At 37.0% G+C, this 68,552-nt stretch overlaps 2 protein-coding genes across 2 annotated transcripts; one reads left to right on the top strand and one right to left on the bottom strand.

Annotated features, from left to right (window-relative positions):
• Nucleotides 1–7,291: 7,291 nt before the first annotated feature.
• Nucleotides 7,292–15,857, top strand: CDC48C (cell division cycle 48C). The gene is made up of 10 exons (XM_059606917.2): nt 7,292–8,606; nt 9,203–9,819; nt 10,193–10,345; nt 11,744–11,860; nt 12,066–12,170; nt 14,654–14,719; nt 14,837–14,901; nt 14,986–15,187; nt 15,284–15,421; nt 15,534–15,857. Exons 1-10 carry the CDS (start codon nt 7,562–7,564, stop codon nt 15,579–15,581), a joined length of 2,556 nt encoding a protein of 851 aa, XP_059462900.2. The 5' UTR covers nt 7,292–7,561; the 3' UTR covers nt 15,582–15,857.
• A 4,346-nt stretch (nt 15,858–20,203) lies between these two features.
• On the bottom strand, nt 20,204–45,997 carry MTR4 (RNA helicase, ATP-dependent, SK12/DOB1 protein). The gene is made up of 14 exons (XM_088513854.1): nt 45,604–45,997; nt 44,371–44,571; nt 44,060–44,278; nt 42,856–43,194; nt 39,556–39,660; nt 38,172–38,282; nt 33,976–34,226; nt 31,705–31,828; nt 31,029–31,311; nt 30,784–30,938; nt 30,419–30,568; nt 30,105–30,337; nt 21,346–21,610; nt 20,204–20,773 (listed from the first exon to the last, which is right to left on the bottom strand). The coding sequence occupies exons 1-14, from the start codon at nt 45,889–45,891 to the stop codon at nt 20,495–20,497; spliced, it is 3,003 nt and encodes a 1,000-aa protein (XP_088369980.1). The 5' UTR covers nt 45,892–45,997; the 3' UTR covers nt 20,204–20,494.
• Nucleotides 45,998–68,552: the final 22,555 nt, after the last annotated feature.

A 68,552-nucleotide genomic window follows, 5' to 3' on the forward strand; every position in this document is an offset into this window, starting at 1 on the left:
GAATTATGTAATTTGTCAATTTCTACACCATAGTGGCACTGGCATACACAATTGGTTTGCAATGTAGGTACCAAAATGAGTACATCCCCATGCAGAATAGGTATAACCAACTTCAGTACAATGACATGTCTCAACACTGCTAATTATTTAATAAGCAAATCAACTGGTCAAAGAAGAATAAGTATATTCCATTTAATATCAATAAAGATTTACAACCTGTTGTTATAACTAAAGTAGGTATACATAAATTACATTCAACTTCTCAAAAACAAAGAAGTTCAGCCACTTTTTGTTCAACACATGAATATTGTCATATATAACCATATTGACCCAAAACATGCACCCACACAAAACATTATAACGCTTACTTCCCATAAAACCCTAAGGGTCATATACCACTAGAGTTACATATACAACTAAAGTGATTATCATAAAATACATAACAAAACCATAAGGGTCATATTCTTTGAACCATACTAGATTAAAACGACACTATGTTTTTAAAATTTTGTTTTTGGAAAATCATGGTTAACTAGTTTTCCTTTTTGTAAATACATTCTTCGGATTTGATCTCTATCATTAATATTGTTAAATAGCTCTGATACCATGTTAAATATATTGGATAATATATTAGAAGTGGAAGAAAGAAAGAGAGAGAGAAGAGAGAGAGCGGAAGCATATAGGACTACATCTCTTCTATTATGATTGTTTTGATAATGAATACAAAAGCCTCTATTTATAGAGAGGCAAGTAACTTAGTAGATTAAGGAAAGGTAAACCTAGTAGATTAATAATACCTTAGAAAGTAAATAACAAATAAATAACATTAACATAATATGCTTAACATCCCCCCTCAAACTCAATGTGTAAACTTGAGTTTGGGTAAAAGAATAGGAAAAGAAAAATTGTAAGTTGCTGAAAAAGCTGCTTGTGCCAAAAGAGTTGCCGAAGTAACGCTATAAAAGTTGTTAGAGACCGGTGGATTCTGCCTGAATTGAGCTATGCATTTAAGCTGGAGCTTGGTTCACTTGGTGGTAATTTGACTTGAAAACCATATACTAGTAATGAAGAAGCTTGCCTGATCGGCTGAGTTAAAGTCTGTCCCAAAAATTCTAACTAGTAGACCGTCTCACCTGGTCGGCTGAGATAAGCAGGGCCGGTTGAAGAGGCTAATCATGCCTGAAACTCTTGGACCGTCTCGCCTTGTCAGCTGAGATAAACAGGGCCGGTTGAAAAGGCTAATCATGCCTGAAACCCTTGGACCGGTGAAAGGTCTGACCCAAAAAATTCTCATTAGTAATGGATCAATGGCCTAGGAGAGGCTGCAGTGACCGATAATGGCGGCATTTGACAAGGCATAAGTGGGCTGGTTGAAAGGGGCTTCTTTGGCCCGAAAACCCATGGACCTGAGGAAAGATTGGTCTGACCTGAGAGTGCCTACCGCAAGAAGAATGAACCGGATTGAACTACGCCAAAGAAAAGGCTATAAAAAAGAATTGAACAAGCATGAACCAACTTGAACCGCATAAAACAAATGCCTGAATTTGGAGAATAATCTTGTTTTCTACCATATAGAGATGCCAAAAGCAAAAATAGACCACAAATTTGAAATCAGAATGAAAAATTGAGTAGAAAACACCTGGTCAACTTTTTCAGTGGTCAAAGTCAAAGTCAATGGTCAACCATAGAAAAGTCAATCCTATCAAGGCGCTGACGTGGCTGATGTGTTGACATTGCAGTGGCTGATGACGTGGCAGGTAAGCTGATGTGGCACAAAGGGCTGGCGTGTCACTCAATGATGATGTGGCACTGATGACGTGGCACTCAAGGATTACGTGTTGCTGCTGACGTGGCTCTGCTGACATTGCACTTAGGGCTAACGTGGCCGTTGGAGCTTCTAGCGCGTGTGGACACGCATGACTGGAGGCGTCGCGTGGATCTCACGCGCAAATATATAAGTGGTGTGTGTAACACTGGATTTGGATTTTGGTTGCAGTTCTGAGCAGATCTATCGATCGGTGGCCTGAGAGAAGCAATCGGACCATCGTGGCGGCCGGTGGCAGAATGGCAGTGGCAGAATTGCCGAACCTTTGGGCAGCGCGTGAGGCGGCTCTATGACGGTTGTCTTTCGGGCTTTCAAGCGGTATAGTGATCCGCTGAAAACTTCGAAGAGAAGATAGAGAACCGTGAGGGACAGAGGGATGGATGCGCTGGATAACACTGGCGGGGCCAGAAAACGTCAAAGACGTTTATTGGAGGCCACAAAAAGGTGGCTCTGATACCATGTTAAATAGTTCTGATACTATGTTAAATATATTGGATAATATATTAGAAGCGGAAGAAAGAAAGAGAGAGAGAAGAGAGAGAGTGGAAGCATATAGGACTACATCTCTTCTATTATGATTGTTTTGATAATGAATACAAAAGCCTCTATTTATAGAGAGGCAAGTAACTTAGTAGACTAAGGAAAGGTAAACCTAGTAGACTAATAATACCTAAGGAAGTAAATAACAAATAAATAACATTAACATAATATTCTTAACAAATATGATAATCATAAAAAATAAAAAAAAATAAAAAATTCCTTAAGCAATGATCTATTGGCAGATTTACTAAATCTACTTCGACATGAGCTCCTTTAGAATTTAATTGGAGCTCAATAGAACTATATATTGTTGATTCTCCATATTCTCAAATAACTACAAACTATATTTCATACAATTATTCATAAACAATTAATTTAAATATAAAATAAAGAGACATTTTTATCATTTAATAATAAAATTGAAAAATCAATTAGTATAAAATTTTGATTACATACCTAAAACCTTTCGAGAAAGAGAAATTGTCAAAAAAAGAGGCCAAAAAAAGAGGCGACTCTTTGTTCAATTGTACCCACTTTTTTTACTGTATTTGAATTGTTGATTGTCTTGAAGAAGAAAAAATTGACTAATTATGAGGAGAAAGGGATTCAACAATTTGCCATTCAATTTTGAAAGTAATGAACGGCAAATTACTTTTACAATTACGCACTCACGCGTGTGATGTTAAATAATTTAGCCGTAACTTAACTTTTATGCTTCTTAAAATAAATGAATAAATTTTATGCCTCACACTCACGGATCCGGCTTAGGTGTGGTAGTTAAAAACTACCGCACCATGCTGTTAAATCTCCCAACAGCTGGGATTAAACAAAAAAGAAAAAAAAAAAAAAACAAAGGCTGTGATTTCTTTCACAGAACCGTTCCCTTCTCTCATGCTTCTTCTCCTTCTTCCCTTCTCTCTCTAAACCCATTCTTCTTTTTTTCTTCTTTTCTCTTTCTTGTTTTTATTTTGTTTATTTTTTATGCCTAGGACGATAAATAGGGGAGTTTAATTGGTTATTTTCTTTTGGTTTGGGAGAAAGGAAGGTGTTGGTTTTCTTGAGAAGTTTGTGGCTTGATTTTTTTTTTTTTTTGTTGTGGCTTGAATTTTCTTGGGTTTTTTCTCTATTGACTGCCTAGGTTGGTGTTCTTGAAGATTTGGGTTGTTCTTAAATTGAACCCAGTTTTGAGGTCCAGTTTTTTCTCCACATTCAACATGTTCTTCATCATGAATTACAAGAACACCAACTCAGGCGGGTAGAGAGAGAGAAAGGAACAGGTTTAAGAGAGAAAGATGGGTTTTGAAGAGAAGAGGGAGAAGAAGGTTAGAGAAATTCCGTGAAAATACTTAGTTTGGTTAGAAATTGGCTTGATTAATTCTCGGATTAAACAAAAACAAGAAGAGAAAGGAAGAAGAAGAAGAATGGGTTTAGAGAGAGAAAGGAAGAAGAAGGAGAAGAAGCGTGAGAGAAGGGAACCGTTCCGTGAAATCACAGTCTTTGTTTTCTATTTAATCCCAGCCGTTGGGAGATTTAACAGCATGGTGCGGTAGTTAAAAACTACCGCACCTAAGCCGGATCCCACACTCATAGTGCTTAGTTCTTAAGGTAATGCAAAGTAATATGCAATTTGGTATTACTAAAATGCACAGTAAACGAAACGTTTTGGTAAAAAACAAGACTCTTGAAGTACTCGTCTAGTTGTCTTCTTCATTGCGCAAGATCTGGATTTGAAAGTCTGAAACATCCATGAAACCAGAAATTATGATGAAACCAAAGACGTCCATTACTAAATGCCAGTCCTAGAAATATTTTTCTTGTAAATCTGAGGGTGGGCAACTAGGGGCGGAGGAAAAATCCTACTAGAGATTTTTTTTTTTTTTTTTTGGGTTGAGGGGATGAAACCAAAGACGTCCATTACTAAATGCCAGTCCTAGAAATATTTTTCTTGTAAATCTGAGGGTGGGCAACTAGGGGCGGAGGAAAAATCCTACTAGAGATTTTTTTTTTTTTTTTTGGGTTGAGGGGATTTGACCCCTCTCGTACCCCTCTATATATATATATATGTGTGTGTGTGTGTGTGTGTGTGTGTGTGTGTGGTGCTAATGGTCCACCATATAAATAGTTTGTGACAATATTTATTAGCCATGAATGTACTTAGAGTAATAATAAGAACATGTTTGAGAATACGTTAGAGAGTTTAAAAATACTTTTAGTATCTAAAAAGTTGTGCCAAATGAAAGCCGACATGTTTGGTAAAAAAAAATTAAAAGTACTTCCTTGATTTTTTTACTCTAAAGGCCTGTTTGGGTGTGCGTTTGAGGAGCTTAAAAGTGCGTTTAACACTCAAAAAATTCATTTGAAGAAAAAAGTATAAGTTTGATAAAAAGAATTGAAAGTGATTTTAAGGGTAAAAAAGTGGTGAAAATACAATTTTGGCAGCTAAAAAGCGCTTTTTGACTTAAAAGTTGTATTTGTCAAACGCAATTTCAAACATGCTCTAAAAAATGGCTAAAACGCACTTTTGACAAAAGTTTAAAAATGAAGCTTTGTCAAAAAATAATTTTTGACTTAAAAGTTCTATTTTTCAAACATGGTCTAAAATATCACAAAAACATTATGCAAATCTCTCAATTTTTTTTTTTTTTTTTTTTTTAATTTTTTTTAATTTTTTTTTTTTTTTGAAATAAGGGCTAATCGAAAAACTACTAGACCGTAAAATATTTAGGGAATGTTTTTGTGGTATGTAATATTTATCGAACTCTAAAAAATTACAATCTCACTCCTCCTATTAGGGTTTGGGATTAAATTAGACTCTTAGTATGATGAAATGACCATTATACCTCTATAAACTTTATGAAATTACAAAAATTACCCTTTGATTACAATTATTATTATTATTATTTTAAAAAAAAGTGAAATAGACAAAAAAAAAAAAAAAAAAAAAGAAGGGAAAAATACATAGGTACTTTAGAAAATTCTCACCCTTTGTAAAGTTTTTATACATTAAAATAAGAATTTTTAAGCTTTGGAAAGAGAGTTTAAAAGTGATGAAAATTGAGAAAAATTAAATTAAGTTTCTCCTTAATTTTTAATATTGTCCACGTAAACCAGACTTGGCCTGCCACTGCTTACAAGGTTTTCACAAACTCAAGTGCAATGAGAGCTGTCCATTATATTATTATACATTACGCTTTTATTCTATTTTGCTATCGTTACGCAACTAAATTACTAATCATTGAATCTGTCTTTGTTATTTATTTATTTATTTATTTTTAAAAAAATATAAGATTGATTGACAATAAGACATCAAAAAAGTATAATTCTCTATATGTAAACTAACCAATGGTTCATGTGAAAAGACACGAGTCCCACATAGTTCGAACAAGAAAAGGCTAGTCCTACACCAAAACAACTGGTCGTTGGTAAGAGGGGAAACACAGGCAGCTCGCTCAATTGATTTTTCTCTTTTTTCTAACATTGGTTATTGTCCCAAATGGAAAAAAAAAATGTGAGAATATATTTTTATTTAGAGAAAGGTTAATATTTTTTTAATATTTGATTAATCTCATCTTACATATCAATTATTAGATTTGTGAACTTATATAGACCTTACATAAATTAATGGTAAATTCCACAAATCTAGTTATTGATCTATTGAATTTATGAAATAATATGAGTCAAATATAAAGAATTTATTGCTATATAAAAATAAAAATAAAAAACCTTTGTTTCAAATCATGAAAAGTGCGGGCTTGGAGTTCAAAATTATGCACAATCCCATATTAGCATTCCCAGTGGCTACCCTAAAGCTGCTTTCCTTCCTTAGGGAAAATCTCAAAAAAATCACAAAAACTCACCTACAACAACTTTCCTATATCTTCCTTATACATTAGGATTTCTATAGTTGAACCCAATGCTTCCCTTCCCTATACATAGGGAAAATTAAAAAAAAAATCACAAAAACTCACCTACAACAGCTTTTCTATATCTTCCCTATATATTAGGATTGCTACAGTTGAACCCACATTGGGTTTAACTGTAGCAATCCATATGGTTTATTATAATTATAAAATGACATTCTCTCTCCTCTCACATTTTCCTATGCAAAATAAATGAATATAAAAACAAAACAAAACAAAAGTAAAACAAATAATAGTTTAATATTATAGGGAACTATTAAAGAAAAGTAATGCTATAAATTTTCTTAGAGTCTTTTTAAAATCATCTCAAATATGATGTGACTTTTAAAATCATCGTTAAATTTGAGATGTGATTTATTGATTTTTGATCTATTGATAATTTTAAAAGCCACATCATATTTGAAATGACTCTAGGAGAATTCTAGAAAGACTTATAGCATTACTCATAAAAAAAACTTATTGTGGAATGTATTTAAATAGAGAGGCAAAAAATAGTTTAGTTTTCCAAACTTAAAAAAAATGAAAAGAAAGTTGCTGCTAGTGGACTAGGCTTACCTGCGATATACTACGGCATATCGGAAGGCTGTGATTTGAAGGTTGGGGTTTTTAACCCCAAAAGTCTAACGTGAAATAAAATAAAAAAGCCGTCAAAAAATTCCGTTAACTTTTTTATTTTTTATTTTTTTACCCAACCCAAACTGTATTCTCTCTCTATTTTCTCACCATGCCCAGAACCGGCGCTCCATCGGCTGTAGCCTGTAGTAGCTACCAGGGCTGAGGATCTTGGTGAAGGAGCAGGATTGAACCTCTACAAGGTTGATTATTTTCTGTATTTATTTTCTCTGTTTTCTTTTTCTACCCAAAACTGACGAGGATTTGAGAGTTGGTATTGGATGAGAGTGATTTTCTTTTTTGGTTTTATTTACTGAACTCAACTACTTGATTGTTCACTATTCGGTGTTTTCTTTCTAATTTTAATTAGTTATTCAATTTTTTTTTTTAAAAAAGGAAAAACAATTATTCCGTTTCTACTACAGGCTACGGCCATTAATGTCTAATGAAGCGCCGGTTCTGGGCATGGTGAGAAAATAGAGAGAGAATACGGCTTGGGTTGGGTAAAGAAAATAAAAAGTTAACGGAATTTTTTGACGGCTTTTTTATTTTATTTCACCCACGTTAGCCTTTTGGGGTTAAAAAGTTAAAAACCCATCACAGCCTTCCCAACCTAATTTGTAGAATTAGGGCACGCACAATTTGTAGAATCTTGAAAAAAAAAATGCAAATCAGCGGAGGAAGAAGATTACAAGGAAAGCTTCGTCTTCGGGTGGAGGAGTGCTGTAAGCGCAGCTTCTCAACGGTGGAGGAAATCGTGGACGACCTCATCTCCAGCCACAGAGATTATAGCCAAATGAAGAAGAAGACTTTAACTATGAATGTCCAGAAGGCCTTGGCATCGTTCTCTCACCAGAGGGGGAGAGAGAGCGAGAGCAAGAGCAAGAGGAAGAAGAAGCAGCAGCAAGCGAAGCCCTCCTCTCCTTCAACACCGATACGAGGCCAAGAGGATTACGACGAAGAAGAAGAAGAGCATGTAGACGTTAGTCGGGGAGGCGCTTCTCGGAAGAAGAAGCGGAAGATAGCTGGTGGCGAGCATGATAAGTTGCAGCGAATAGAAGATTCACATGTTCGAAATTGGCGGAGGGGGAACAACCATCGAACGACGTCGGAGGAATCGGAATCGGAATCAGGATCGGGTTCTGGTGATTCGGATTCGAGTTTTGACCGTGAAGATGGCGCGGCATCCACGTCGGAGGACGCGGTTTTCGGAGAGGAGCTAGAGGCACCGAAGTTCGACGTGACGAAATCGGGTCTACTGGCGACCTACATGAATTTAAACAAGAAGCCCCAAAAAACGGCGCTGGAGCAGAATGTGGAAGTGGAGGTTGCTAGCGAGAAGGCCAAGAGGGTTGGATTGGTGGATGGGGGAACTGAGTTGTCGAAGGGGAGGAATGGTGGAGGTGGAGGTGGAGGTGGGGGTAGGGGTGGCTGTGGGGGTGGGGGTGAGGTGGTGAAGGGGGATGAGGGGCCGAGGTTTAGGGATTTGGGAGGGATGGAGGGGTTGCTCGATGAGTTGAGGATGGAGGTGATCGTGCCGTTGTACCATCCACAGTTGCCGCGGTGGCTTGGGGTCCGCCCAATGGCCGGAATTTTGTTGCACGGCCCGCCCGGCTGCGGGAAGACCAAGCTCGCCCATGCCATCGCCAATGAGACCGGCGTTCCCTTCTACAAGATTTCGGCGACCGAGGTCGTCTCTGGTGTCTCAGGTATCTATTCCTCTCTCAATTTTTTATTTTTTAATCACAATTCTTTCGTTGTTATTTCAACTTTTTGAATTGTTTATCAGTTGGTATTGGTATTATAAGAAGATATGGTGATGAATGAAATTCTATTTGATGCAGAATTGCTTGGAATATCTACTTCTGATTGTCTGGAATTTAAAACTGTGTTTAAGTCATTACTACTGGTTAAGTTTGGCGTGGCCATTGTAGGGTAGGCTTGAGCTGCTTGGCACTACTGAAATAGTCCTCTTCCTCATTGTGTGCGCCTCTTCTCATTCGGATTTAGATTAGGGTCTGAGTCTCAGTGACTTTCTTGACACTTCTATTGCCAATTATTTTGAACCTTAGGGAATTGCTCGTCATTTAATCTAGGTTAACAGAAATAGTACATCAATATTTAGAGTTTATTATTCCCTCTTTCCAAAATGGTGATTGCTCCCAAATGTCAATCTCTATGGAATTATTTCTTAAATTGTTTTTAAATCTCTTTTTACTTTTTGCTTAATCCTTTAATGGGGTAGCTGTTGTGCTTTTAAAAATTAGAAGTTGTCTATAATTATTTCATTTGATGAATATTTCAGGTGCATCAGAAGAAAATATTCGGGATCTCTTCTCTAAAGCATACAGGACTGCACCATCAATTGTATTCATTGATGAAATTGATGCAATTGCTTCTAAAAGAGAAAATCTACAACGAGAGATGGAGCGAAGAATTGTGACACAGTTGATGACTTGCATGGATGACTCTCAGAAACTTTTACATCCTGTGGATGCCAATTCAAATTCAGAAAGTTCTGACCAGAGGCCTGGCTATGTTCTTGTAATTGGAGCTACCAATAGGCCTGATGCTGTTGACCCTGCTCTGAGGAGGCCTGGACGATTTGATCGTGAGATTGTCCTTGGTGTTCCAGATGAAAATGCGAGGGTTAAGATTCTTTCTGTGCTTACGCGCAATCTTAGACTGGAGGGTTCTTTTGATCTTTTCAGAATAGCCAGGTCTACTCCTGGTTTTGTTGGGGCTGATTTGGAAGCCCTTGCTAACAAGGCCGGTAACCTTGCCATGAAGAGAATTATTGATGAAAAAAAGTCTGATCTATCAAAGGATTCTATAAATGAGGAAGATACTGAAGATTGGTGGAGGCAACCGTGGTTGCCTGAAGAGATGGAAAAGCTTACCATCAAAATGGCTGATTTTGAGGTGTCCTTGTCTTCTTTCTATTTTCTTTTCTTTGTTTGTTATACACCCTGATTTATGCACATTCGCAGAGTAATTGATATTTGGCCCTGCTTGTCCATTATGGATCCTATCACTTCACTCTAATTTAAGGGCACAAACTGGAAAATGTGGATGTGGTAATGTAGATATCTTTTTTTCTTTTTAGTCATTTAGATTCGCTGTGATGGTGTATTTCTACCTTCTGGTGGTCAAGATTGGTGTACTTACAGTTTGGCTTATTTTGAAGGCTTTTGCATTCTAGAAAATGTCCTTAAAATTCTGCTTTGCTGGTTTATCATTTTCTACTGATTTTCTTACATCATGATGACAATTGCTTTCATGTGGTGTTCTGCAGGAAGCAGTTAAAATGGTTCAACCTTCGTTAAGAAGAGAAGGATTCTCTTCCATTCCTAATGTAAAGTGGGTAGATGTTGGAGGGCTTGATTTCTTGAGAAAGGAGTTTGACCGTTATATTGTTAGGCGTATACAATTTCCAGAGGATTATGAGGTGTTTTTTAATTATTGTCCCTTCTCTCATTTAACTCCCTCTCTCTCTCTCTCACTCTGTGGATTGTGTGCATGCATGCAAATGGGGTGGTGTGAAAGAAAGACTTCATTGAAATTTGAAATAGAAACAAGTTGGTGTTGGAGGGATTGATTCCTTAAGAAAGGAGTTTGACCGTTATATAGTTAGGTGTATACAATTTCCAGAGGATTACGAGGTGTTTCTAGTGTGCGCGAACACACGTGGGTCTGTGCTTGTTTGCAAGAAAGACTTAATTAAAAGTTGAAATAGAAACAAGTATGAGGGCTCTTTGAAAGAAGTTATGTATGTATACATGGGTGTATGGATATATGTATCACTGACATAAAGATGAATTTATCTCCCTAGTTTGCTTCAACCAGTGCTGTTCCACTAAATTATGTTGACCAGGTCTCATGGGAAACTTTAAAGAGTTTTAGAGAATTAGCTGCTCAAGAGTTCAAGGGTAGGCAAGTAGCTCAGTTCTATTCCAGGAGTGTGCCACTTGCCCATCTAGACATTAGCAAATGAGTAGCTACATTGTGATTATGAAGTTTACTTTTGTCTTCTGGATTGGAATCTTAGTAGTAGTGTCATCAAGAGTATTTCTTATTAGAAGGATTACTCACAACGCCCATTCAAGCTGTTCATGATAAAGACCAAGTAGGATTTGTCCTGTTTCTTGGTTTGCTTTGCATGCAGCCTGCCCATGATGTCCTTATACCAATAGAAATAGAAATTTTCTTTAGATAATCAGGCCAAATAAGCTATTTTTGTTTCTCATGTCAAAGTTCCTTGGTGATGAACATTTTATGGTTGGAGATGGCTTAAGCTAATGCTGTGACTGACAACACTGAATAGAAAAAAAAGAATGGATTGGAATCTTAGTAGTAGTGTCAGAAAAAGTATTTCTTATTAGAAGGATTACTCACCAAGCCCATTCAAGTTGTTCATGATAAAGACCAGGTAGGATTTGTCCTGTTTCTTGGTTTGCTCCGCATGCAGCATGCCCATGATGTCCTTATACAAATAGAAATAGAAATTTTCTTTAGATAATCAGGCCAAATAAGCTATTTTTGTTTCTCATGTCAAAGTTCCTTGGTGATGAACATTTTATGGTTGGAGATGGCTTAAGCTAATGCTGTGACTGACAACACTGAATAGAAAAAAAAAAGAATTTTAAGTTCGGGTCTTTCACCCTTACTATACACACAAATTAAAATGCATAACCGTATTGGATTACTTTATGAGTAAGGGAAGTTTTTTATTTTATTTTATTTTATATATATATATATATATATATATATATATATATATATATATATATATATATATATAGTATAAATGGCTGACTATGTGTCCTGAAATTATCTGCATTTTCAGGGATTTGGAGTGGACTTAGAGACAGGATTTTTGCTCTATGGGCCTCCAGGTTGTGGTAAAACATTGATTGCCAAGGCTGTGGCTAATGAGGCGGGGGCCAATTTTATTCACATCAAGGTCAGTCCCTTTGATTTTCCCTTTCGCTTCCGTTTGTGCATGTATGCTTGTTAATATTTTTATCACGATTTTTGTTTAGTGCATTGGTATCATGACCATCAAGTTGCGTTTTATAAATCAAAACAATAAGCAAATGTACTCCTAATTGTGTTTTTGCTCTATTTTTGAGTTCAACCATATGGTTGTGGATTTTGTTGATGGTTAGGGCCCTGAACTTTTGAATAAATATGTTGGAGAAAGCGAGATGGCAGTTCGAACATTATTCAGCCGTGCAAGGACATGTTCACCATGCATACTTTTCTTTGATGAGGTTTGTGGTTCTCTCTGCATGATAAATTTATTACTGTTGTTGTGCTGTTGTTATTGTTATATTATTGTCACCATGTTTTGGATGGGAAAGATATTCATAAATATTTTTTGAAGAAAATGTAGTTTTGGATGGTAAAGATGGAATGACTAGAATGTTGGGACTTTTTCTCCCTTTCAGGAATTACCGTGTAGTACTGTCATCATCTTTTTGTTCATGATTTGGGGTTTCTATTGGTCATAAATGGGAGAGCGTGTAACTTGTTGGCTATCAATGAAGCAGCTCTTAAATTTTTTAGAATATGGCTTTTATTGATCTTTAAGAGTTCTCAGGGCTTATTAAATTTTTTTTCCATGAATTGGTTGAAGGTTTCTTTTTCCCTGGAGGAGGAGAGAAGGGGGTTGGGTACATCTTGAGAGTTCCTGACAAAACAAATGGGGAACACAATATACTGGTTCAATAACATAGTTGAAAGATACTTTTTTCAATCTGTCTTATGTGTATGCTATGATTGTTGTGAGAGCAGTGAGATATGCATGTTTACAAAGATAGTGTAGGGAATAAATTGGAAAATAAATCAGTCCATGGAGCCATTTCCAGACATTGGGAAGTAGATGAATGTAACGTGTAATATACACCCTGCCCTGAAACTTGTACCTAGCTTCATTTAACATCTCCTTTTTGAAGAATGTGCATTCATTCCTGGAATACTGATTTAAACATTTGATGTTTTCCGTTTAAATGGAAAACATGATAATGAACAAATTTTTTTGCATATTCTACAGAGGAATTTTGATTATACCTTGAGAATCTCTCCGGTTAGTCTGATTCTCTATACTTTTCAGTAAGGTGGTTTTTCATTCATACATATGTGAATACATTTATACATACATAAATACCATATATATTATGTATTTATATAATCTATAGCTGACTACTAGCAATTGAGTAAGGTTTTGTAGAGTTTAGTTGGTTTAAATTTAATATCATCATTGAGGTTTCTTTTTACGTAATCTGTGGGAGAACTTAATCTTAAAAATATGCTGAACAGATGCTTTTATTCCGCTTTGTTGGAACCACTGATTGAAGCTTTTGCTAGTGTAGTACCTTATGGAATGGAACCAAGAGCAGTTTGTATGTTGGGGTTCAGGATAGATAGATATGTTGGGTTAAATCTCCCCCTTGCTCTCAACATCGTCATTTGCCCTTTCGATAGCCACTGCACATTGATAGTGCCACATCACTTCTACCGTGCTCCTCTCCATATCTTTCTGTTTCATCTCTTATGCTCATTTTCCCCCACAATGGCACCCCATTGTGGATGATACCTCCTTAATTTATGATGCCATTGCCCTATCACCCTACTTCTCTCTCTCTCTCTCTCTCTCCATCTCATCTACCTTGGATCTTTCACTCTCATCTGGCCGCCCACTTCCTTTTCCCAATCTGTTTTCCGTTTTCCTCATCTCTTTCTCATTTGCACCTCTCTCAAACCGACCTGTCAGTTTAATGGCTGCTTCAGTTCGGCATGCATTTGGGATCTTTCAAACTGTCAATTTCTGCTCAGTGAAACATCTTCCCCAAAACTGACTGATCTGACCCATGTACACCTCTAGTTTGTGCAAAGACTCCTATTATTTGTGTATTTATGCTAATCCCCTCAAAATTAATGTGTCTGTGAAAGTTAAAGTGGGATTAAGATGTTATGAATCTGCTTTGTTGTGTGCGTGTGAGAGAGAGAGAGAGAAATTCATCGACTTTCTTGCCTAATGGAATTCAAGAGTTAAAGTTGACTGACCACTAAGTAGTTCCTACAATTGGCGATTTATCTTCAGCAATTGAGCATTAGGTTTCTCTGCATAGGGAGGTTGAAGTTTCACTTTTACAACCATCTTTCTGAAGCAGAAAGTTCATAGTGCTCTTTTTATAGATTCTATAAAAATCAACTCATGGTTTCACCACAAGATAGCATCATATAAAAGCTTTGGGACAGTAACAGCCGTCAAAAGAGAAACGACAGCATCTGCCTCAGTTTGACAACTTTATAGAATGTCATTTATCTTTGTAAATGTATTAAGTAGACCTGGTACGATCTATTTTCTTTCATTTCTTTGTTCTTTAATCTGTTGTACATTATTGTTTAGTTTTAATTAATACAGATTTTGTTTGAAGTGAATACAATTCTGCATTCAGCAATGGGATAAGAAGCATATTAAATGGTCATACAGATCTCTGTGTAGTGGCTGTCGAACAATTGCTTTTTTCTCCAGATTCGCTGTTTGCTAGCTTTTCTTTCATAATCATATTCATAAAATCCATGGATTAGATGAGTTGTAAGCTTGTGTGTAAAATAACAATGGGATCCTCAGAGGACAAGGCTTTCAATATAGGTGTCATGATGAGGGTGTCTATTTAAAGGAGTTACTGTGGTCATATTTTGCTACGCTTTACTGAGAATTTTGTTCTTTCCCCCTCATGATTTGTAGGTGGACGCTTTGACAACAAAGCGTGGTCAAGAAGGCGGATGGGTTATTGAGCGGCTACTGAACCAGGTTTAATAATCTCTAGAGATAGTCTGAACAAAATCATGCTGCCCTATTAATTATGTTTTTCTGTTTAATGATCTACATCTGAATATTGATAAAATGAACCATGGCTTGCAACTGCAGTTACTTATAGAGTTAGACGGTGCAGAGCAGCGGCGGGGTGTTTTTGTAATTGGTGCAACAAATAGGTAAAGTTCTTTGTTTACTGTCTTCAATTTGTTCTTATGTTTACCACCGTATTAATTCCTTCCCGTTGGCATCTCTTTTGGCAGACCAGAAATGATGGACCCTGCTGTCTTACGCCCTGGTAGGTTTGGTAAACTTCTTTATGTTCCTTTACCTAGTCCGGACGAGCGTGGACTGATTTTAAGAGCTCTTGGGAGGAAGAAGCCTATAGATGCCAGTGTGGATTTGAGTGCTATTGGGAAAATGGATGGCTGCGAGAATTTGAGTGGGGCTGATCTTGCTGCACTGGTTGGTCTATGCTGGATAGATTTGTTTTCATATGATGTTGAAGCTGATATTTCTCATTGCGTGTATGGGTGTTTTCTAAATTTCTACTAATGACAGATGAATGAAGCTGCCATGGTTGCTCTTGAAGAAAAACAGGCTTCAACTGAGCGCACTCCGGATGCGGCTCCTTCGACCATCAAGACAACACATTTTGTGCAAGCACTGGGTAAAATCTCTCCTTCTGTGTCAGATAAGGTATTCTTCTTTCTGTGCTCACTCATGTCGTGTGCAATGATACCTGAGATGCTATATTAAATTAATTTCTTGTTTCAACTCCTTTTTAACACCTCTTCCATTTCGGGAGCAGCAAAACCGACACTACCAGAATCTATCGGAGCGTTTAAGGTCGGCATGAGACGAATCATTAGTTGACTTTCTCCTGAGCTGTGGCTGAGAGGGGTTGACAGTCAGTCGACTTGCGACCTAAATTATAGGAAAAAAATGCATGAAAAAAGAAGCAATTTTTTATGTCAAAAGTGAATAAGTAATTAAGCTGGTTTGATAGTAGTGTCAAAGAAGCTGCGTTCCCCACAATGGGGAAAGAAATTTTGTGGTGATGGGTCTTCGAAACTTGCTGAGCAATTGAGTTATTCCGAATCTTAGCAATGATGAAAGGTGATTCTTTTGTTTTGGTAGAGTAATGTTAGAAGTTTTTATTGTGTCATTGCAAGAGTGATGTGGCTTTTAAAATTATCATTGAGCTTGTGATTGATTATTATTAGATTATGATCAAATGATAATTTTAAAAGTCATTTCATCTTTGGAGTGATATAAGAGTGACAAAGAACTTCTTCTAGAGTTACTCATTTTGGTGTTCTCCTTTTGGCTTTATATTTTTTGTATGCTTCTTTTTTAGTAAGGATGAGTTGCGATACTAAAACCTAGTTAATATTTTATGTATAAAAATCTCGTGGATGGGATCTTCTGCTTAAGAAAGAAAGAAAGAAAATTCTGCTTATCCATAGACGAATGTGTCAACGATATACTTATTGGTTGCTCTTTATTTTTTGTAAGGACATCAACTAAGAAATTACAACAAAGGTTTGACAATAAGCTCCAAAATGACCATAAATGTAGGTAAACAAAACTTAAAAGGGAATGCGTCAAATACATGATGTAGCCTTATTGATTCTTGGCATTAAGACCAAGAAGCGTAGCTACCAAGTAAGGTGGTTTGACAAGGTGCATCAAAAATGACAACCAAGATTGCAACAGCACATTTGAAGGAGCACCACAGTAGCAGAGAAGACACTAATGAAGATCGAATCAAAGCCAACGGAAGGAGATACCAGCATGGAATCCAAAAAAAACACCACAAAATGATTTGCAACTAGATCGAGAGAGCACCATAGATAGTGGTAAGGACAGCTAAAGCCATAAAACTATAGCAGATACAGTGAAACTAAGGGAGAGATACAAAGGAAAAAACTAACAAAATTAACAGGAAAATTAAATATAGTAAAAAAAAAAAAGAAAAAAACCTACAAAACAGTAATGCGAACAGAGGACACGGAGGTTGGTTGGCGTGTCCAGGCCACTCGTTGGCACTTGATGACCACGCATCGGTAGTGGCAATTGGGAGACAGGATAACGCTGTGGGAGATCAGCCGAAGGGGCAATATGCAACGAGGGGAAGGAACAAGGGTGTCATGCGCGGCGTGGGACACTTCTCATGTCGGCGTGTGAACAACATGAACAAGTGAGTGAGATCTTCTTGCTGGCGTGAGCAAGCCACGCTTCAGTGCATGAATGTCTGGTGGAGGAGCAGCTGGTGTCTGGTGAGGCAAATTGCGACGGGGAGTACAATGATGTTGTGCGTGAAAAGCTCGCTTTGCCAGCGGGACGCAAATCTAACTTCAAAAAATTTGATTTGGAAACCTTGGCAAATCTAGCGGAAAACACAGTGGAAGAGGAAGACAGGTGCTGGATAGAGCTTTGAAAGAGATGAATAGGGCTAGAGAGAACTCTAGCAAGATAGGGGCCTCCAAAGAAGCGGGAAAGGAAGGGGGTAGGAAAGGGAGGTGGAGGAGGGGAGAAGGATGGGAGGAGGGAGCCATGAAGTTGCTTTCCTCCTCCCATGGCAGACTTGGGGAGAAATCGTGCAGTGAGAGTGTTTCTGGGAGAGAAGAGCGCAAGTAGTAAAGAGAGAGCTCTATGGGTTTCCCGGTTGCTCTTTATATATATATTGTGTGTTCCACCAGAACATGTGTGATGTGTTTCTTCTATACAAATTCTTTCTGGATTTTAGGATTACCCATCATATTGGATTTCTGGGTTTTGTTGGGTTTTAAGCTTTGTTTGTCATGTTTGTATATTTCATGTCTGAGATCCTGAGAAGTTTTGGTTTTGTTTAATTTGTGTTGGGAATTTGGAATCTCTGTTTCTCTTGTGCGATTTTCTTCTTACAAATAAATGGTCTATATCATCTAATCCAGCGATGACCAACCCCCCCACCCCTTGGGGAAAAAAAAAAAAAAAAAAAAAAAAAACCTTACAAATAAATGTATTTTTGAATCTGTCAGCAAAAGATTAGGTAAAATATTCTGAACCCATACATTTTGAATTAATTCTAGGGTTAAATACCAAATATTCTCCTGGGATTTCGTTATTTTATTTTTTCTTCCCTAGAATTTGATTTTTATCACATGAGATTCCTATGGTTTTGATAATAGACCAAATTAGTCATTCCGTTAGTTGACTTAACGGAAGTCCACGTTGACCAATTAAATGTTAACACGTGGCACCTAATTAATTTTTTTTTTTTTAAATTAAAAAAAATGTATATTTTTTTTTAAAAGAAAAAAAGGAAAAAAAATTGGGGGTGACTAGCCATTTAAAGCCACGCCCTTTCGTCATGGGGGTGCCCTTAATGCATTTATGTTATCAGCACTTACATCAAAGCTTTTATATATATATATATATAACTCGAAACGTAATTTTTGCTGTCATGTTATTCAATTGTGTGATAGTCGTATAAGGCTTATGTCACTCACAAATTAATAGCTTTGACCAAATGCTAACGTTATTTTTTTCTAGGTAGCGAATTGTGTAATAAGCGTAATTTGTAGACATATAATATGCATTCACTAAAGAAATTGTTTTAACTTTTTTTCGTCTATATGCATGCAAACATCTCCTTTATTTTTATTTTCTTGAGGAGTAGTGTTATACATTATCCCATTATCTTTCTCTCATTTTTTTAAAGCTGATGTAGTGTGGTTTCTTCTAACTAAACAAACTCATTTTCATGCATCAAATATTATGGAAGACCACGATGCATCAGATTAGGGGATAGGAGAGGCATAATGGAATGATGTATAACATTTTACTTTTGATCTATTGCTTCAACATGTGAAAATTTGCATGTACACAGGATGTGTTGTACAATAGACACGTGTATAGTTTTGTTTTGGAATATATATATATATATATATATATATATATATATATATATATATATAGTATTTTTTAGTGTTTGGTGCGACGGAAAATAATAATCAACTGAAAACATTTTCGGTTTGACCGAAAATACTTCTTTAATTTTCATAAAATAATTTTTATTTTTTATAAATCATTTTTCAAGTTTGAACTTCGCATTCTTAAATCGTCAGAATTTACTGCATAGTCTCTGGACCACCGCCAAAACTCAAATTTTTAAGTTAATTTTTTAAAATATTATTTTATATTAATATTTTTTATGTAGTGAATAAAATTTGATTATATATATATATATATATATATATATATAGATTAAAAAGTAAATAATTTTTCGTATGCACCAAACGCCAAAAAATGTTTTCAGCGTAAAAATAATTTTCCTGAAAACATTTTCGACTAAATACACATCATAACACAAATGGGATGTGAGAATTCTTCCCATAATGGTACCCAACGAATTGCTCCATCTTCCAGATGCATGGTTGGCAACTGAACATTGTGAATTTCAGCCGCTTGATTAAAACTAAGCCAACCACTAGGATCTTCTCCTCGAAATCTTGGAAAATCAATCTTCATATAATTGGTGGTGCTGCTTCCCTGCAATTCCTGTAAGTTTCTGCTTCATCTCCAATGTTGCTGTTGAACTTAAACATTAATGGTAGTGATCATCTATTTGAGTTCCTGAAGTGATTCAACATGCTTTTCAGAAATTTTCCCAAGAATCAAACACTTTCCTCCGCTGTTGTTTTCTTGAGATTTTGTTCCAGATGCCATTTTGATTGATATAGTAGATCAAGAACCGGTCGCTCTGATTCCAAATGATATAATTAAAACAGAATTAGACAAAAATTCAAGAAAGCCAATCCCTCTTTTGGGGGAAATCCTCAACATAAATTTGATTAGAAATCATTTCGCTCATTTCATAAAGAATCCTATATAAATATAACCAATCATTTCAAACACGAAACTGAATAAAGATAGCGGAAATGCGACCATATCAAAACAACTAGAAGAAAATACAAGGTTAAAAAATTATTTATTTAGTCCATGTGGATTACAATTGTACCAAGTTATTTAGCCCCAAAAGTTATCAAAAGTGTCTAAAGAGATCATTTTAAAATGGTTATTACCATCAGTAATTTGACGAAATCGTATATCCATTTAACAATCAATTGTTGATTGACATGTCTTAGAGGATGACTCAGCCTGTTGTTAAATTACAATTTCACCCTTGAAAAAAAAAAGGAAAAAAAAAAAAGAGAGGCTACCCCTCATATAGTAAGAGGTGACCCCTTTTGTCTATTTTTTTTTTCCTACAAAAAGAAGAAATTGGAGAAAAACTACAATTTTACAACAAATAGAGTCATCAATTATGCTACATGTCAATTAACAATTGGTTGCATTTTAAGATACTTTTAATGTTCAAGGGATTAGTTGGGAACAACTGCAAACCACATGCCCCAAGTCCCAAAATACAAATACAAAAATCACCAGCATCATCATATCCATAAGAGAGAGAGAGAGAGAGAGAGAGAGAGAGATCCAAAAATCACTCTAGCATTTTCTTATAAATTACATTTTGTATATATTACATCTTCCTTTGGAGTAGCCTACTATTTCCTAGAAAAAAAAAAGAAGAAAGAAAAAATGATAAAAAGTAGAAAGAAAAAGAAATATGGCTTTTTTTAAAAGTTCATCCAAAATTGCCACTAATCATCGCCTTTGCTTCTCTCTCGCTACAGAGAGATCTTCCTATACTTCTAACATCCTTCTCAGGCAGCATCATAAAATAAAAATAATACAAAAATTTGTTCTCCAGGTAAAAAACTACTACAAGTACAGAGACGCTGCAAACACAATATCTCGCTTGATCTTCGAAACAGCCTCTTCAAATTTTGACTCAAGCTCTGTTTCCCCAATAGATTGTGCTGCTTGTATGAGCTGCTGAAGAACTTCCTCCAGTCTACGAATTGCCCTGATCAAGCTGCCCTCAAAAACCTGTGTGATTTCCATTATCTCATAGAATTTCGATCCTTTCGCCCAAGCATACACAGCTTCCATGATATCAGGCCGGAATGAATTCACAAAGTTCTCAACATCAATTTGGACCTGAGATATACAAAGATTCGAAAAACAAACATTTTGTTCAGTTTTTGATGTATTAATTGGATGAAAAGGTCTATAAAAGAGCATCTCAAATGTGCTCAGAATTCCTGTAGAAACAGTGCACATACAGACAGCTTAATCAAATTGACATCTCTTATGCTTTTTAGATTACTTAGAAGTAGGGTGGTTTTAACAATGAATCTCAAAAGACTACTAATTACGAGGGAGGAGATGCCATTGGGCTCTAGGAGGTTGAAATAGACATCAATATAGTAGGACACAAATCAGATCCTTTATCGCGTAAGTTGATGGGTTCTAATCGCATTTTGTAGCGTCAAAAAGTATGGCTCAACAATCACTAGACGAACTTCATTTCAGTTAGTCGCCCATTTCCTAAACAATTCTGAGAATGTGCTTAGCTTTTAACCAAGGAATAAAGCGTTAAATTCTCTCCCCCAAAAATAAAGAAGCCTAATTTGAGTTCCAAATTCCTTCAAATGTGATAATTATATTATATTGTTAAAGTTTAGCTTAAACTTAGAACAATGAAAAATAGCAAGAACATCCATTATTACCTTGCACTCAAGCTGAACTTTGGCGACCTTTCGAGCTGTATCTTGTAGTTGCGCAAAGAGCAAGTCAAGTTCTTCCCTAGGCTTCGTAGCATTTTGAAGTTTCTCCTGCCAGACAAAACAAGAAAGGAGAGAAACCATCTGTTCCACCGTTATCTCCTTTAAAACCCCATTGAACATTAGCTCTGTTAGGGTCAACTCATCTGCACTACTGATTTCACAAGCAACTCTCCCCTTCAACTCCACAACATCATCATTTGTGACATATCTGCAATTAAATCCACTCTAATCATTGTAGTACAGCATGTTAACAAAAAGGATGATGAGAAGATGGAAAAGTAGATCTTTGAAAATCTCAATAAGCTTCCATCATTATCTTGTCCAAAACAATTGTAAATATAAGAATAAACAATAACTACTAAGCTTACTGACAAACAATTTTAAGGTAATAGCAAAAGTGAAGGAAATAATAAAGAACAACAATACATAAATATGTATGTATATATATACATGCACACATAAACATACAGACAGCGAGAAGAGAGAGAGAGAGAGAGAGAGAGAGAGAGAGAGAGAGAACTACATAATTTCCTTAAGATATCATGCCATTATTTTAGACGTACTAATATCAATGGTTAGCCAAAAACACAGGTGAAACCTAAGATGAAATGGCAAAAGCCTTATATCATGGACATCATTTTGTTGGGATAAGAGAAAAAGATTCAAGAGAGAGATCTCCATTCATCATCAATCTAAATAGTAGGAGAGTGCAACTAAAAGTCACAAAGACCTTGTGTTGCAAAATGCCAGTACATCGAAAGAAAAGATAGGGAAAAGAAGCAGCTCAAAGTGGAGTGTTAACAATGTCAGTTATATATATATATAAAGTGTGTGTGTGTGTGTGTGTGTGTGTGTGGGGGGGGGGGGGGCAAAGGATAACAAGAACAGACTATATGCTTAACACAGTATTGTTGGACCACTAATATACCCTGCTAAGCCTTGCAAAGAGAAAGATGAGGAATGTTCACAGAAGGCATGTAAATTTTTTTTAAGAAAAAGTACACATACCTCCTTCAAACTACTACTCAATTGATAATATTCCCCCAAACTTTCAATTGCGACAATGTTTCTTCCAAACTATCAAAACATTGATAATGTCCCCCCCAAGGCCAGCAAAAAGACAAAAATGACCCTAAATTTTTGTCACACCTATAATTCAAATAATAATAATAATAATAAAAAGTCTAAATGCCACTTTCATCTCTCTTATTCCGAAGTCTCATGGAGCTAATGTTATTAAGGATTTTCGTCCGATTAGCCTTATGGGAGGGACATACAAGATTATTGCCAAGGTCTTGGCTAATAGAATGAAGAGAGTAATGAATAGGGTTATCTCTAAACCCCAGAATGCTTTTGTTAAAGGCAGGCAAATCCTGGATTCAGTTCTCATCGCCAATGAGTGTCTGGATAGTCGTATCAGATTAGGGGAACCCGGCTTATTGTGCAAATTGGACATGGAAAAGGCCTATGATCATATGAATTGGAAGTTCCATCTTTATCTACTAAGAAGGTGCGGTTTTGGAGAGAAATGGTGTTCCTGGATTGAGCATTTCATTTCGTCTGTGAGATTCTCGGTCTTGATTAATGGATCTCCTTCCGGATTCTTTGATAGTTCACGTGGAGTGAGGCAAGGCGACCCTCTTTCTCCATTCCTGTTTGTTTTGGTCATGGAGGCCTTCAGCAAGTTGATTGAGGCCTCGATAGATAGGGGTCTCATTTCTGGGTTTTCTGTGGGGGCTAGAGAAGCGGATGAGGTTATCGTCTCTCACCTCCTCTTTGCTGATGATACTCTGGTTTTTTATAGGGCAGACCCTACTCAAGTAAGAAATATTGGTGCCTTACTTGTTTGCTTTGAAGCTGTCTCTGGGTTAAAGGTGAACTTGGCCAAATCCGTTCTGGTCCCTGTAGGCACTATGGACAATGCGGACATGCTGGCTGGTATTTTGGGATGTGGTACAGCTACTACGCCGTTAAAGTATTTGGGTCTCCCCCTGGGGGCCTCGTTCAAGGTCGAGACCATTTGGGAGGATGTGTTGGAGAAATATGTCAGAAGGCTGGCCTCTTGGAAACGATTGTATTTAACTAAGGGGGGGAGGATCACTCTCATAAAGAGCACCTTATCCAATCTTCCCACCTACTTTCTGTCTCTGTTTCCTATTCCGGCATCAGTGGCGAAGCGCATTGAGAAGATTCAACGTGATTTCTTAAGGGGTGGGATTGATGAAGAGTTTAAGTTTCATCTGGTCAGTTGGGATAAGGTTTGTTCTCCGATCACTGAGGGAGGTTTAGGCATTCGGAATATGCGTTTGATGAATCAAGCTTTATTGGGAAAATGGTTGTGGAGATTTGCTCATGAGAAAGAGGCTTGGAGGAGAAAGATCCTGGTGGCAAAGTATGGTGCGGTTTGGGGTGGTTGGTGCTCCAGGGTTCCCAAAGGATCACATGGGGTAGGGTTATGGAAGCACATCTGTAGGGGGTGGAGGTCGTTCCAAGGCCACATTAGATTTGTCCCAGGTCTTGGGTTCAATATCAGGTTTTGGGAGGATATCTGGTGCGGTGACATGCGTCTCAAGGAGGTTTTTCCTGGACTTTTCAGTATTGCCACTAATAAGGATGCGTCGATTGTAGACAATAGGGAATGCTCAAATGGCTCTGTTCAGTGGAGTGTTTCCTTCACTCGCAGGGTACATGATTGGGAAGTGGAGGTTTTGGCCTCTTTTTATTCGCTATTGTATTCGCACCCAATTGGCGGGGAAGGGGAGGATAGAATAAGTTGGATCTCTTCTCGGAAAGGCAATTTCGAAGTAAGATCTTATTATAGGATCCTTGCATCTAAAGACCTCACTCATTTCCCTTGGAAAAGTATTTAGCGCACTAAAGCTCCTTCGAAAGTGGCTTTTTTTCGCTGGGACGGCCGCGCTTGGAAAGATTCTTACTTTGGACAATGTTCGGAAGAGAGGTATTGTGGTGATAAATCGTTGTTGCATGTGTGAATCAGATGGGGAGTCTCTTGACCATCTCTTTCTACACTGTGGGGTGGCGCGCACCTTATGGAATGCCATTTTCATTCGGTTTGGCTTGTGTTGGGTTATGCCGGGTAACGTTAAGGAGATGTTCGATTCTTGGTAAACTAGCAGCGCTGTTGTGTGGAAGATGGTTCCTCTCTGCCTCATGTGGTGCATTTGGAACGAGAGAAATGCAAGAAGTTTTGAAGACTTGGCTAGGAATTTAGAGGACCTTATGCATTTTTTTCTTGTACACCCTCTTCACTTGGACTGCTGGTTGGCTTGCGCCTATAGTGATCAGCTTCCAAGATTTTCTTTTTATGTTTTCTTATTTTTTTTCTTCTTCTTAGTTGCTCTCTTGTATACTCTCGGTGTACTAGGGTTGCGCCCCTCTGCGCCTTTGATATATATATCTTTATTTATCAAAATAATAATAATAATAATAAAATAAATAAATAAATATTTTCTTTAACAAAAACGATTTTTTTTTTTTTTTTAGTTTTAGTTTTGATTTTTGATTTTAATTTTGTTGAGGGTATTTTCGTCATTAGGGGGGACAACGACAATTTTTGGTACTTTGATGATGATATTGTTGCAATTGAAAGTTTAGGGTAGACATTGTTAATTGAGTGGTAGTTTGAGGAGAGTATATGGACTTTATTCCTTTTTTTTTATAAATAATCAAGATATCATTAAAAGCGTAAAACACCTCCATGTACATAGAAAGTATACAAGATAAGCTAGCTAACTAGCATGGGCAAAAAGAACAAGAAAATCATGATGATTAATCAGCAAAAGTGCGTTTTGGCCATTTTTAGAGGAAAGAAGCCAGAGAAGCATTTTTAGAGTTTTTGTTTTTACCAAACAGACCTTTTTTTGATTACTATAGTTTTTTAGGTACTAAAAGTATTTCTTAATCTCCTTAAGGTAATCTCAAACAAGCTCTTAATTTCATCCAAAGTCCTTTCACGGCCTTCAAAACTTTTTTTTTATTTTTTTTTTTATAAGTAATAGCCAGTTTTATTGAAAGCGTAAAGGCGCCCCAAAGTACACCGGGAGTATACAATAGGATCACCCAACTAGATAGAGAAAAGCGAACAAGGAAATCATCATAGTTAATTGACACTGGGAAGACATACGCTACAGTCCAAAGATACAAAATGTGGAAACAATAAGATAATAAGTCTTCCAAAGATCCTTCCATATCCTCAAAACACCTATTATTTCTCTCATTCCAAAGGCACCAAAAGAAACAAGAAGGCACCATCTTCCAAACCGCAGCACTCCCCCTCCTTCCCGAAGTCCACCAACAAGCGAGCAAATCAGAAACCCGTCTCGGCATCACCTAAGACAACCCAAACCGCCCAAAAAAAGCGCTCCACAAAGCATAGGCCACCTCACAATGAAGAAGAAGGTGGTCCACCGTCTCCTCATCCCTCTTACACAACTAACACCTGTTTATCACAATCACATGCCGCTTCTTTAGATTATCTAGGGTCAGAATTTTGTTCAAAGCTGCCGACGACACAAAAAAACTAGCCCTCGGCGAGGCATTTGTACGCCACACACTCTTCCAAGGGAAGCACCTCCTTTCAGAACCAACCAAGGACGCATAAAGAAGTCTGACCTTGAACTGGCCTCTTTTGGAGGGGATCTACCACAACTTATCTTCACACCCTCGTCTCACTCGAGCCGAATGCAGCAGCTGGAAAAAAAAGGCAAAAACATCCACCTCCCAATCATGAGCCCCTCTAGAAAAACTAACATTCCACTGATTATAGCCACCCCTCACCTCCAAAAGGGTTGCAACATAAACATCCTTCGCACATGCAATACTGAAAAGACCAGGGAAAGCTGTCTTAAGAGCCGTATCTCCACGCCACACATCATGCCAGAATCGAACCCTAGTCCCTTCTCCCACCTCAAAACGCGTGAAGCCTTGGAAAGTATCCCATTCCTTCCTAATATTCTTCCATAACCCTACCCCAAAAGTGCCTCCACACTCCAAAGAGCACCACCCTCCCCATAAGCTTCCAAACTTCGCATCCACCACAACCCTCCACCAAGCATCTCTTTCCGAACCGTAACGCCACAACCATTTTCCTAGCAGTGAGTGATTGAAGACCACTAGGTTTCTAATCCCCAATCCGCCTTCCTTAATTGGCGTGCACACCTTTGACTACTTCACCAGATGGTATTTGAACTCTTTGCCTAGCCCACCCCATAAGAAATTACGTTGTAGCTTCTTTATGCGCTTGGCAACACTAACCGGAATAGGGAAGAGAGATAGATAATAAGTAGGCGAGTTAGCAAAAGTGCTCTTGATAAGCGTGACCCTGCCACCCTTCGACAAGTACAACCTTTTCCATCCGGCCAACCGACGTTCTATCTTTTCGTTCACTTCAACCCAAATATGCTTCGCCTTATGAGGAGCCCCCAACGGCATACCAAGGTATTTGATAGGCAGAGTTGCAACCCCACACCCTAGAATGCCTGCTAACATGCCCACTTGTTCCTCATTCCCCACTGGAATTAACATCGACTTAGCCAAGTTGACCTTCAGACGGGAAGCAGCTTCAAATAATAGAAATAGACTCCGCAAATAACGGACTTGGGAGGGCATAGCATTGCAAAAAAGCAAAGTATCATCAGAAAACAGAAGGTGAGAAACCACAATGTTACCGACCTTGAAGCCATCAAGCAGCCCCCCATTCACTGCCGCTGAAATCATCCTGCTCAAGGCTTCCATCACAAAAACAAATAATAGAGGAGATAAGGGGTCCCCTTGTCTCAAACCCCTGGAACTGCTAACAATACCATTAGGAGATCCATTGACTAGGATTGAGAATCGCACCGAAGAAATGCAATGTTCAATCCAAGAGCACCAAATCCCCCCAAAACCACACCTCCTCAACATATATAATAAGAAATCCCAATTCACATGGTCATAAGCTTTTTCCAAATCCATTTTGCAAATGATCCCTGGCTCCCCCGATCTCAACCGACTATCGAGGCATTCATTGGAAATCAGAATAAGATCTAGAATTTGCCTACCCTTAACAAAAGCACTTTGCGACTGAGAAATAATCTTATCCAAAACAACCTTCAATCTATTTGCTAATACCTTGGCTATGATTTTATAGATACCTCCCACAAGACTAATCGGCCGGAAGTCCTTGAGATTGATGGTGCCGGGAACCTTCGGAATAAGCGAAATAAAAGACGCATTGAGGCTCTTTTCGAACAGACCTCCTGCATGAAAGTCTCTAAACACCTTCATAATATCCCCCATCAAAGACACCACAAAAGGTACGAAGGCACAATCTTCCACACAGCACTACTCCGAGAGCTGCCGACAGTCTACCAACAAGCATACAAATCGACTACTTGTCTAGGCATAACCCAAGACAACCCAAAGCGATTGAAGAAAACATTTCCAATGGCACACATGTTAGAAATAATGCAGAATGTGTTCAGTTGTAAAGAGAAGACTATTGCTTGTGCATCTATCCTTTTTATTTCTAACAACAAACAACCTCACAATGAAGGAGGAGATGGTCCCACGGACTCTTCAACACATGACACTGTAGAAGGATTTAACGCCAAAAAGCCATTTTTTGGCAGGGACCCACCACAACTTGTCTTCCCCACCAGATCCTCATTTGAAAGATCATGCCAGAATCTAATTTTGGAGCCATCTTCCACCTCAAACCCCTTCCAATATTCTCCAACCTTATTTGTGGGTCCAACACTGCCCTCACTTTAAGTAAAGTTGGAGGTTATAAAGTGAAAAAATAAGATTCAAACTCACTTAAGACTACTTATTTTAATACAATGTTAAATTACCACTTAAGTCCAAAACTTCAAATTGAAATCAAAGGATGAATTACTCAATAACAGAAAAATAAATAAATGGCAATATATAAACAATGATCGCATATAACTAACCAAAATTATTGATTAGAATAAGTGAGTCATACAAAGACATTTAATTACGCTTGACATAATTATTAGATAAAAAGACCACAGTTAATACATAAACACTAATATAATATAACATAACATAACAACAAAACACAAAATTAATCAAATAGAAAGGGAAGTATGAAACAAAGTCAAATAAGTAGTAGAACGAGAGTGAATTATGCATGTTAATGAAATATAAAACTAGCTATTATTACCACCCTTGATAATGAAGTGGGATTCACTTTTCACCCTTGATTTTGAATTTTAGTTCCTCCATGCCCATCGTGGTTGCAAATTTTTAGTTGATTGAAGATCTAAAAATAAGTCATACATATAACACTCAAAGTTCAAGTTTTAAAGTAATTAGGGATTGTTTGCTTCATAAAACATAGAGTTTCACGATCCCCGTGGTCAAGATTGAAATGGCTACAGGTTTGACAAAAGTGCAACACAAGACAGTTGCATGATTTATAGATCAATCATGTGGCACATGATCTATAAGTCTTAACCGTCTTTTTCATCAACTATAACCCTTCACCAGCTGTAGATCATTTGACCTGCACTGAGTTGGTGGCTGACTCTTGCGGTAACTATTGCAGAAGGAAGAAATGCACCAGAGATATGGGTACTTGGTTCTTCCCTCAAACACCAAGTCATAAATCCTCATTTTCTAAATACCAATTACACATTCCAAAACACCAATCCGAACTTCAAACTTAAAATAAACTGCATACCAAAAAGAAACTAATTAAGAAACAGGAAGGTGTAGAACATTGAGGATGACATGCCAGCTCAACCCGTCTGTTTAGAAACTATAGGAATAAAGTGTTAAATTTGAAGGACTAAGAATGGCCAAATGTAATTTTACCATCACAAATTGGCCTTGGGATGCCTACCAGTGAATATGTAACTTGCTGCTGAATTGGTTGGATAAGTAACAATACCCCTTTAGTTAAAAGGACAAGTATGTTTATGCCTACTTCCAAACTGATGGGTGGCTCCATCTTTATGGGCAAACCCTTGGAGGTGAAGTGTGTATCAATCAAAAACTTGGTATGCATGACACATGAGAAGTGAACTCAGACTGTTATTGGAGAATTAAATCCTAGTAGTGTTCCAGCAGGCAATATTTGTCCCAAATACACAAACAACCTCCAAAGATTTTATTACCTGCCTCACCATGACACAAGCCTCAAGAAAGCTGAGAGCCTAACTAGTGCAGAGTTCTAAGGAAGCAGAATAAAAAATATATAAAAATAATAAATAATCATATGGTAAACTTAGTAAAAGAATGATATTCTGTCAAAATCTAAATAATAAATCCACCCCATGGCTTACAGGAAAATATTAAAAATATAAAAACAACAACCAAAAACACACATCGTAAACACAATAATTAAAATTTGGGCAGAAAAATGGTGGCCTTGGCAGTGAACATCATGAATGGGCTATTACACAATCTACCGGAAACGAAAGAGACCCTAATAAATATATTTCCAGGAAGATGCTGTTTTTTTATATTGTTTATGGTTCAAAAAGTAAAATTACAAAACAAAAGAACATAATACCACCAGAATATCTGGAAAAAAAAAAAAAAAGAGTTTAGGTGGGAACTCCTGTTACCAGAACTGATGTCACGTCATAAAGTTTATAAATCAAGCAGCTAACAAATTGGAATAAAAGGTGTGGAAGCAAGAAGTAAAGCCAAGTGATAAAGAAGAGCTCCGTTACCCTAGCCTCCGAAGAACCCTTTTTCTTGCCTTGAATTCATCTTTAAAAGCCAACGTAGTGGAAGATCGTATTGTCTTCTTAAGCAACTTGATCTTGGCTGTCAATTGTTGCTTCATGTGAAAAGCTTTGAGCTTTTGCTCAATAAGGGGAGATTTAGCAACTTCATGCTTGTCAAAAAGGCTCTCTAGAGCCTCTATTCTACGAGCTGCTTTTTTGTACGAGTTACTTTGGATCTGGAAATAATATATCAGGGTAGAAACTCATAAAATATATAAATGTGTCTGTGACTGAAAAATGAATTTAGAGTTATATACCTTGAAGTCTTCTTCTGGATTTAGAAGGTGTGACCCTTTTTCAGGAAATCTAGAAAGTCCTTCAGAAACCTTCTTCAATGTGTTTTCTCGAATTTCCAAAGGCAAAAGATCCTTTGGTATGACCATCCGATTACTACTTAAATTAATGATCTGTTCATGATATCAGACAGCCAACAAATTCTTAAATGAGTGATGATCCATGGAAGTGAAGCAAGTTATAAAATATAAAATGGCATCAAAGTAGAATATTATTGCTCAGCAAATCCATCTCTCTGAAAATACCAAGACCAGTTGAAATAGTGGACAGAGGAGAAAATAAATCAATTTAAAGAATTTAGACAACAGAATAGAAAAAGGGACTTTGCCTGAGAGATGGGGATAGAAACAACAAGCGGTTCTCCAGGCTCTTTCAATTGAACAATCTTAATGGTTTTCTTGACAATTCCATCCTTGCCCACTACGCATCTTGTAAGAACATCCACTGTGTAGTCTGCGTCTTCAGGCTTTCTACTTGAATCATCTGTATCACACATTGATTATTTAACAATTCATGAACTTGAATTAGAAGGGAAATGAGGATGTTTAATGTGAAACTATTGACAGTTCTCACCTTCAGATACACTTTTCACTCTTTGAAAATTTACTATCACTCCCCATGTGACCTGGTCCTCGATAGAGAAAGATGGGGAAACTTCTTCTGTCCTAGTGCATTGAATACACACAAGCCTTCCAGCCTGAAGGAAAGGTAAGCAATACTTTGGAGAAAATACAATATCACGAACATCCTTCTTCAAGCTCTTGTACTGTTGTAGCAGATCATAATAATTCTTCAAACTATCTTCTTCTTCAATTATAATTGAACCCCTCTCTTCTTCAAGATCCTTTATTTGTTTCTGCAAATAAAACATTAATAAGGGTGAGTTTTTAGTTCTCTCTCTCTTTCTTGGATTAATCAGTATCAGTAATTAGATTAATTTCCTGTTTCTAAAAATAACGTCTAGATAAAGATTTTTCTATTTTATAAGCAAATTCCTTGTATTTTATAAGTGAATTCCTGTACAACTATCTCATCTTAGAATTATTTAGCCCCCCAACGGTTAAAAAGAATTTGAAAAATCAAAACTTTATATGCGAAGTTGCTCACCAAACATGAATCTTTACGAAAGTGATAAATTATGAATTGATTCTTATATTATCAGAACCAGTCCATAATCTAAATGAATAACAAGCATCTTTTGCAAAGAAGAAGACCAATTGAAATCGGTCCTCAGTCAATGTTAACTAACCTCAAAACTAGGAATGGCACGGTCGGCTTGGAACTGATAGAATGAATTACGGAGCAAATTCTCAGGATCGCCATCTTCACAGCGCATTTGATTCAAAATCATGTTGTAACTTAAATGGAAGGCACTGCAATGCAAGGAAAGTTAGTCAGCAAAAGCAATCCGACAAAATGAAATGAGATTTATAATCAAAAGTATAACTGCAACACTAATATTTAATTCCTTTCCTCATTTCTCCTTTGTTTTTAGTACTTCGCATCCACCAATTCTGGTTTTAAAATTGTTCAATATATACATCTTTATGGTCAATTGCAACCACAAATATGACTTGAAATCCACTTCCAGTCAAATTTATTCAGGCTATGCATGACGGACGCACTTCATATTATAAGCATAGGCACTTCTGAGTTACCTCAGAATTATTTTGGGCTTTAGACTCCTGAGTTTCGAGTAATTCCAATTAAAGCTTATTGTTTTAATTTTGGGCGTCGATTTTATGCTTTCAACAAAACTCTTCAAAAGTCACACGTACACACACGTTATGCAACCAAAAAAAAAAAAGACTAAGCCCAAGAGGCACCTAGAATTGTAATGTATAAAGGACCAACACATAAGGTCAGATGGGGGAAATGGAGGAAAGCTTTTTGATTTCTTGATCACTCAAGTTACCATCAAACTATATAATTCCTAACTTCAGGAGGCATAGACGGGAAACAAAATTCAGAATTGAATGCCAACAATATAATAAATAAAGAAACAATATTAAGATAACCCCTTGTGGTTTGGGTTTCTATCAATTAACTCATTGGATTTCCAATTTTATTAATTAAATCTCCAATTTGAACCCTTTTCAAATAGGTCCAACTATCCCTATTCTATTTTTTAAAAAAACAGAAAAGAGAAAAAAGAAAAAGAAAAAAAGGCACAGGAGCGGAGACAACCCTAGCCACCCTGTGCCAATAGGGGGTGGAGCCAGCCCACCTGTGGCAGGGTTGTAGATGCCCCACCCCCTGTGCAAAGCAGGCGCAGCCACTGAAGAAAATAAGAAGGAATAGTTCCAAAGGCTCGAAAAGTAGATTTGGGCTTATAAAGCTTGAACCTTGAAGGCTAAAAGCGGTTGGAAACAAAATCTAGGGTTGCTGAAATTTTCTCAAGCACCGGGGTTCTTTGGCATTGGGAGAGCTAGACTATAGATGTATGGGGGGGGGGGGGGGGGGGGGGGAAAGATTGCTAGAAGTGATGGAATTTAGGGTTTCTAACAGAGTAAGGAAAAGGATTTGGCTTGGAGGTGAAACAAGATGTTGGGTTGTTGTTCTGGACTGTCGACAGAAACACAAAAGCAATATTTTGGCTTTTCGGGTTTGTTGGGAGCTTATTTAATCAATATTTGGTTTTAGGTTTTAATGACTTTGATTTTAGGAAAAGACCAAACGAATTGAGATCTGGGTATGTTGTAATTTGATTGAAAATTGGTTGGGAAGTACATGGAAAAATAAGAACAAGAAGGAGAAGATAAGCATCAAACCTGAGGTTCCTCAGGAACTCACACTAGGGTTTCTATGTGAAACAAAAAGAGAAAATCACTATAAGAACAATTTATTTACCAAATAACCGAAATGCAAGTTTTCTATAATTAAACCCTCCATTGCGAAATATCTCACGTCATTTGATTTGCTTGGTGGAGTGGTGTTTTTTGTGTGGACAATGGCTTTAGGAAAAATATTAAGTCTGGATAATTTGAGAAAGAGGAATGTTGTGGTGGAGTGGTGTTGCAAGCGAGTTATGAAGCTCTATTCTTAATCTGTGTTGGTGTTAATTGGGTTATGCCTAGACAAGTGACCGATTTGATGGTGAGTTTGGGAGGTCAGGGAGGGCGTTGTAATATTATGATAGTTTGGAGGTTGGTTCCATTGTGTTTAACGTGGTGCCTTTTGAGAGAGCTGAATGCTCAGAACTTTGATGATGTCTGACTTCGGTGCTAGAGCTGCGAAAGATCATGTTCAAGACTTTATATAATTGGATATCAGCACATCATAGTTCGCTTTGTTTCTAGTTTTGCAGATTTTTTTGCACTTCTGTTCATTTTTTCCTCTTGATTAAGTCTTTTATATTTCTTGTGTACTAGGGATGCAGCCCCTATGCACTTTTTAATGATATTGAATTACTTATCAAAAAAAAAAAAAAAATGCCTAGATCTAAATACTAGCTCATTGTTGGGTTCTGATGTCACATAGATAAGACTTCTTTAGAACACCTGAAGAACACCGTGCATACCTGTTCAAACAATCAGCATTTCCTTTAAGCATCATTTTAGCAGTAGAAGGTTCCAGTTTCTCATCTACCATAAGGATGCATATTCCACGTTTATCAATACCTCGACGACCAGCACGCCCACTCATCTGTATATACTCTCCACTCGATATCCATCTGAACTTATCCCCATCAAATTTACGGACATTTGAAAATACCACAGTTTTTGCAGGCATATTCAAACCTATGCTGAAGGTCTCTGTGGCAAACAAACACTGAAGGAGAATGCATCAATCTTTGTGGTACTTCAAATGAATAACAGATATATTAAACAAAAGTATAAAAATAGAGAACCTAAAGAAATTTTCCCCTAAAAGATGAGCCTTAGTAATTCCAGAAATTGAGTAAAAATAGAGAAGAAAAAAATAACATCATTTATCAAAAACCCCAAAAGTTATGTTAAAGAATGAAAAAGGAAAACCATAAAACAAAAACAAAGGTCAATTAGTTTCTTCAAGAGTCAAAAGTTGAAGCGCCATAATAACCACTCACTCATGTAAGCACTTTCCCTCTCCCATGCTCAAAGGCCTTCTCCCACCGAGCGCTGACAAGGAAGGATGGGAATGCTATGTCTCCTCCCTCCCCCCTCCCCCCCATCCTGGCAGTCGTCATCTATATCAAAGCCCCTCGCTCCCCCGTGGAGTCTTCCCTCTCCCTTTGTGGAGTTTCACGACATCTCAGGGAGGGGCCTCTCTTTACCCAATGAATTAAAACGAGGGGAGGGAGGGGAAAGCTCTGCACCCCACCCCACCCCACCACCCCCCCCCTAAAGAAGAAAAACCCTCTTACAAAAGTATACAAGAGAGTTAAACACCCTAAAGGCTACTGCAATCTATAAAGTAAACAATTAATAGATTTGAAGATGAGAAATTAGGAACATAAACTATAGAATAATCCAAGAGAAATCTCAAAAAAAAAAACCTAAACACAACGCGTTAGACTCATGGTCCTCAAAGAGACACTGAATTCTTTCTCTCCAAATGCTCCACATTAAGAAAGCATAAATAACTTTCCAAATGGCCTTTTTAAGATGTTTTCACCTTGGATCTTCCAACAATGAAGCAACTCTAGGATATTGCTAATTTGCTAGACATAGCCCACGAAACCCCGAATAAATTCAGAACCAAGTGCCTAAGATTACTAGTGAACTCGGGAAGGTGATTTATAGTCTCCTCATTCTTTTTACATAGGCAATACCAATTTACAAGAGGGAAACCCCACCTTTCAAAATTATCAACTGTAAGGATTCTACCCAAAGTTGACGTCCATAAGAAGAAAGTAATGTGAGGCGGGGCCTTAACCTTCCAAACACTTTTCCAGGAAACGGAGAAGGATCTCCAATATGTGAAGTTTTATAATAGCTTTTCACATTGAAGGCATGATTACTAGTTGGGGTCCACATTGTTCTATCCGCCTCCACTGGATGGGTTTTTGAGGAATATAACAAATTAAGGATAGAGTTGAGAGATTTCAGCTCACAATCTTGTGCTTACCTAATGAAACTCGGATTCCAATGGATAGAAGTCATTGACCACCTCTTCTTGATGTGGAACTTCCCCTACTGCAACTAATTCAAATTTCCCAAGGTTAACCTTCAAGCCATAATAGGGCTCAAAACACAAGACAATGTGTTTTGATCACAATATGCATTACATATAATAAGCATATCATCTGCAAACAAAAAGTGAGATATTTCTAGAGGGACAACATTTTGGATGTCTACCGGGAATCATGATAAGCATAGCTCTAGAGAGGGAAGAGGGGGTTCCGATGCCCTAATAACCACTAAAGAAACTGTGCAGACTACCATTAATCAAGATAGATAAGCATGTAATACCCCACCTCATTGACACATAATATTGTCCGCTTTTGGCTCCTCCAAACAAAACTTCCTAGGAGGTCACCCATCCTAGTACTAATCTCGCATAAGTTCGCTTAACTGTGAAGTTCTGATGGGATCATGACTCTTACAGCTTTAAAACGCGTTATTGTCATTAAGGGAGTAATTATACATATAAGCACATCTCCATTTCCGTACACAGGCAATTTGGGACCTCACAATCACCCTCTTGGGACCCAGCGTCCTCACTGGCAACCCTCATGGAATTAGCCCATTCTTGGCGTCCCAATGAGTGCTCGCTAGCGACCCCATGGGCTTATGCACGCTCCCCCATTTCAGGCTAAGCAATGGCTCTAATTCCATTTATAACACCCCACCCCATTGACATACAATATTGTCCGCTTTTGGTTCCCCCAAACCAAACTTCCTAGGAGATCATCCATCCTGGTACTACTCTCGCATAAGCTCGCTTAACTACAGAGTTCTAATAGGATCATGACCATCACAGCTTTAAAACACGTTGTTGTCATGAAGGGTGTAAGTATACATATAAGCACATCTCCATCTCCATACCCAGGCGATGTGGGACGTCGCAAAGCAGGTCGTGGAGATACAAGAAAATATACATTTCCACCATTTAGTACCAAACCCAAAACGGCCAGAGAGATTGGAGAGGAACTCCCAGTTGACATGATCATAAGCTTTTTTCAAGTCCAGCTTGCAAATAACACCAAGAATTCCTGACTTCAACTTGTTATCTAGACACTCATTAGTTATAAGAACTGAGTCAAGAATTTTGATTGTTTGATATGAGTGTTCCTAACACTTGTTTTATTCTATTAGCAAGTACTTTCACGATTATTTTATATACACTCCCCATCATGCTAATAGGTCTGAAATCCTCTACTTCCAATTGCCCAATCTTCTTTGGGATGAGAGTGATAAAAGTGGCATTGAGGCTCTTCTCAAAATATCTCATGCTCAAGAAAGTTATGGAAGACACACATTAGATCATATGGGAGCAAAGTGTTATATAGACGAACCATCATTGCTGGCTACAAATAGAGTGAAAGAACAATCCACTAGAACATCATGAAACTCTGTTAGGGGTACAACGGTTGCCAGAGGTGCTTGGTACACAAGGGAAGACAGAGCTAGCAAGTAACGCATCACCTCCACAAATCCACACCATCCCCATTTCTTCTTTTTCTTCTTTTCTTCTTTTTTCTTTCTTTTCCTCACCTATAGTCTACATATTAGGAGCCAAATCTACCACAAATCCCTCCACCCATCAATGTTGCTAGCCTCCACTCTTTCCACCAATGCACCCCTCCATTGCGTGTGCAACCCACACACCGCCACAGTGCACGTGGGCTACATGTGCCGACACCTTTTTCTATTTCCTGGGGCAGATCTTTGGCTTTCCTCCACCTCTTACTCTAGATCTCCTTAATCGATGCACCCCTTTTGCATATGGAGACCCCGACCCATACGCAGTTCCAGTTGCGATGTCCTTTAAGCATCCTCTGCCAGGCACTTCCCTCACCGAACAGTATTGCTCCTCTTCGACAGCTCTAGTCTAGTCATTATTAGTACTATTCTCCATGTTGAGGCTTCTAAGCTCCCTTTCAATTGCAGTAGGCGTCTCTCCAGATAGCCCATCCACTAGACTGCTTTAATGACTGCTCCAACAGCCTCTTTTTCAGACTGTGCGCAAAGAATCTATTAGGTGGTCCATTTGTTTGACCCATTCTCAAATATTGTTAGGTTGTATTTTGCAATGTAATATTTGTATTGGGGTCTTTATTAGGGTGCCCACCCCTTCCATTTGTATTTTTCTTTCCGCTTTTAATGAAATTTCACTTGGCCAGGAAAACAAAAAAAGATGTTCCTAAGGGAGTCATCATTTACCCTCCAAAAAGATGAGGCAAAAAACCAAATAAAGATAACTCCTTATTAGTCTTTGTACCAATCTAGTAGCACCAAATTGGAAAAGAAAGGAAAAAACAGGCACAATGTTCAGGAGGACCAAAAGCATGGTGCATGATCAAAACTTGAAATAATGTTGCTCACAGCCCAGTAACTTTGGGAAAAGGGGTGGCTCCTTACAAAGGGAGCAGCAGTGACTAGACTCGAGCAAATGTTTACCAAAAACACAAGTCTTTGCAATTCGAGAGTGTTTTGCATTTTTGGATATAACAAATAGCACAAATTATGGTCAGGACTCTAAGGTGAATAGCACAAAAATGCTTTAGTAACTCATTAAGTCCCAAAAGATATGCATAGCAGAATTATAATCAAAATATAATTTGCTCCCAACCTTAATTAGTCCTTCTTGAAATAGTATCTCAATAACTTCCTTCAAAATGGGAAGCAAGCCAGAATGATGCACGCCTACTCCACGTTTCAAGAGAGGTAAAATATTTGAAACCTGTGTAAAAAAAAAAAAATTAAAAAACTTGATAACTAATTTAAAACAATAAAAGCTATATGCATGAACATATTAGCATAAAAACTAGACATAAAAGCTGAGTCCATGAGCTCAACCGATGTACGGCAAAAGATGCAATCACTGGAAAACATAATAAATAATGCAATGATACTTGGTACCAGTGTACCACTGAACCGCAGTAAACCAGATTCTTGGTACATTCAATCTCCCTTTGAACAGAATTTCACAGAAGTATCCCCTTTCATCACAAAAACTAATCAAATAGAACAATGACAACTTTTTAGAATAAGATGTAGGGAAGTAATAAATCAAGTGAAAAAGGTACAGCAAGCCAATGAGCTCTAGCTCAAAGCCCACTTCCTTTCCTACAAGAATGGGATGGGTGAGGTCATGGTTTTAAGACCCACCTGAAGTGTTGGCAACTCGCCGGTTTTCTTTTTTAGAAAAAAAATGAAAGAAAAAAGAACAGGGGACTGAGTTCAAACTTCTTTTTTAAAAAAATCAAATAAAATCAAATTTGGCGAGACTCCTATCAGTAATAATTGAAATTGATCATCATAATATTCCAATTCCAAATAGGATTATCTGAATCTTTTCTTCTTTGTTTTAATCCAAATAGAGCAGGTGTTCCATGTTCCCTTCTGAAAGGTGCAAAGCCATTTGGGGTTTTTTGATATATATGTAACACCTCATAAATCCTTACCTGTTCTGGCAATAACGATGGCAAATTGATAGACAACAAAGTTCTAAAACAAATGCTCCACCTCATTACATATTATAGAAGGGGCACATCATGTCACTCAAATCTGATTGTATTGTTAAATTTAGATAAGCCATTTTCTAACAAGTAGCCACCTTCATCCAAACCCAACCAATGAGTCTTCGAATTTTTTTTCCACTTGTGCCTTTGCTAGAAACATTGTAAGGTCTCATTGCATTACAATATTCTCAAAACTCCACTTCTTTACCATGAAATAGCAAAGCATCTGATACATGGCCACTATATAAACAAGGGGATATTTCATGTGTGCGCGCATGAGAGAGAGAGAGAGAGAGCATGTGGATTGAAAAAACTGAAGTAAAATAAGTTAAAAAACATATCACTAAGAAGTTGCCAATTCTACCAGCACTCAACCTGAAGTGACATTTAAGCGTTCGTGTTTCAGGTTACATCTTCTAAAACCAAGCATATAAGCTCACAAGCACACAAATACAAACTGACATACTTAACCGAAACAGAAAAAGAACTTACCTGAGGTAACTTCTTATCATCATCTGAAAGAATATCCATAGCACTCCAGAAGATAGTTTCTATGTTTGCTTTCTCATCATCCCCATTCAGATCCAATTTTGCCATCTATAACAACAAAAGAGAACCAAACTCTAGTTCACATGACCATATTTGCAAAAGATATGTGATGCATGCATAGTAGAAAGATAAAGAACCAAAGTATGATAAAAATAAATAAGTTCGGAGATCAATATTCCATTACAGATGCAATAGATCAAGATAATATTCACATGGATCTAGCAGTATGCAACATCATGATGCGTGATGCCCAATGTATATAAGACAGTCTTTTTTTCTATATAAGTAATTCAAATTCATTAAGAAGGGTGAAGGTGCAACCCAAGTACACAATAAGTATACAACAAAAATGCCAAACCACAAAAAGAAAATCAAGAAAGCTAGAAAAATGAAATCAACCATAGGCAATCGTCTAATGGTAAAGGGTATTGAAGAAAAAGCCTTTAATTCCACAATCATCCTCTTGAAACAATCTTCAAAACTTGGATCATTTCTTTCTCTCTAGATACACCACGTTAAGTAGGACGGAACCATCTTCGAGACTGTTGCATTAGGAAGACTACCAAACTGCCTCTCCAGCAAGCTAAGAGGCCCGCCACTCGTCTAGTCATCACCCAATCTAACCCAAAAAGACTGAAGATAGTGTTCCATAAGGCAATAGCAATCTAAGTGGAGTAAGAGGTGATCAACGGATTACCCACTTATTTTACACATGCAACACCAATCTACCACTACGATATGTCGCTTTCTTAATATTCTATAGTGAAGATCTTTCCTAATGCAGCCGACCAAATAAAGAATGTCACTCTCAAGGGAACCTTATTCCACCAAATACTCCTCCAAGAGAAAAGAGTACTATCATGGGGAATTAAGACATTATAGAACGATCTAACATCGAACAACCTTCCAAGAGGGGGAGCCCAATAAAGCTTGTCTTCACCACCACCCCTCTCAATCTGAAGGAGTACAACAGATTAAAGAATGAGGTAAGGAAATCCACTTCCCAATCTTATGCCGCTCTGATAAAATTAATGTTCCACCGATGAGTCACTAGAAAACTCCAAATGGTCTACAACGGAAGCATCCTTATAGCAAGTAATACTGAATAACTCCGGAAAAGCTACCTAGAAGGTCTGATACCACACCAAACTTCATTGCTGAAATCTAATCTTGGAGTCGTCACCCACCTTAAATCTAGTATGACTAAAAAACTCCCCTAGCCTCTCTTGGTATTTTTTTTCATAGACCCACCCCATACAACCCATGAACACCATTAGAACACCACTAATCTCACAAGCTGTCATATATAAAATCCACTAGCACCCTTCACAAAACCTCTCTCTCTCTCTGTCTCTCTCTCTCTCTCATGCACATAGCATCATAACCACTTCCCCAAAAGAGCTTGGTTGAACATAAGTGAATTCCAAACCTTGAGCCCCCCTTAGAGATCAAAAAGTAGACCTTATACAAGCTTACTAGGTAAAATTTGAACTATTTACCAATAACACGCCACAAGAAGTCCCATTGGAACTTCTCTATGCCATTGGCAATACCAACAGGGCAGGAGAAAAAGAGACTTCAAATTAGTAGGCAGATTAGATGAAGAGCTCTTTATCAAATTAATCCTCCCACTCTTTGTAGCACCCTAGACCTCCTAGGTTAATTTTTATGCTGTTGTTTGCTATTTTATATTTTTATTTATTGTTTGGTAACTATTTCTTTAATTTTTAGTTTATTGTTTGGTAACTATTGTTTTTATTTATTGTCTAGGATTAGCTTTTGGCATGATTGGTGGTGTGGAGATTCAGCTCTCAAGATAGCTTTTCCGATCCTTTATAGTATTGCTTGTGCAAAGGAGGCCTCAGTTGCGGATAACGTGGAAATGCTAAGGGGATCCAACCAGTGGAACGTGAGTTTCTTGAGGGCGGCTCATGATTGGGAGGTGGAGGCCTTTGCCTCTTTTTTCCAGGTGTTACATTCTACAGGAGTGAGAAGAGGGTCGGAAGATAGATTATGGTGGAACCCTTCCAAAAGAGGTACTTTCAAGGTCAAGTCTCTCTTTCTATCCTTGGCATGCTCGGAAGGGAGGAGGTTCCCCTGGAAGAGTGTGTGGCGGACACAAGCTCCTCCAAGGGCAGCTTTTTTTGCGTGGTCGGCGGCTTGGGGGAAGATTCTGACCTTAGATAACCTCAGAAAGAGAAATGTGATTGTGGTAAACAGATGTTGGATGTGTAAGAAGAGTGAGGAGACGGTGGATCACCTTCTTATTCATTGTGAGGTGGCGTCTGCTTTGTGGAGTGCCTTTTTTGGCCGTTTTGGGTTATCATGGGTGATGCCTGGTCGGGTTTTCGAGTTGCTAGCTTGTTGGTGGTCTGCAGGAAGGGGGGGGAGTGCTACAGTCTGGAAGATGGTGCCTACTTGCTTTTTTTGGTGTTTATGGAGAGAGAGAAATAATAGGTGCTTCGAGGATGTGGAGAGGTCTTTCGAGGACTTTTTATCCTATTGTTTTCATACTCTGTATCTTTGGACTGTAGCGTTTGTTTTTCCGGTTTCGATTAGCTATAATGATTTCCTTGTACGTTTTTCCCTTTCTAGTTAGGTGATCCTCCTTGTATACTTCCAGTGTACTCCGGGGCGCCTACGCTTTTAATAAAGTCAACTACTTACTTATCAAAAAAAAAAAGTTTATGGAATTCTTATATCCTCATTTTTCTAATTAAGAAATGCATAATATTGTCTTCCTACGGAAAGGGGTGTTACAATTATGGTATCAGAGCAAAGGTTATAAGATTCTAGAGACTCACAGGTTAAGGTAATAGGACATGACCCTTAGGACACAGTTCTCAGGATTGTTCCCAGCCTGTTACACCCTTACACAGGTACATCCTTTGCCAACCAGCCAAACAATGCTCTATCTTCTTAATAATACCATCCAAAATAGATTTGACACGAGTAACAATGTTCTGATGAGAACATTCGAAAGTGATTCAGTATGGGTCACTTAAAAGACTTAAAATTGCAAACGAAATGAATCTATGTATTTAAAAGTATTTCACATCACAGCAAATGGCTCTAGGAATGCAAAACTAATTCCAAGTTATTTTTCCATAAAATATACTTGTAAGAAATAAAATAAAACAAGTTGATCTAGCTAACAATAGTTAACACCTTGAAACATATAACAAATAAGGAGCATGCTCCCTCTCTATAATAAAGCATAATTTACACGAAATGAAACATTACCTGCATCGCAAGAAATTCACATTCCCTTTTGCTAAAGCTGAAAAGTATGACAGGATCATATTGACGCTGAATGATCATTTTTACCATCTTGAAGATGTCACTATCTTCACCAACTCTGCCCAAAGACAAACCCTTTTGCCACTTCCCATTCTCCTTTTTCTTGTCACCCTCACTAGCAGGAACAAGTGCATTTAAAGCTTTCTGAAAACTATCCTCGCGAAATTTTCCTTTTTCATCCACTACCAAGTATAGACCATCACCTCCCGAAGGGAAAATATAATGCTGAAGTGGTGTTGGCCTATAATCAGTATAAACAATGTGACAGGGTTGCTGGTGAACCTGCATTTATATCAACAAACTAAGTCAGCATGTTTTTCCACTGAAAAGTTAAGTAAAGTGCTTCAAAATGCTAGTGTCATATGAAAAAAAAAAATGTTGGTGATTCAGTAGCTGCCATAAATAATATAAACTAATAAAATGCAACACTTGAAGTATGATGTCATCCATTCACTCACATATACACAATATAATAAAGAATCAAATTTCTCTTTCTCGTATCACCCCAAGTAGAACAAAAGCATCATGGTCATCATGTCTTCAAGTCTTAACATTATGAATAGGGTTAAAATTATGACTACATCCATTTGTTATCTTCTGTAGCATATTTTTAGTTGCTGGTTGCACACCATGTACGTTTAACTTGCACCTTAAGCTCTAGGCAAAGAGAAGAAGGTAAGAGCTCAGGAGCCTACACCCCATAGAAACTGTCTGCCTAACACTGTCCCTTGGCTTGTAGTTCATAACAACCACATCAAAATGGGCACAGAGGATTCACATAGCCAAACAAAAAAGGGAAACCAGCTTCTGCAAGGCTAATTTCTGGCCAGCATATGAAAACTACCAGAGCACAATATTCAATGGGTCATCCTAAGTATAACTGCCAAATAAAATCCTATGATGACTATATATGACTCTCAACCCACGTTACTCTAACTTATACTTTTAATTATTCTTTCTGTTCCTCTTAGACTTACAAAGAGGATACTCATATTGTTCAATCCCTAGAGCACAATGATCCTGAGAATGGTAACAAGCATCATTAATCATTAATCATCTTCTGAGTGCAATGATGCTGAGAGGACTAATAAGCATCTCCAATTGCCTCTCATGAGAAGGCAGCCATAGTCAATCAAGAGAAAATCACCTTTGCAACCCAATCAGCAAATTCCTTTGCATTAGGCACAGTTGCTGAGAGGAATACGAATCTAGAGTTTTTTGGTGCCATTACAATGCTCTCTTCCCACACTACACCTCTTTCCCGGTCACGCATGTAATGCACCTCATCAAAAATAATCCAAGCAACCTCCCGTGTAATCTCTGATCCTTTGTACTGCATACTACGCCATATTTCTGTAGTCATCACCTGAAATTGAATTGCAACTTAACATTCCAAAAATACAGAACTTTTGATGCTCAAAAAGTACAACAAAAAGTGAAATTAACCAAAATACCTACCAAGCAAGAAGCATTGGGCTCAATAGTCACATCACCGGTCATCAAGCCAACATCTGAAAACTCTTCTTTGAACTCCCTATATTTTTGGTTGCTGAGCGCTTTGATTGGAGAAGTGTATATGACCCGTTGCTTATTTTGCAATGACATAGCAATAGCATACAATGCCACAACAGTTTTCCCAGCTGAAGTATGGGCCGACACCTGAAAATGCATGGAAATATGAAGTCACTGGGAAAGAAAAAGTTTCTGTTAGCAACTCATGCCACTATAAATCTTAGACCAATGAGAAGAGAGAATTGCCTAAACAATCAGTTTATCACAGCAAATTCATTGGTGAATGTTTTCAGTCCTACTCCTTTTCCAAATTCTCTAACTTCAGCAAAGGTTTGAAAAATCCATAATTGGTCTAGATTAAATGAACTTCAAAGCCACACTCCAACTTATTATCCAATCCTTTACATCAGAAAGTAGTTCAATAATTATAGATTAGACCAACTTCCAGAAGTTCCAAGAGATTATTTCAGAATTTGATCGAAATTTCCTAATTTGGCAGTCCTACAAATGCAGACCACTAGATGTTTACTCTTCCACATCACCAACCCGAGTCATGTCCACTAGCAGAAATCCAACCCACCGGGCCACCACCCTAACATCTACCAAAACCCTGCACCCTTGGAAGAGATTACAGTGTACTCACACCTCTCTCTCCTGGAATCAATCACAAACCTCTTGAAGCCATTCCAGTACTACATTCATAATCCTACAACTGAAATTTATCCCCATTCCAATAACCCGAATTGAATAAACCAGTCGTTTCTAGATTCAAAAGGCAAAAAACCAATGTACATCTCGTATTTCTTCCTTTAAGGTGGTTGTAACCCTTGAGCGACTTAAAGCTAAAACATTGTCTATAGTATCATCAAAGTTGGACTATTTTCACGTACAAGATAAAAACCTCTGGAACATTCTCTATACTTCATCTTCTTTTTTCTCTTTTCCTCTCCCCTCTCTTCCATTCTCACATACGCCTATTCCACTGTTCTCTTCCCGTTCCCTCCATTCTCTCTTTTCATCAAAACAAATAGCAGAATAGGCATCGACAAGTTCCGGATTGTTCACTAAACTAAAGTTTGAGCTATTCTAAAGCTAAATAAATAAATAACAAATAAAGGAATAACAAATCAATGAATGAAATTTGTGGAGGCAGTGTGTGCGTATGTAAGAAAACTATACCATGACGGACTCGCCGCTTTCGAGGCACTTGATGGCTTCGGACTGGAAAGGGTCGAGGGTGAATTCGAAGACTTTGGCAGGCGGCGGCGGCGCCGAAGAGGAGGGAGAGCGAGGAGGAGGAGCAACATAGCCCTCCGGGTGCGACACGTCGTGCAAGCAGGCCAGAAGCTCTTCGCCAACGGCGAGCGGCGAATCGTTATCTCTCTGGTGCCGTTTCTGCGGAAGCAGAGTGTCTCCCGGCGGGTCCTCTGCCGACCTCCTCTTCGAGGATCCCGTAAGAGCGTCCATGAACCGTGGGAATGCTGGGAGTTCAGAAGAGAAGAGCTTCAGAAACAGAAACACTTGTTCTGGGACGGCGGCGCTGTGCGGGAAACACTTCAGAGCAATTTCTTATTTTCCGACTGAGTAAATGCCACGTGAACCGTTGTGACATGGCTCTCTTTCCGAAACCAAAACGCACCGTTTTTTAGTTCTTCACATACGAGGGTTTTTTAATTTGTTAGGTTCATAGAGGGAATCTAGATCTTTTCTATTTGTTATTCTTAAAAAAACAAAAACCTAAATATTTTACAAACATAAGGTTTGAAGATAATTTTCTACTTACCATCTTTATTAATTGAACGGAAATAAAAAATTTAAAAAAAATAAAAAAGTATTGAGGGTAATTACGTAATTTTATAGATTTCTATCTAATTTAATAGAAATTAGTAATGAAATGTCTGAATTGAAAATTTTTGAAACATTAGGGGGTACATTGTCAATTTTTAAACATTGAGATTCGAATTGAAAAACCTTTAAAACTTTAGGAGAATAAAGTAAATTTAACCCTTTAATCAAACAATTATTCCTCTAAGATAAGAGTATTTATGTAGGTTGTAGAGGGGTTGGATCTTAAGAAAAATATGGTTTTGAAGAAACACGATAGGTCATGGAGAAGAGTTTCTAGATCCTAACATGGTGGTGCGGGGGACAATGGAGTCTTTCTCTGAAAACAAAAATGTAAATGCAAATGAAAGTGATAGGATGCAATAGAATGGGGGAGTGGAACAACACAAATGGAAAGCTCCCCCAGCAAACATGTAGAGAGTTTATTGGGATGCAGGTGTTGATAAGGTAAATTGGTGAATGGGCATGGAAGTAATGGTAGGAGGATAAATGCTAGGAATCCCGAAGGTTTTCCCGAATATTGGTTCATGACTAACGTGGCTGCAGTTTACTAAACTGCAGTTAAGTTTTTTTTAATAAAAATAAACCCACTCACCCACCCACCCACGCATGCCCTATCCTATCCCCTTCACCTTCTTCTCTCTCTCCAATAGCACTCTTCTTTCTCTCCCCCACACCTCCAACCTTAGCTTCCAGTGAAGCCACGACCGCCCACTGCACTAGAACGGAGATGCGCCCACCCACGGTGGCCCACCCTAGGACGGAACCCACTGAAAGATATCGCCACCGGTGATAGATCTACGACTCCGGCAATGCCCACCCACCAGCGTGACCCGCCACCCATGCCCAACCTGATCCTCCTCCCAATCGGCTTCGAAAATCCAACCCCGCCCAGCCCACCACATGGCCGGAGCAGGCCGCACCCACCGCCCCCGCCCAGCCGGCCGGAACAAGCCACCACTCACTCCCAGGCCGATCCCCCTGTCCAGACAGCTGCCCACCGCCTAGCAGGCTGCCCACCCATGCTTCCCATCCCACTTTTGTTTGTTATTTTTTTTTTGTTTTTACATGAATTTGTGGGGCAAAAATGTGATGAAATTTGTATAGTTGCAGTGGATTGATTTGTAGTCTCAGTTTTGCCCAATTCCTTTTTTGTATTCTCAGATTTGTCCAATTCTTTTTTTGGGTTATTTTGTTTCTTTTACATCAATTTGTGGTGCAAAAATGTGGTGAAATATTCGGGAAGCTGAGGTTGGGGTGTGGGGGAGGGAGAGAGAGAGAAGTGTCTTGTGGGAGAGAGAGAAGAAGGTGAAGGGGATAGGTCATGCGTGCGTGGGTGGGTGGGTGAGTGGGTTTATTTTTATTAAAAAAAACTTAATTGCAGTTTAGTAAACTACATCCACGTCAGTCGGGAACCAATATTCGGGAAAACCTTAGGGATCCCTAGCATTCCTTTAGTAAGAGATCATAAGGAATATGTAATTGTAACGAAAAGTTTCACCAAACTGGGATTGGGAAGCCTGGAGCTTGTAGCGGCGGAAGCCTTGGCTATTCTACATGCATAAGAATTTAAAACAAGTCATATATTAGGTTTAGATGAAAGAAATTCCATGCATATGTATTATTTTCTTAGAGTAAGATGTGCTAATTTTATGAGATGAATCAAAATACACACCAAAATACATTAACTATTTTCATCTAACACCTTAGACGCATTACAAAACCACCCAAGCAAAACGAACAAAAACATGTTTCAAGCACTTATATACATCTCTCCGACTTGCCATTGATCCTCTCTATAACAGTAATTAAACCCTGAGTGCCAAGATTCGCATCCCCATTAGCCACCAGCCCAGAAAACAATTGCTTACACAATGCAACCCCAGGCAACACCACCACCCTCTCATCCTCGCCTTCCTCCACAATGTCCACTCCCATCCCCAAGTCCTTCACCAAATACTCTGTGAACCCGCCCGGCCTAAAGTCCCCCCTTTTCATCCTCTCCCTAAACAACTCCATCGCCATCGATCTCGCCACCCTGCCCCTCACTGCCTCCACAAACTGCCTATCATCCAAACCCGCCTGCTCTGCAAACACCAACCCCAAAAAAAAATTATTATTATTATTATTTGGCCTTTGGGGGTGGATTTGCCACCCCCAAGGTCCAAACCAAAAAAAATTGAAATTTTTTTGGCCCTTGGGGGTGGCCAAACCACCCCCAAGAGCCATGGGGTTGCTTTGGCCACCTCTAAACTCAACTGGGGTAGCCGGTCACCCCCACCTTAGTTTTTTATTATTTGACTTTAATTTTTTATTATTTTTATTTTTATTTTCTTTTTAAAAGTTAATTAATATTTTATTATTTAATTTAAGTGGGACACGTGGTGTGGTGTGGCTGTTGAATAAAAATGGACGGCTAGGATTCAAAATTGGAGAATCTCCAATTTTTCCAATAATGGGAGGGGATCCTGATCCAAAATAAAATACAAACAATCATCATATACAAAAATAGAAAATTACAAGATTTAAAATTCAAGGATAAAAAAACAATCCAGTTATATAGCTCGCCCTAAAAGAAATTGTCAAAGGAGGAAAAAGTAATCGAAAAGGCTGTCAATGAAACTGGTTATAGTGATTTATGATAGACATTGTAAGTTTTAACTTATTTTACCTTAGCATTGCTAGTTGTATAGTAGTGGAGGCAACACCATCTAAGATGGTGAGATAGAGAACGACTAAAAATCATATATTTTTTAATTAGGTTCAAATTTGGATTTGAAATGCGTGGTGGACCGAAAGAGCTATAACAAGGAGAGTTGGATCGAGGTGCTATGATGGAAGAAGTTTGTTGTAGGAGATCAAAAAGAGCGGTGGTACATGTGTGCCACAACGATAAGTGGGGTCACACTCTAGGGAGAAGGGGCTTGTGGATGGTTGAGCCACCATGCATTATGAGAGAGAAAAGTAGGCCAGTTTAAGATGAAGATAGATCAAATACTGTAGTTAATTGACTCAAATACGTTTTCAAGAGGTAGCTTAATTGGCTGGGACCACACTTAATGAAGTGGAGGTCACTAGGTCGAATCCACCTCCCCCCTCTTGTGCGGACATGTCAAAAAAAAAAAAAATTGACTCAAATACAATAAAATGAGAAAGGCTAGAAATCACATTTTAATCTCATTATTATATTACATTTTTTCATTTTTTTCTCATTATTTTTTTCTTATACTAGTTGGGATGGCACATGTGCTTGGTTCCCTGTATTTGGTAATAATGAATGTAGAGTATGTGATATTTAACACTAAAAAGTTAATAGCATATGCAAAAAGTATTTACAAAATAAAATTAATATCTGAATCCTTATACAAACACATTTAAATTCTTAATAATTCAATAGCATATCATTACAAAAGTGAATATAATGGATGCGATATGCATAAAATATAAATCCGTTGATCTTCTAAATCAGGCACATCCTTGAGAGATCGAAAGAAAGCACATGTGTATGGATTGATCTTCAATATATCTATTATTTTCCTCAAAATAGATGGATCGATTTAGTCGATCTGATGAGTCATACATCCAATTTTCTATTTCAAGTTTAGTATCATAAAAATATAATTGCAAATACGAAGGATGACCATCTAATGGCAATAAGTCATTGATATAATGATAAACTTGACCTTGAGTACTCTAAATGTATATATCTCTTTGTTTCGTTTGCATAAGTACTTCTTGTCATATTTAACACCAAATTAATGACATCAATGCAAATTTGTTATTGAAAGTGCGAACATACTTGAGAAATTCCATTGACTCCATTGAGTTTGAAGTAAACAGCTCATAAAGTTAATTTGTAAGAGTTCCCTATGTTTAGGGAAAATCTAAAAAAAAACTACACAAAATCACCCACATCAGAAGTCCTAAATTTAACCAACATCAAAAGGCATTTACAGTGTTTCCCATTGGGAAACACTGTAGATACCCAATACATTATTAAATTATAAACAACTGATTCTCTCTCCTTTCTCTTCTCATGTCTCACATCTCTCTCGCCTCTCTTTCTCTCCCTCGCACCTCACCAAATGGATGGAGATTTGGGCGAGAAGGGGTTTTAGACCAATAGGTGTTTCTGATTATTTCCAATATCAAATTCATATCCAATATCTGATTATTTCCAAGAAGCTCTGGTGCTCACTTAGCTTGTTCAGTGTCAATAGCAAAAGAAAAGTAAAGGACATAGCAGAAACGGAAATATGAAATCTGAAGTATTCCATTTCTTTAGTTCTTCAGGAAAAATGAACAAAAGAAAGTCAACTGTTGATGCACAATTTTCTGAGGAGTGGCGTGGCACACCTTCCAGGTAATGTTGCAGTGTCCAAGGATGCGTCGGGCTTCACACAACAAACAAGAGGATTAAAGTCCCCGATGGTGTTCTGGCGGGTAAACTCCGATGCCTAAGTCAATAATATGAGAGAGAGAGTGTATAAGCAACAGAAAAGCTAGAAAGCAAGAGTTGCGATTACCCTGGTGTTGAGAGGTGACTTGCATTTTATAGGCATGGAGTGGAGTTTGATTCTTCGTACACTTCGGCTCCGTTATCCCTCAATATCTGCCGTGCAGTTATTTGAGAAGGATAGGGTTTGTTAGCCACTCCGTGATCTTAGTAGCCTAAGATAATGGGATAAGCGATATGGATATCAGTTTGGCACTAGATAGGAATGCCCGAGTAGTCGTCGGTCAGACGTGTATAGCTTAGGCGCTAACATGATGTCTACATCTTGATGAATGTAAATAGCTGTTTGAATTTGAATGATTGTCCATCCCGTTTGTATGGGGATAGTTGATATCTACAATGTGAATTGACCGATTTATCCTTGGTATAAGACTATTATACCCTGTAGCCTAATCAGCAGTCGGGCTGGACTAACCGAGCCTTCATATGGGCTTAGTCTTATCGAGTTTGACAGACCTTTGGGATCTGAGGCCTGTTGGGCCTTACATGACTGATCCATGACCCAACAAACCCAACTTCAGTCTTGAACGATTATGCACTAATTTATGTTGATTTCATAATTTTCCACATAAAGCAAAAGAACCCAGATAAAAAAATTCACCGTGTAAGAAGATGCAATGGGTTTTCTGTATTTGTCTGTGGGGGGCATGGGAGATGGCTAAAGTCTGCTATTATAGCTTGCTTGCTGGTTGTTCTTGTTAATCTCTGCCATTCAGCACAACAAAAATTCTCCCTGTCTGTCTTCGTGAGCAAGAGAGAGAGAGAAGGGATTCTGCTGGGGGGATTGAGAGAGTGAGGCAGACAAGGAGATCGAAAGAGTGAGGCAGAGAGTGAGATCGAGAAAGGAAGAGAGGTACGGCTGAGGGGTAAAGAAAAGAAGGAAATTGAGAGTGAGAGATGGAGATGTGACTAAGATGAGGAAAGGGAGAGTGAAGAAGACAGGGAGAGAAAGAAGATGGAGATGAGAGAGAGAGATGGAAAGAAAAGACAAATTTTTTTAGAATAAAAAATATATATATTATTTTAGATATAGGAAAAGATTAAGGGAATGTGATGTAATATGACGTATGTATTTATATAGGGAAGTAAAAAGTAGTTTGAATCCTTAAATTTAGGAAACCTTTGGTCTCAGGGTGAAACCTTTTTTGCATAACAATATTTACAAGCTGGTGAAGAGAGCAAAGTATCTCTGCCTTAATTAGAGACTAAGATTTGGGGAGCTATGATACTTGCTACCAATAATTAGAGAAGCACACATAAGAAGAAACCTATTTCTTATTAGGACTTTAACTATATATAGCTAAATAAAACTCAACAAGGACAAAATCGTAATTTGGAGCTATATTAAACCCTAAGTAAAAGATAAACACACACACACACACACACACACACACACATATATATATATGTGTGTGTGTGTGTGTGTATATATATATTGTCATTTTCTCATTCTTTGATCCACCCAAATCCAATTTCATCTTATTTGAGCATGGTAATTGCACATGAGACAAAGCAGGGAGAGTTGGGATTTAAGGGGAAAGGGAAACAATATCCGGGATTTGAGGATGCATTTAGGTAAGAATCAAAGTCATCTTTTTTATGGATATGAAATAACAACATGTATGTTATGGTTTAAGCAACGGTTAAGATTAATAAAGAAATCTCCAAGAGGTAGCTCAATCGACTGGGGACCACGCCTTATGAAGCGGAGGTCATTAGTTCGAATCCTCCATTCCCCCTCTTATGTGGACATGTCAAAAAAAAAAAAATCAAAGAAACAAAAATCAAAGCAAATTCATTTAAGTAAATAAATTAGAATAAAGAAAAATCTATCTTCATATGTAAAAGAAATCAGAAGTGATCGCCGGTGGTGTGATGAAGGGGATAATGCAACCAAAAGACAAAAATGTCCAAACAACTTTTTAAATCCTTAACCCTAAGCTTAAGTACTTTCCTGAAGCATTTACTTGAAAAGTGAAAGAGAAAACCACCTTGTTAGGAATGCTATATATCTACAAAGAATATTTAAAACAAGGAACCAACCTAAATTGACTTCCAAGAATTCTAAATTTCAATAGAACAATGTATTGATGTCGGCCTTGGAGTGCTCCTGAAGAATATAAAAGAATAGAAATGTTCCATATAAAGATGCAGTCTACCATTTAAGTGTGACGATAACGTGCCACTCAAAAGCATCTGATTTGGACAAGACCTAATCTAAATTTTGCAGTAGACAAACAATTCATAATCCAAGGGTCAAGAGGATGGCAAAACAGGTACCTGACACGACCCGATTACAACCTGCGGGTACCCATTACATGATTAACCTATACACATACACGACCTGTTTAGCTAAACGAGTAATCGGGTCTGACACGATTATGACACGAAAATAGCCAGGTAAACCGACACGACCCCTTTTACCCGTTTAAAATAACATGGTCTAATCGGGTAGACACGACCCGTTAAAACCCTAAACTCTAATTTTTTTTTAAAAAAAAAAATTGTAATAATAATACATGAATACAGTCAATGCAAAAAAATGAGTTCCAAGATATTAAAGGCTTTAATAAAGGATAAGAAATAAAAACAAAAACAAAAACAAAAAAAAAAAAAAAGAAAAAAAGGAAAGTGACCGTAATTGTACTCCAAAAGAAATTACTAAACTCATGATTTCACCTAAACTTAAAACAAGCAAGCATATTGACTAATTTCATTTATTAAAATAATTTTTAGTATAAAGAAATTTAATTTTGCTCAAATTACATTCCACTAAAAAAGAATTATGTATATTTCAACACAAAATATGATATCTATAATATATTGAAATTAAACGTCTCATAATAGAGATGAATTTTGCAAATTATTTGAAAAAAAAAAAAAAAAATTAAGGGCAAAAAACAAGAAGAATGTTTTTAAATTAAAATCATTTAATTAAATATTTTTTTTAAAAAAAGGCCATACCTAAATTTGTTGTCTTAGGCCTCAAAATCTATTAAGTCGGACCTACTTGTGGCGACCCGCTTGATAAAAGCATGATTAAAATTTTTTCTTTTAAAAACCAATAACCCACAACAAAGCGGATTGTCACAGTGGCATGGCAATACTGCAGTATGCCACGAACCCATGCATTAACCTAATTGACAATATCATAAGTCTCATAGAGCTATATGCATCATCCATGATTAATCAAACTTTATATCTTTGCAGTGGAATATAAATAACATAGACATAGCTTAACACATTTGAGCTGACAATACATCTATGTGAATAATGCTTACATATAAAGAATGACCATACAAAAGTGTCACATGGGACACGAGCCATAGACAAAATACCAACATCTAAGCATATACATAAATGCTCTTATAAAGAGGGCTAGTAACTAGTCCAACAGAATCAACCCCCGAAGCATCTAAGCCTCAAACATCGTGGCCCAAATACATGGCAACAGGATCCTCATCTACCGTCTCTGTACCTACATCCACAACATTGTCTGCACCACGGGAATCACTACCACCCATGATGCAGGAGGATTTCATGAGCCCGCCATCTCCATAAAATAGAGACGCTCAGCAGTATAGAACTCACTAGGCTTTCAAAAAGAATCATCATTTGAAAACATACTGGATCAGTTATGAAAGTATACGTAAGCTCGATCTTCCGCTCTCGGAACATGCGCATACTAACCCATCTAACTTTATACATACTTACATATTATATAGCTTAACAATAAAACATATGGAAAGTCACCATGTATCATCTATCCATAACGATATACATACACATGGTTCCATCTCTCGTCTCGTATGCATACCGATATGTCTAGCATAAAAATCATCATATGCAACAATGCAAGCATCATATATCATCATCATCATAACATTCATATGTCATGCAAGCTCATGCTCATCATTGTCATTCTTGTTTCTTGTTTCTCTGTGTACCATTTGTCCTTGTCCTTACTTTGCTTGCCTCTATTTGTGCCATCTACAGAGTAAGGCCAATCCTTGTTTTGCTTTCCCCTATTTGTGCCATCTACAAAACAAGGACCGTTCTTACTTTGCTTGCCACTACTTGTGCCATCTACAAAGTAAGACCAATTACCTTTCCTTTAACATCATTTGTCCCTAACCTTACTTTGTTTGCTACTACTTGTGCCATTTACAAAGTAAGGCCGGGTTACCGTGCCTTTATCATCATTTTCATTCAATCATATGCTATACATGCTTATGCTCATGTTCATCATCTTGTGTCATTTCTATTATGAGACCAATTATACGTTAGGAGACTTGTCATCACTACCGGGAGCCGTCACTCTGTTTCACTTATACATATGAGGCTAACCCTGCGGTAGGAGACTTGTCATCACTACCGGGAGCTGTCACCCCGTTTCTCTTTTACATATGAGGCCAGCCCTACAGTAGAAGACTTGTCATCACTACTGGGAGCTGTCACCCCGTTTCTCGTTATGCATGGGCTAGCTCGACAGTAGGAGACTTGTCATCACTACCGGAGTTGAACCCCATTTCCGTTATGCATGGGCCAGCTCTACGGTAGGAGACTTGTCATCGCTATCAGAGTTGAACCCCATTTTCACATCAATGCTTATGTCAATGAATCCTGGAACTCATGTGCTATCATAACTCATATCATAAAATCATAGAATCATGTCATAAACCATGTAAATCAACCAATACACATAACAACATAATCATCTCATTATCTTGCAAACCCATAAAGCTCATAGAAACATTTCATCAAACATTCAACCAACACATCTCATAGAACATCATCAATAGTCATAGTATCTCAAAACATCATTCATCAATCGTTCAACCAAAACATCTTTTATACTTTAAAAATAGTATCTTTTTGCCTAGTAAGTAAAATACTTACCTTGATCTGCTCAAGTACCTTTTGGTGGATTCTTGACTCAACCGCAAAGGTCCGCAATGCACCATTCAAGCTTCCATGGCCAAAATCCCATTGGGTTTCATCACATTCTTCTTCTTCTTCCTTTCACGGCAGCAGCTCCTCTCTCTCTCAATCTCACTGTCGTTCACTCTCTCTCTTGGCCATGTGTGCATGTGTGTGTGTAGAGAAGAAAGGGAGAAGATGAAAGAAAGGAGGAAAGGGGAGAAATGAGAGTGATGTGCGTGAGATGAGAGAAGGAAGAAAGAAGAAAAGAAAGGAAGAAGAAAAGAAAGGAAATGGGGAAGGGGGCTGCACGTGAGTTTTGGGAGAGGGGAGAAAGAAATGGGATAAGGGATATCCCATATAGCCAATGATAGCTCGACACGTGGCATTAGTTAGATCTCCTTTTTATTTTAAAGCCCCATCTTTTATAAATTGCTATATTTCCCCACCTCATATTAATTCTATCTTTTTTTGTTCTCTTTAATTCCCCACACTACATTTATTTATTCTAACCACAACTTATCATTACCATTAATCATTTACCACACTATAATTTATTATTACACCTTATTCTTCTAATACCATTTACCTATTTTATTTATTAATCGATTGTCACACTAAAACTTATATTACATAAGTATATCATCATAAAATAATAATATTATTATTATATTTATTATTCTAAATTATTCCATGCATTATTTATTCTATTAATTAATTCAAATTACTATGAGGTTATTAGTATTAACCTTAATTATTTTCTCGGGTCTTACACTACTCGAGGGGTTGGCTTGGTTACTAGTAAGCCACTTGGCCCTCATCGATACCTCATAAAGCATAAAGTCTAAGTAGGGACAAAACTAAAATTTCTATTGCAAAATGATCAAAATATGAATGAGGTGTAAAATGTGTCAACATTTCCATCATAGCAATAAAGAAAAAGATAATAAAAAAAAAGCTAACAAAAACAAAATACTAAAGAAAAAAAGAAACAAAACTCAAAACTACATCATCATTAGATTCATAATTCATTACAAAATACAAATTAGGTTCCCATAGGCCAATGGCTATTATGCCACTTCACTTGAAGTCTTGAAGGATCCATGAAGGCATCCATGATCCACCCGTGTAATCAAAGTCCAAAGATATGAATTATGAAACACTACAAATATGATCATTTTTAGAAATATTAATAAATTGTGCTCCAGATGAATTTGGAATGTCACAGGAAATTGAATTAACATTAGTTGTCAAAACCTCATCTTCTTTGTCATCCAAGTCCAACTTCATTTGTGTGAATTCTATATCAAAAAAATAAGAAGAATTAGTGTTATTTTATTATAGTGTAGTCAAAAAATAATACAAGTAAACGAATAAATTAAATATGCAAATAACTAATATTACCTTCATCTCCATATAAACAATCTCTAGTACAAACTAATGCCTCACCAATATCAGGCTTGAGTGAGCTCCTATATTGATCAATCACACGTCCACCAATGCTAAAAGTAGATTCCGAAGCAACAGTAGAAATATGAATACTCAAAACATCACAAGCCATAGCAGCTACTTCAGGATAGCGAAATTGATTTCATTTCCAAAATGAAAAGATGTCAAATGTATCATCCAAATCCACAGACCTAGGTTCCTCCAAATAAATGTCTAATTGATTCTTTTGGAAATTAATATCATCTTCAGCAAATGCTAATTAGTCATACATGAAACAGAGAGAATATAAACATAAATAATTAAGAGTATATATATATATATATACACACACACACACACTAAGTTACTAATAAGATAAGAAATTAATGATATTATTCACATTTTGCCAAGATAGTTTTGCTCTAGGTACTTGGGACCACCGAACAGTTATGGAGCTTGAACTTGAAGTATTAGAAGAAGCACTATACTTCATAAAAAAAGTTCTTTATTTTCCCACGAACATTCTCGAACTGTATAGAATCCATAACTCCATAGATCTTCGTATAGTAATAATTTACAATGTGAAGCTTGTAACGAGGATATAATATAACTGCTATGGCCAACACTGCACTGAATTCTATCCAATATTTTTCAAATTTAGAGATCATTTGAGTTGCCATTAATCTCTTATGCTCATCTTTACTCACAAGGTCTTTCTTCAAGGATACATAAATCATGGCAACTACGAGAAAGTATAAGTTGGCAGTGGGATACTTAGTACCAGAAAAAAAAACATGTAGCTTCGTAAAAGCAAGCTAAGAAACTACTAATATCACCCACATTTTCACACTCAAATGCAGTAGGACAATGCGGCTTATAGTTTGAATCAGTTATCTCCAAATAACTAAAAGCACTCCAATAGTGAATAGCACTCTCAAGCATAAGATAGGTAGAATTCCATCTGGTTGGCACATCTTGTTTTAACCCCTTATGACTGTCCAATGGCATTTGATTTACCGCATGAAGAAATTTTTGTTTTTGCCCTTGTGATCCCTTAACATACTTCACGCTATCTCGAACCTTTTTGATAGCATCATCGATTTCTTTTAATCCATCTTGCACAATCAAATTAAGAATATGGGCATAACAACGCATATGAAAGAACTCACCTTCACAAAGAAGGGCTTTCTTAATGTTTAGTGTTTGCTTTAATAAACTCAACACAACGATCATTGCAGAAGCATTGTCCAATGTTATAATGAAAATCGTGTTCTCAATCCCCCACTCTTGTAGCAAATCATAATCTTTTCTTTCAAAGAAACACCATCATGTGGTGGGGGCATAAATGAAAAGTTTAACACCCTTTTAGTTAATACCCAATCTTTATTAATAATATGTACAGTAAGGCACATATACCCATCAGTTGTCAAAGAAGTCCACATATCAGATGTTAAACAAATCCTCCTAGGACAAGCATGCAACATAGATTTAATCCATTCTTTCTCCTAAAGATGCATCTTAACCAAATTTGCCTTAGCAGTATTTCTAGATATAGATGGCACATCACCACGCAAGTACTGATGTAATTGTCTTACACCATCATATTCAACAAATAAAAAAGGCAAATCATGCTTAATAGTCAAAGCAACCAAAAATTCTCTATATATTTTGGGATCAAATTTAGAGTCACTTACTGATAGAGATCTTGCTTTCCTAGTTAAGAGCATTTGCGCAACATCACGAGTGTTTGCCCCTCCGCAAACTTGAATGTGCTTTCTCAAATTCTCAGTTCCATATGAACTTTGAGCCTTGTATTTATTATCACATGTCTTGCATTTTACCCATACCTCCGGGCCATTTGGATCAGCATTAGGAATGATCTCATAAAATTGCCAAACAGTTGAGGTCTTCCTCCGCTTCTTTTCCTTTTTCTTACTCCCAGTCCCCACAGAAACAAAGTTATCTTGTAGTGAATGTAATTCGACTACATCCTCGTCAATTTCGAATGCATCTTCAATAAGTTCTTCAATATTCATCTACATACATAATCATTAGTTAAAGTATATGATTATATGCCATATAACAATAAATTGAATATTTAAGAATAAATTAAAATTTAAGCGATCTTTCTAGCAGAATAACCAACCCAAACCAAATAGATTATCTAGTTCTAACATAAATGATTTGAGCCCTCAAAAAGTAAAAACAAAACAGTAATAAAGGAATGACAGAATCTATTTAAAATAAAGGAATGTTGATTTTCCTATTTAAAACCAATTAGATTCCCTAGCTCTATCTATATGTTTTCCTATTGATTTACACCTATATGTGACATGCCCTAATCCTGAGGGGTTTGATGCTGTTTATGGAAATCATATTCCTAAAAGTATATAATGAAAAGAATCAACTTTAACTTAGATGGTGCATAAATTGAAGAAAATTGTTTTTCTGCTCTGAATCTTTCTGATTCTATCAATTCTTCATTTCCTCTGTACGCCCACTTATGCAAACAATCCAAAGCCATATATAGCTAAGTGAAATAAAATTCTAAAGCTTAATTAACAAAGCTTGTCCAATCTATAAAAAACTAATTACTGAATTACAGATCCTTCTACTTATGGAATATGGTAAAAGAGTAACTTCTCTTTTGCTTTTTAAGCTTCAGATTTTTCAGATTTCTCACACGTATATTTGTTAAATACTGATTAAGAATCAAGCTAATGAAAATTACTGGGTCTTAATTGGGTAGACTTAATTACGACTCGAACCCGATAAGTCCAAATTCAATACCTATTTTTTTGTGTCGGGTTCGCGAGTCGTGTCAAAATTTCCTACCCTAGTCAAGTAGGTCATCTTATTGCAATAGAAGACAGTTGAGATTTTAATACAAATGTCATTTATCACATAACCATCCATAGGCAATTCCATAGGTCAAGTAATTAAAGTTGCAATCCAAATGATTAGTTGCAATCCACTAATCACAAAGCCCAACAGAAAGACTCATTTCAAACTTCAGAGCCATTTATCAAATTTGATGAAAATATACTAATGATTAACCAAACAACCAAAAATGAAAAAGAGTAATGACTTGATATATATTACACATGAAATGCAACACAAAGCACCCAATTAGACTACTAATTATAAAACATAGTTAAGAATTCAATAAAAAAGTCTAAAACTTCATGAAACAAGTTCCAACAAAAATGTCTAATGCATATTTATGACTTGCGTTGTGTACAAAACCCATTTTATTTTTTTCACTAATTTCAAAACCCAGATGACATTCGCTTCATAACTCTACAAAAATTTGCCTACAATGTAACCAATTTGACATAACAAACACACACACACATAAATGAAAGCCACAATACCTTGAAACGCGTATAATTTATCACTTATACACGTTTTGTACGCATACAAAACACATGTACAAGACGCGTACAAGCGTACAACACACATAAACGTATTTTGTACGCGTACAAAACATGTTTTGTAATTGCGTATAAATGACGCCTTGAATGCATCTGATTCTCGCGTGATCCATCAAATTGCTCTGTGTGAATTTTTCTTTTTCTCTTGTGCGAACGATCGAATTACTCTGTGTCAATCTTTCTCTTTCTTCACTTGTGCGATCCATCGATCTGCTTTGTGTTGCGTACAAAATTCATTTTATTTTTTCAATTAATTCCAAAACCCAGATGACATTCACTTCATAACTCTGCAAAAATTTGCCTATATATAACAATTTGACATAACAAACACACAAACATAAATAAAAGACACAATACCTTAAAACGTGTATAATTTATCATATATACGGATTTTGTACGTATACAAAACGCGTACAACACATATAAACGCGTTTTGTACGCGTACAAAACACGTTTTGTAATTGCGTATAACTGATGCCTTGAATGTATCTGATTCTCGCGTGATCCATCGAACTGCTTCGTGGAAATCTCTCTCTTTCTCTTGCGCGAACAATCGAACTACTGTGTGAATTACTTTCTCTCCTGCGCAATCGATCAAACTATTCTGTATCAATCTATCTTTCTTTTGTGTGATTGATCGAACTGCTCTGTGTGAATCTTTTTCTTTCTCCTCTTGCGCGATCAATCCATCTGCTCTGTGTTTTATACAAAATTCATTTTATTTTTTCAATTAATTCTAAAATTCAGATGACATTCGTTTCATAACACTACAAAAATTTGCTTACAACGTAACCAATTTGACATAACAAACACACACACATAAATGAAAAACACACTACCTTGAAACATGTATAATTTATAACTTATACGTATATAATTTCACTTATACATGTTTTGTACGCGTGTAAAACACATAAAAGCGTTTTTTACGTGTACAAAACGTGTTCTGTAATTGCGTATAAATGACACCTTGAATGTATCTGATTCTCATGCGATTCATCAAACTGCTCTGTGTGAATCTCTCTTTTTCTCTTGCGCGATTGAGTAAACTGCTCTGTGTCAATCTTTCTCTTTCTCTTGCGCGATCGATCGAACTGCTCTGTGTGAATCTCTCTTTTTCCTCTTGTGTGATCGATCAAACTGCTCTGTGTTACGTACAAAACTCATTTTATTTTCTCCATTAATTTCAAAACTTAAATGACATTCACTTCATAGCTTTACAACAATTTGCTTACATCATAACCAATTTGGCATAACAAATACACACACATACATAAATGAAAGACACAGTACCTTGAAACGCGTATAATTTCACTTATACGCGTTTTGTAGTTACGTATAAAAGACACCTTGGATGCATCTGATTGTCACGCGATTCATCGAATTACTTTGTGTAAATCTCTCTTTCTCTTCTGCAATCGATCGAACTACTGTGTCAATTTCTCTCTCTTGCGTGATCAATCAAACTACTCTATGTCAATTTCTTTCTTTCTCCTCTTGCATGATCGATCGAACTGTTTTGTGTTGCGTACAAAACCCGTTTTATTTTTTCCATTAATTAGAAAACCCAGATACCAATCACTTCATAACTCTGCAAAAATTTTCCTACAACGTAACCAATTTGACATAATAAACACACATAAATGAAAGAAATAGTACCTTAAAACGCGTATAATTTATCATTTATACACGTAGAACGCATATAATTTCACTTATATGTATTTTGCACGCACACAACACACATAAATGCGTTTTGTACGCGTACAAAATACGTTTTGTAATTGCGTATAAATGACGCCCTGGATGCATTTGATTCTCATGCGATTTATCGAACTGTTCAGTGTGAATCTCTCTTTCTCTTCTTGCGCAATCGATCGAACTGCTCTGTGTTGCGTATAAAACCCTTTTTATTTTTTTTTTATTTTTTTATTTTTTTTTATTAATTCCAAAACCTAGATGACATTCGCTTCATAAGTCTACCAAAATTTGCCTACAACGTAACCAATTTGACATAATAAAGCCACACACACACACACATAAATGAAAGATACAGTACCTTGAAACGTGTATAATTTATCACTTATACACGATTTATACGCGATTTGTAGGCTTACAACACACATAAACGCGTTTTGTACACGTACAAAACGCGTTTTGTAATTGCGTATAAATGACGTTTTGAATGCATCTGATTCTCGCACAATCTATCTTGTAGCAAATGTAATTCGACCACATTGTCGTCAATTTCGAATGCATCTTCAACAAGTTCTTCAATATTCATCTACACACATAATAATCAGTTAAAATATATGACTATATGCTATATAACTTTAAATTGAATATTTAAGAGTAAATTAAAATTTAATTGATTTTTCTAGCAAAATAACCAATCCAAACGAAATAGATTCTCTAGTTTTAACATAAATGATCTAAGCCCCCAAAAAGTAAAAACAAAACAGTAATAAAAGAATGCCAGAATATATTTAAAATAAATGAATGACAGAATTAATGTATCTGGTTTTCCTATTTAAAACCATATAGATTCTCTAGCTCTATTCATATGTTTTCCTATTGTTTTACACCTATATGTGACATGCCCTAAGCTTAAGGGGCTTGATGCTATTTATGGAAATCATTTTCTTAAAAATATATAATGAAAAGAATCAACTTTAACTTAGATGGTGTATAAATTGAAGAAAATGGTTTTTCTGTTCTAAATCTTTCTGATCCTATCAATTCCTCATTTTCTCTGTATGCTCACTTATGCAAACAATCCAAAACCATATATAGCTAAGTGAAATAACATTCTAAAGCTTAATTAACAAAACTTGCCTAATCTATAAAATGCTAATTATTGAATTACAGTTCATTCTATCTATGGAATATGGTAAAAGAGAAACTTCTCTTCGGCTTCTTAAGCTTCAGATTTTTCAGATTTTTTACACGTATAATTGTTAAATATTGATTAAGAATCAAGCCAATGAAAAATAGATACAACTTAGCTAGGTTTAACATAAATAAAAATTTTCAAGAGTCAAAATCCTCCATGATTGGTAATTGACTTATTATATTTGTTACCATTATTTTCATAAATATTAATAATGTCTATATCACTATATGTAATGTGTTGGACATAAATTTGTCAAAACAAAATTGTGCAAGTACTAATTAGCATACATTGAAAAACAAATATAATTTGCCCCATTATATTGTATGAAATCAGGGCAATACTGCAATACACAAACAGATTCACAGAATATGAATATATGATACCCAAAATCAGAATCCAGAGATAGAGAGAGTAAGAGACATATCACCATACCCGAGACAGAGAGGCGCGGTTGACGGCGAGGAGGCGTGGCTGATGGCAACGGTGAGGACTGAGGATGCCTTGCTACGCCTAATGGCGACGGCGAGGAGGGAGACGAGAGAGAGAGAGAGAGAGAGAGAGAGAGCCGAGACATGAGAGGGAGACGGAGGGAGAGTGAGAGATCAACACTTGAGAGAGCAAGCAGAGAGTGAGAGAGGCAGACTGGCAGAGGCGCGGTTTAGGACATTTAGGTTTACTGAATGCCTCGGCAGTCTGCCTTATCCTTTAGAAGAAAAAAAAAAAAAAAACCCTGGTCTAGCGGGTCGACCCGCCAAACGTGAAATTACCGGGTAGACCCAATTACGACCCGAACTCGATAAACCTAAACCCAATACGTGATTTTCGTATCTGGTTCGCGGTTCGTGTCAAAATTGTTTGTCCTAGTCAAGTAGGTCATCTTATTGCAATAGAAGGCAGTTGAGATTTTAATCCAAATGTCATTTATCACATAACTAATCATAGGCAATTCCAGAGGTCAAATAATTAAAGTTGCAGTGCAAATGATTAGTTGCAGTCCACTAAATCACAAAGCCCAACAGAAAGACTCATTTCAAATTTCAGAGGCATTTTCCAAGTTTGATGAAAATATACAGATGATTAACTAACCAACCCAAAATGAAAATGATTGATGACTTAATATATATTACACATGAAATGCAACACAAAGCACCCGATTAGACCACTAATTATAAAACCCAATTAAGAATTCAATCAAAAAGTTAAACACTTCATGAAACAAACTCCAACAAAAATGTTTAATGCATATCCATGATTTGTGTTACGTACAAAACCCAGATGGCATTCACTTCATAACTCTATAAAAATTTGCTTACAACATTGTGACGACCCGCTTGATAAAAACATGATTAAAAATTTTTCTTTTAAAAACCAGTAACCCACAACAAAGCGAATTGTCACAGTGGCATGACGATACCGTTGTATGCCACGAACCCATGCATTAACCTGATTAACAATATTATAAGTCTCATAGAGCTATATCCATCATCTATGATTAATCAGAGTTTAGATCTTTGCAGTGAAAAATAAATAACATAGACATAACTTAACACATTTGAACTGACAATACATTTATGTGAATAATGCTTTACATACAAAAGAATGGCTAAACAAAGTGTCACATGCGACATGAGCCATATACAAAATACCAACATCTAAGCATATACGTGAATGCTCTAACAAAAAGGATTAATAACTAGTCCAGCAAAATCAACCTCCAACACATCTAGGCCTCAAACATCGTGGCTAAATACATGGCAACAGGATCCTCATCTACCGTCTCTGTACCTGCATCCACAACATCATTTGCATTACAGGAATCACCACCACCCATGATGCAGGTGAATTTTATGAGACTACCGTCTTCATGAAATAGAGACGCTCAGCAGTATAGAACTCACTGGGCTATCTAAAAGAGTCATCATTTGAAAACATACTTACAATTTAATTAGCTTAACAATAAAACATATTAAAAGTCATCATGCATTTTCTATCCATAACGATATACATACGCACGGTTCCATCTCCCGTCTCATATGCATACTGATACATCTAGCATAAATATCATTATATGCAACCATCCGTAACGGTATACATATGCGTCTACCCCATACCAGTCACATATGTATACAGATACGCCTAGTATAAAGATCATCAACCAATCATATGCTATGCATGCTCATGCTCATGCTCATCATCTTGTGCCATTTCCATTGTGAGGCCAGCCCTACGGTATGAGACTTGTCATCACTACCGGGAGCCGTCACCCTGTTTCTCTTTTACATATGAGGCCAGCCCTATGGTAGGAGACTTATCATCACTACCGGGAGCTGTCACCCCTTTTCTCTTTTACATATGAGGCCAGCCCTGCGGTAAGAGACTTGTCATCACTACCGGGAGCGGTCACCTCGTTTCTCTTATACATATGAGGCCAGCCCTGCGGTAGGAGACTTGTCATCACTACCGGGAGCCGTCACCCTGTTTCTCTTTTACATATGAGGCCAGCCCTATGGTAGGAGACTTGTCATCACTACCGGGAGTTGTCACCCTGTTTCTCTTTTACATATGAGGCCAGCCCTGCGGTAAGAGACTTGTTATCACTACTGGGAGCCGTTACCCCGTTTCTCTTTTACATATAAGGCCAGCCCTGCGGTAGGAGACTTGTCATCACTATCGGGGGCCGTTACCCAGTTTCTCGTTATGCATGGGCTAGCTCGACGGTAAGAGACTTGTCATCACTACCAGAGTTGAACCCCGTTTCCGTTATGCATGGGTCAACTCTACGGTAGGAGACTTGTCATCGCTATCGGAGTTGAACCCCGTTTTCATATCAATGCTTATGCCATGTTCATGCTTATGTTAACAAACCTTGAACTCATATGCTACCATAATTCATACCATGGAAATCATAGAATCATGTCAAAAACCATGTGAACCATCCAATGCTCATAACAACATAATCATCACATTATCTTGCAAACCCATAAAGCTCATAGAAACATTTTATCAAACATTCATCCAACACATCTCATGAAACATCATCAATAGTCATAGCATCTCAAAACATCATACATTAATCGTTCAACCAAAACATCTTTTATACTTTAAGAATAGTACCCTTTTACCTAGTAAGTAAAATACTTACCTTGTTCGTTTGAGTACCCTTCGGTGAACTCTTGACTCAACCGCAATGCACCTAAGCATTTACAACATAAACACATAATTAAGCTCTATTCTTAGCTTAACAACTCATACTCTATAAAGATACTTAAGCACTACAAGTATCACACTCCATTAGCTAATGCATTAATTATCTAATAACTTAGTTACATTGAACTATGATTCTACATTATAATATATTAAATCACCAAATCTTGAGGTATATACATAGACTCTAGGTTAAGCATTACACTTAACCCTATAATTGTTATTCTCTTCTAAGCCATTTAATTTAGCAATTTACCCCCAACTTTATAATTCTCATAACACTTACAACAATTATTATGATTCTAATATGACATATTAGAACCTAAACCCCATAGTTATCAATTTCCATCCATGGAACCCATGAAAACCTAGGATTAATTAACACTTTAAATATAATTAACTCATTTAAATAGCATTCCTAATGTTCACATACCAAAAGCCCCAAATTAATTCAAACTATATAAAATTAGGGTTTATGTTCATACTTTACCAATAGGTAAAATTAGAGTTAAAACTCATTAATTCCATAACCCGGAACTTGTATAATGCATAGCAATTTATAACACATAAAAGCCCCAAGCTAATTTTAGGAATTAGGTTTATAATTAAAATTCCCCAATTTTCAGACCTAATTAGAAATTCCCAAAATTATTATGATTTCAAGCTTGGAATGTAATGGGTAGGACAAAACCTTAAAGAGACACTTAGAGATTCAACCATTTAACAAAATCCCCAAAATCCCTTTCTAGAACCCTAACTTTTGAACCCAAATCAAAGCTCCACAAATCCTCACAATTTATAGCTTCCATCCCCACAAGCATAACGAAAATTACAAGAAAAGACTAAAGCTTTTACCTTACAAGCACCCATGGCCGAAACCTACATAAACTTCCTCACTTTCTCTTTTCTTCTTCTTCTCCTTCTTCTTCTTCTTTCTTTCTCACGGCCAGCAGCATCTCTCTCTCTCTCTCTCTCTCTCTCTCTCAATCTGCAACTCTTTCTCTCTCTAGCACGTTCTCTCTCTCTCTCTCCCTGTCGGTGTGGTGTGCGTACGTGAGAAGAAGGGAAAGAAAGAAGGGAGGGGGAGATTGCACGTGAGTTTTGGGAGAAGGGAGAAAGAAATGGGATAAGGAGATAAGGGATATCCCACATAGCCAATGCTAGCCCGACACGTGGCATTAGTTAGATCTCCTTTTTTATTTTAAAGCCTCATCTTTCATAATTTGCTATATTATCCCACCTCATATTAATTCTATCTTTTTTGTTCTCTTTAATTCCCTACACTACATTTATTTATTCTAACCATAACTTATCATTACCATTAATAATTTACCACACTATAACTTATTATTACACTTTATTATTCTAATACCATTAGCCCTATTTTATTTATTAAATGATTGTCATACTAACATCATTATTAGTTAAACTCTTTATCACTAAAGCTTATATTACATAAGTATATCATCATTAAATAATATTGTTATTATATTATTATCACACAAATATTATTATTATTAATCAATCTCATATATATCTCAATTATGATAAAGTCATTATTATTATTATATCTAATATTCTAAATTATTTTTATGCATTATTTATTCTACTAATTAATTTAAATTACTATGAGGTTACTAGTATTAAGCTTAATTATTTTCTCAGGTCTTACGAATGTAACCAATTTGACATAACAAATACATACACATAAATGAAAGACACAGCACCTTGAAACGCGTATAATTTATCACTTATACGCATTTTGTACGTGTACAAAACGCGTACAGTACGCGTTTTGTACGCATACAACACACACAACGCGTTTTGTATGCGTACAAAACGTGTTTTGTAATTGCATATAAATGATGCCATGGATGCATCTGATTCTCGC

This window comes from Corylus avellana, chromosome 2 (genome assembly GCF_965113065.1).
Source record: "Corylus avellana chromosome 2, dhCorAvel1.hap1.2, whole genome shotgun sequence".
In the NCBI taxonomy this organism is placed as follows: domain Eukaryota; kingdom Viridiplantae; phylum Streptophyta; class Magnoliopsida; order Fagales; family Betulaceae; genus Corylus; species Corylus avellana.

Bases quoted from the DNA above. Each gene is read 5' to 3' on its own strand.
- CDC48C (XM_059606917.2), top strand. From the start codon at position 7,562: ATGCAAATCAGCGGAGGAAGAAGATTACAAGGAAAGCTTCGTCTTCGG. The intron at 9,820-10,192 runs GTGTCCTTGTCT...GGTGTTCTGCAG, and splicing joins TCAAAATGGCTGATTTTGAG to GAAGCAGTTAAAATGGTTCA. The intron at 10,346-11,743 runs GTGTTTTTTAAT...CTGCATTTTCAG, and splicing joins AATTTCCAGAGGATTATGAG to GGATTTGGAGTGGACTTAGA.
- MTR4 (XM_088513854.1), bottom strand. From the start codon at position 45,891: ATGGACGCTCTTACGGGATCCTCGAAGAGGAGGTCGGCAGAGGACCCG. The intron at 39,661-42,855 runs GTAATGTTTCAT...TTGTTGTTATAG, and splicing joins GTGAATTTCTTGCGATGCAG to ATGGCAAAATTGGATCTGAA. The intron at 34,227-38,171 runs GTTGGGAGCAAA...ATTCTCCTTCAG, and splicing joins TTCAAGAAGGACTAATTAAG to TGTTTGTTTGCCACAGAGAC.